The sequence below is a fragment of the Tripterygium wilfordii genome, chromosome 23, assembly GCF_013401445.1.
Source record: "Tripterygium wilfordii isolate XIE 37 chromosome 23, ASM1340144v1, whole genome shotgun sequence".
NCBI classification, from domain to species: domain Eukaryota; kingdom Viridiplantae; phylum Streptophyta; class Magnoliopsida; order Celastrales; family Celastraceae; genus Tripterygium; species Tripterygium wilfordii.
In genome coordinates, this window is record NC_052254.1 from 9,999,407 (window position 1) to 10,070,231 (window position 70,825).

At 37.5% G+C, this 70,825-nt stretch overlaps 6 protein-coding genes across 9 annotated transcripts; 3 read left to right on the forward strand and 3 right to left on the reverse strand.

Moving 5' to 3' along the window:
- Positions 1–11,830: 11,830 nt before the first annotated feature.
- LOC119993589 (protein unc-13 homolog) lies at positions 11,831–17,878 on the forward strand. Its single transcript, XM_038840777.1, has 6 exons — positions 11,831–12,243; positions 12,855–13,414; positions 13,905–14,765; positions 15,183–15,638; positions 16,113–16,302; positions 16,383–17,878. Exons 2-6 carry the CDS (start codon positions 12,914–12,916, stop codon positions 17,312–17,314), a joined length of 2,940 nt encoding a protein of 979 aa, XP_038696705.1. The 5' UTR covers positions 11,831–12,243; positions 12,855–12,913; the 3' UTR covers positions 17,315–17,878.
- Positions 17,879–19,095: 1,217 nt separating this feature from the next.
- Positions 19,096–25,233, reverse strand: LOC119993283 (protein phosphatase 1 regulatory inhibitor subunit PPP1R7 homolog). Its single transcript, XM_038840336.1, has 7 exons — positions 24,871–25,233; positions 24,458–24,688; positions 20,903–21,049; positions 20,683–20,825; positions 20,488–20,602; positions 19,467–19,589; positions 19,096–19,352 (listed from the first exon to the last, which is right to left on the reverse strand). Exons 1-6 carry the CDS (start codon positions 25,153–25,155, stop codon positions 19,509–19,511), a joined length of 1,002 nt encoding a protein of 333 aa, XP_038696264.1. The 5' UTR covers positions 25,156–25,233; the 3' UTR covers positions 19,096–19,352; positions 19,467–19,508.
- Positions 25,234–33,605: 8,372 nt separating this feature from the next.
- Positions 33,606–43,568, forward strand: LOC119992442 (cell division cycle protein 27 homolog B). Its single transcript, XM_038839125.1, has 16 exons — positions 33,606–33,780; positions 35,763–35,835; positions 36,132–36,241; positions 36,659–36,705; positions 37,208–37,305; positions 37,994–38,307; positions 39,474–39,629; positions 40,104–40,317; positions 40,604–40,830; positions 40,947–41,012; positions 41,182–41,301; positions 41,456–41,532; positions 41,922–42,041; positions 42,136–42,355; positions 42,448–42,729; positions 43,156–43,568. Exons 1-16 carry the CDS (start codon positions 33,676–33,678, stop codon positions 43,204–43,206), a joined length of 2,280 nt encoding a protein of 759 aa, XP_038695053.1. The 5' UTR covers positions 33,606–33,675; the 3' UTR covers positions 43,207–43,568.
- Positions 43,569–44,187: 619 nt separating this feature from the next.
- On the forward strand, positions 44,188–47,842 carry LOC119993011 (glutathione S-transferase T3-like). Of its 3 annotated transcripts, XM_038839889.1 has the most exons (4): positions 44,188–44,441; positions 44,623–44,760; positions 45,255–45,649; positions 45,781–46,387. In XM_038839889.1, exons 3-4 carry the CDS (start codon positions 45,257–45,259, stop codon positions 46,267–46,269), a joined length of 882 nt encoding a protein of 293 aa, XP_038695817.1. In that variant the 5' UTR covers positions 44,188–44,441; positions 44,623–44,760; positions 45,255–45,256; the 3' UTR covers positions 46,270–46,387. The 3 variants fall into 3 exon arrangements, 2 of the variants coding, with proteins under 2 accessions (XP_038695817.1, XP_038695816.1); XM_038839888.1 differs by lacking the exon at positions 44,188–44,441 and having other exon boundaries at positions 44,490–44,760; XR_005466478.1 differs by lacking the exons at positions 44,188–44,441; positions 45,781–46,387 and adding an exon at positions 47,705–47,842 and having other exon boundaries at positions 44,498–44,760.
- Positions 46,701–48,251, reverse strand: LOC119993010. The gene is made up of 2 exons (XM_038839887.1): positions 47,488–48,251; positions 46,701–47,274 (listed from the first exon to the last, which is right to left on the reverse strand). Exons 1-2 carry the CDS (start codon positions 48,071–48,073, stop codon positions 46,781–46,783), a joined length of 1,080 nt encoding a protein of 359 aa, XP_038695815.1. The 5' UTR covers positions 48,074–48,251; the 3' UTR covers positions 46,701–46,780.
- Positions 48,252–49,692: 1,441 nt separating this feature from the next.
- LOC119992638 (2-oxoglutarate-Fe(II) type oxidoreductase hxnY-like) lies at positions 49,693–60,560 on the reverse strand. 2 transcript variants are annotated; one of them, XM_038839435.1, is made up of 11 exons: positions 60,401–60,560; positions 60,112–60,307; positions 59,925–60,023; positions 59,756–59,807; positions 59,492–59,613; positions 59,303–59,403; positions 59,154–59,212; positions 58,929–58,985; positions 58,438–58,483; positions 50,720–50,799; positions 49,693–50,088 (listed from the first exon to the last, which is right to left on the reverse strand). In XM_038839435.1, the coding sequence occupies exons 1-11, from the start codon at positions 60,494–60,496 to the stop codon at positions 49,998–50,000; spliced, it is 999 nt and encodes a 332-aa protein (XP_038695363.1). In that variant the 5' UTR covers positions 60,497–60,560; the 3' UTR covers positions 49,693–49,997. The 2 variants fall into 2 exon arrangements, with proteins under 2 accessions (XP_038695363.1, XP_038695362.1); XM_038839434.1 differs by having other exon boundaries at positions 59,925–60,026.
- Between the last annotated feature and the right edge of the window lie 10,265 nt (positions 60,561–70,825).

The window sequence follows — 70,825 nt, forward strand, 5'->3', positions numbered from 1 at the left end:
CTTGAGACTTGAAGAAATTCTAAGAATTCCGGATTTAGAGAACTTGAACTTTTCACTTTCGGGACTTGACTTGGACTTGAAATTTGAAGGAATTCTAAGAATTTCGGATTTAGAGAACTTGAACTTGAAGGAAATTTGAAAGTCTTGAGATAGTTTATCTCTTCTTCTTTTTTCCTCTTCTTTTCTTTTTTTCCTTCCTCCTCCTTTCTCTTTTTCCAAATGAGCTTGGTATTTATAGGCAAAGGGAGAGGTGGAATTTACATGATGTACCCTTAGCCTTAGCCCTTAATATTAAGGGTATTGTAGAGAAATCACTTAATCAAAGATTATCTCTTTGATTTTATTTTTATTTTATTTGAATTTGATTTGATTTGAATTTATCTTAGATTTTATCCATTTAACTAATTTAATTTGGTTTGGGTTTCATAAATTATTTTAATTTAGAGCCCACTTAAAGCCCATTATTTTATTTAATTGGGATACAATTTTTTATGTCTACAACTTCGAAGAACAATTGCAGGCACATTGTGAAAATCCCAAATCTAGCATGAAACCTCCATTCACATTTGTGATCCGATAGTGTGACCTGAAACAACCATAGAAATGCTACATATGAGTATACCTAATCACCCAAATATTAAAAAGATAAATAATTTTGCAAAATTATTGAGGATCATTGTTTGACAGTTTAAATCGCACCAGACAGAGAAAAGGTGAGACTTGAGAGTGAAGAGGAAGGGTGTTGGTTGCGAAAGCTAGAGGACAAAACTTTTATTTGGAGAGGAAGAAAGTACAGGAAAAGTGTAGGTACGTGTGTAAGCAGAGTCCAAAAATGACGCATCTTTAATCTAAATTTAATCTTGAAGAGCATAGTTATACTTTTTTCCATGGTTAACACCATAGTTACCAGGAACTCGATACGCTCTTAGTCATGGTACGGGTACGGGTACGGGTACGGGAACGGGGTACGCCACTTGATTAATTTGTGGTACATTTGGGGGTAGACTTAATTGGTACGCTAGTTGGGAACGTGGTACAGCTTGAAGAGTTATTGGGGTCATTTCTAAATATTGAATGAAATATAAAATTAAATATAACATATTTTACAATTTAAAGTAAAAGAAAAAAACAATTTCAATGCTTCTCTATTATTTTTGGAGACTGGGTAATAAATTTTAATGGGCTTTGTTATTTTTAGGTCAATTTTCTAGGCTTTAGTTGTGGGCTTTAATAACCACAAATTTAGGGTTTAGATACTCTTCTTTCCCAATCCCAACGCCGTGAAGACTCCTCTTTGGTTTGGATACTCTTCTCTGTCGCGCCTTCTCTGATTCTATTGTGGAGTAACTGTTTCTCTCTCATGCATTCTCAGTAACTGTCTCTCTCATGCATTCTCTCTAGTTTGAGTACTCCTCTCCCACGCCTTCCGCTTCTCTCCAATGTCGTGAAGCATCGACCAAGTATGATTTTTGGGTCTTTTTTGGTTTGGGAACTGTCAGTCTGTACGTTGTCTTCTTCTCTTCTTTGTTCTCACATCTCAATTGATTTTTGGATCTTTTCATGGCAGAATTTTGGGACGCTACTTTAGGCGTCCCAGGTCGCGTTCCCGAGAGTCCCAAGTCGCTAGTGTACCCCGAATTGGGACGTTCGTCTCAATTCGGGGTACGAGGGGGTAATGACCGTTCTCGGTAACTATGGTTAACACCCCACCAAGACATATCACATAGTGCCATCTACTCATACTCACCACGGGATTTGTAGATCTTGTTGTTCTCCTTCTATATGTCATCACATCATTATTTTCGACATTTTCTTGATGATTTTTGTGATTTTTTGGTCCTGATGTGAGATCTGCAGACTGCAGGTGATATGTTATCTGTTTCGCCTAATTTGATATCTATCATAATGTTATATGTCTTGCTAAATGTTATCTTTCTTGTTAAAATGTTATCTATTTAAAGTTTCAAAATGACCAAAACCGATAACATATTAGAATATATCCAAAACATATATAATATCTGTAGATATGGATTTGATTTCAAAAGAATATTGACAGATACAAAACATATATAATATTGACATATACAAAACAGATATAATATCATATACGAAACAAATATAATATCTGCAGATTCAGATCCTATTTCAAATGAAAAAAATAGTTCAAAAAAGCAATAAAACCTTAAGAGTGATGCGTCTTGGTATGTGGAGTTGATTGATGGTGTTGATAGTCACCGGAGTTGATCGTATTGGTTGGATTAGCTCTTTTCCAAACGGTTGTCGTGATTTCAAAAAGCTTTTTTGGCAAATCAAGTGATAATCGATGGCCTATAATGACTGGATTTTGATCAGGTTGACCAAAAGCTTCATTTTGATAGTTCATTCGTCGAAAACGATGGCTGGACGGCCAATTTTCGATGGTCGGTATGAACGAAGAAGAATAGAGAGAAAAAAAAGAAGGAAGAAGAATCAGCACATAAGATGGATCTTATGGATATTTTTGATGTCATGTCCCGATCCGCGGAGCGTGAAGAAAAAGACAAATAAACAACAACCAACACACCAAACACAATCACGTGTATCTCACATGTTACTTCCCAAACCAACATAGGCTTTACCAAAAATTTCGACAGCATCTCACCATAAATTGAGGAAACCCACCTGTAATCAATACAAAATAAATAAACACTTCTATTATATCCAAATCTACTGACCCTCAGGGTCCACCATTAATTACAAATTCCTTCATCAGCATCAACTATCCAAAAATCACAAAATACCACTCTCGATCATCCATATATCATTCATATATCATCAATATCCAACCATACACATAATTCTTCGTACTACAACTAGCACACACAAACGTGACAATGCAAAACAACACGTCATGCATATATAATCATATCCATGTATATTCACCACCAAAACATAACCGCACACGCACACACACGCACACATATGTATAAATCACACACAAGTATCACGTAGATACACAAAACAAACTAATGTCCAGGCCACCTTCCTCACGCGTCCTCCTGCTAATCCGCAACCTGTGCGCTAGATCCTGTCTCACCTGTGTGGAGGAAAAGTAGATAGGGTGAGCAGAAGGCTCAGTAGGGATAAATAATAGAACACGAGAACAATAGTATGGCTAAAAATTTATAACGAATCATCAATACAACAATATGCAGTGCAAAGCTAATGCACCCAATCAACCCAACCGAACCTCCATATCATCCACCAATGACACCCAAGCCGACGAATCAGATTTCGCCCTGTGACGATAAGCTGACGAGAATCCACCACACTACCTCTCTCTCTAGCATTCAATCAATACCACAATCGCATATCCATCAATCTCAAACCACTAGAGAGAAGGTTGGCACACATGTGGTCGCAACCACTCACTGCTGGCCCCATAGTGATATCTCAGCCTGCCACTCCTGGCCTAACATCACATACTAGCCAACGTGCAGTGACAAATTCCACTACAGGAATCCTCTGGCCTAGGACCATCACAAGCCTCCTAGCCATCATCCACGGACGTGCCCAAATCATCCAACACCTAACGTGAGCCCCGGGTCCATCCTCGGGACACACCATGCATCTAATGTAATTCCTACAATTCATGTCATTCACGCAACAATTATAAATACAACATCCATTCATCATGATGCATGAAGATTACATAATGCCTGATTTATGACCGAGCATTTCATGGGTTATAATGCATAACAAAAATAAACTTTTAAGTAAAAAAAAAATGATATAAATACGAATTGGGCTACGACCTTTCTTTGGAACAAGCAAAGAATGGCCCAAAGGAGCTTATCGAGCCAATCGAAATAATATTCAAGACTTGTCTTTTTTGAAAATTGAAAATAACGAAGAGAAGGGGAAAAATCCCTACCTCGATAGCAATGCATAAAATAATTCACTGTCTACAGCGTCAAGTCCAACTCCTTGATCACCTATACCAATACACAAGTGTGATACTGGTTATTAATCAACCACAATTCCTAACTAGTCCAACTTACCATATTACCCTTGAAATTACCATTTTACCTCTTTATTAATATTACCAAATTACCCTTGATTAAAATTATCACAATACCACCAACTTATTTCATTGAGTTGCATGCATGCAACCCGGTCACCAACTCTATCACAATTCATACTATTCATACGTCAACAATTAATGGCATCACCGTGGTACAATTGTGATCATATCATAGCCGTGATTATTATGGTGGTGATTTAGTGGTCCAACATCGACCGTACAAACTGGTACGATGAGTCAAAAGTTTCCATGCACTCTCGGTCAACCATTCTAAATTTACTAAACTTATTTAAATAACAATACATTTTTATAAACCAACTATGATCTCTGTGTATTACCATAATCTATATAAAATATTCATTCATTCAATTAATATAATATTCTCCAATTAACGAAAACTATATTTTGGTTTCGTATTAATATCGTACGTAAACGCGTATTTGTGATGTATCTCTCGGAATGCTCCAAAGATGTCCGTATGGATCCGAAATTGTCATCAACGCGTTCAGAGCAGCGAAACAACTTGGATTAGGGCTTTGGGGTCGCCGGAAAATTCAGTTTGAGCAGGGTCAAAGTCGGATCTTCGGCATCCGTGGGTTGTTTTGGTCGGAACTGGGTTGGGGATTGTAGCCCATGGTCTTGTGAGTTGTTTGCTACCAACAGCACTCCGTATCGTCTTCGGAGTTCACCAGATCGGTGGTGGAAACTGGCGGCTCTTCTGTGACTTCAAGAGGATTTTTCTATCATTTTACGGCTTTTTGTCGGGCAAGAAGGGTTGGGCTTTGTTGCTCGGGACCTGGGGGTTCCTTTGGGACCATCGGTGGCGAGTTTGGTTGCCGGACCACAAGCTTTGGTGGTTAGCCAGTGGTTTGCGCGTGAAAGGAGAACAGATGAGTTTGGGTTCTTTTTGTAATTTTCCATTCTTCATGTCTTTTTATTAATTTTTCAAGTACAGTAAACTACCATCTTTGCTCCCACCTTTTAAGAAGTTTTCAAAATAACCAAGCTTTAATTACAAAAATGCCACCCAATTATGAAGTTTCGCAAATACCCCTATCAATAGTCATATTTACAAAATTACCAATCATCAACTTATTTACGATTATGCCATTCGAGTTTCTATTAGGTCTTTATCTAATTCTGGATTTGTTTTAAGTCCGATTCACACCATTCTTGAAATGAAATTTTCACAATTTAACTCCTCAGTTTCTTTTTCTGGACAAGATATTACATTTGTCAACTTAACACAAATGTACTTTTTTGTAATGATTTTTCCATTTTGTCTTTTTTTAGAATATATAAGTTCCATAATGTCCTTTTTGCCTAATTTATCCTTAATTAAAAATCATCACTTTTAATGTTTATGGTTTCAAAAATAACTGATGTTTAAATGCTCAAATAATTGATATTTCATGCATCTTAGCAAAAAAAATTATAACTATTTTTTAATAAATAAAAAAAACGTGTACAATATATATAAAATTGTAACCATACAAATAAAAAAAATTATTCGTCACATAACAAAGGTTGTATAAAATTTGGTAGAAAAATGTGCTTATAAAAGATGTGATAAAGGGTATCATCGGTAAAAATATTAAATGATTATAATATTATAATTCTTTTAATAGTCAAATATAAAAATTACAAGTTTCACTGTTTTTGTACAAATATATATTGATCAAATCAAATAATTATACAAATATGTAGAGATAAAAGAGGGGCAATGAAAAATTGAATAAAAAACGTGTATGATATCTTTGAAAAACATGCTGAATAAAATATCAAAAGATGTGCTAAATTGTTTTTATTAAATTATTTGATATGATTGATTGAAGAGATAACAACTAGTACATCGTTTAGAGCTATGAAATTATCAACGTGGATCTCTACATAATAAAATTAAGACCGTATTTAGCCTCTCCCTTTCTAAAGACAATTTTCCTCACCGTCGTTCTCTCTTTTCGTCAATGGAAAATTGAGTAACTGCTTTGATATGATAACGAAGACTGAAATTCAGACACATTGAAACGTCAATTGCACCAATGCATATACGATAAGCATTGAAATTTAGATACGTTGGATTCTATAAACAAATACTATAAACAAATACTATAAAGCTTTTAATCGGAAGCAACTTCAAAACTTCACCTATGGAGTTACAAATAAATAATGCTCGTGTAACGTGCGGGTTCACTACTAATTTAATTAAAAGTGAAAAAAATGGGCATCTACTTTTCTCTCATATCTTTTTGCTTTAATTTTTCTTAACCAAAACTTGAAAACGTTTTATCTCTCAAAATACATGTTAGATTTTCAAAAAAAATTACATATTCGAAATCAACATGTAAAACTCTTTCTAACAAGATTCTGTTACGATCACCCATGTCGAATGAAGTCGACTTCGAACTGTTACGAGTTTTGCGAACCGTGATGGCTATTTGGGGAAAAAAAACAGAATAATTAATGGAAATAAGAACAAGAGTTAGCTTCATTCGAGAGAAGCTGGATCTCCTATTGCGATCGAAAAAAACAGTCTTTTCTGGATATATTCAACATAACACAGCTTACAACGGAAAGACTCTTAAATAAAGAGGTTGGTTATGCACACGATCATAAGGATGTGGCCAAACCCCCCATACAGCACAACTCTCCAATTCCTAATACTTAGGAAGGAGTTACACATGATCTAAACACATAAACAAATAACACGTAATAGATATAAATGGGACACTAAGTGGGACATCTTCTCCACGATACCTATAAAGCTGGAAACGTGCAAGCATGCACGTATCATTCCCCCATGCCGAGATTGTCCTTGGCCTCAAGGACAAAGTTTGGATACTGGGCGTTGATAGAGGTGATACTTTCCCAAGTAGCTTCAGCGGGCGAGCAGCCTTTCCAATGGACAAGGACAAGTTTCCCTGTGGATGTATCGCGACTCTCCAGAATAGCTTGGGGAACAAGTGAATGGGCTTCCTGAGCATCATAGTTGGGGGGAGTAGACTGGACAACTTCATGAGGACCAACCCGTGGCTTAAGAAGTGAGACATGAAACACCGGATGAATCTTACAATCTGAGGGAAGAGCTAGTTTGTAGGCCACTGGACTGACCTTGTGTATGATCTGATATGGCCCAAAAAACCTTGGAGACAATTTCTGGTTGCTGAACTTGGAGATACTAACTTGCCGATAAGGTTGCTTCTTCAAATAAACCCAGTCTCCAATAGAAAACTCAACCTCACGATGCTTCCTATCATAAATTTGTTTCATTCGATTCTGACTTGTGTGCAACCTGCGGCGAATGACCAGAAGCATTTGATCCCGAGTCTGAAGTGCCTGATCGACAGCCTCATTTGGAGAAGTGCCAGGAACATATGAGAGCAGTGTTGGAGGTGCTCGACCATAGACAACCTCAAAAGGTGTGGTGAGGATAGCACTGTGGTAGGAGGTGTTGTAGATGTACTCTACCCAAGGCAGCCAAGTAGTCCATGCCTTCGGATGATCCGAAGTGATGCAACGAAGATACATTTCAAGGGTGCGATTGACCACTTCCGTTTGACCATCTGTTTGAGGGTGGTATGCAGAACTGAAGTTGAAATTGGTACCCTGCATTCTGAAAAGATTAGTCCAAAAGGTACCAGTAAATGTTGGGTCACGATCACAAACAATGCTTTCAGGCATGCCATGCAATTTGAAGATGTTGTCAAAGAATACTTGTGCCACGCGAATAGCCGTGTAGGGATGCGACATTGCCATGAAATGAGCATATTTGGAAAATCGATCGACCACCACAAAGATGACTGTCTTTCCTTGAGATTGCGGCAAGCCATCCACAAAATCCATTGAAATATGAGCCCAAGTCTGAGAAGGAATGGGAAGTGGTTGGAGGAGCCCCGCAGGAGATAGGGTTTGAGACTTGTAACGTTGGCATACATCACAATTTCGAATAAAATCTCGAACAGTGTTGCGCATACCCTTCCAATAAAAGACTGAGCGGATGCGTTGAAGATTTTTATGAAAACCTTCATGGGTACTTGAGTGGAATTCTTTCACAATATGGGGAATAAGTTCTGAAGTAGGAAGCAGATAAATTCTGTCTTTAAAAAAAAGAACTCCATCCGCATATCTCCATGGGCCAATAGCTTCCCCAGTATTAATGAGTGTGACAAGATGTTGTAGAGCAGGATCTGAAGCCACCGCCTCTCGGATGGGTTTTAACCAATGAGGAACAGGTTGAGAAATAGCATGGAGATTACCATGTTCTTGTCGAGAGAGTGCATCTGCAACTTTGTTATCAGTACCCTTTTTATATTCAATAATGAAATCATACCCGATTAATTTGGAGAGCCAACGGTGCTGTGCATCCGTAGAGATTCATTGGTCCCAGAGATATTTTAAGCTCTTTTGATCGGTCCTGATAATGAAGGGACGACCGAGGAGATATGGTCTCCATTTTTTTATAGCAAGGATGATGGTGAGCATCTCCTTGTCGTATGTAGAAAGATCCAAGTTACGCCCATGTAAAGCCTGGCTAAAGTAAGCAATCGGCCGTTGGTGTTGCTGTAAAACTGCCCCAATTCCCACTTCACAAGCATCACACTCGATAATGAATGGCTGAGAGAAATCAGGAAGACTGAGCACCGGAGCGGTTGTCATGGCAGTTTTGAGATCCATGAAAGCTTGATCTGCTGAAGAAGACCAAAAGAAGTTATCTTTTTTGAGCATATCTGTTAGAGGGCAAGCAAGGTTACCGTAGTTGTGTACGAATTTACGGTAGTATCCTGTAAGTCCCAGAAACCCGCAGAGAGAAGTGAGTGTCGTGGGCTTTTGCCATTCCAACATGGCCTGGATTTTTTCTTGGTCCATACTGACCCCATCTTTGCTGATAACATGACCCAGATAGAGCACTTGAGTTTGGCCGAATGTGCACTTCTCTCGTTTGACAAATAACTTGTGAGACCGTAAGGTCGTAAGCACCAGTCTCAAGTGATGGATATGGTCTTGCATCGTCCGACTGTAGATCAAAATATCGTCAAAAAAAACCAGTACAAATTGTCTCAAATAAGATTGAAATACCTCATTCATCAAAGCTTGGAAGGTAGAAGGCGCATTAGTAAGGCCAAATGGCATTACTAGGAACTCGTAATGCCCATGGTGAGTGCGGAATGCCGTTTTGTGGACATCTTCAGGCCGAACTCTGATTTGATAATATCCCGATCGAAGGTCGAGTTTGGTAAAAAATTGAGAACCATGTAACTCGTCCAGCAGCTCATCTATCACCGGAATGGGGAACTTATCCTTCACCGTAATTTTGTTTAAGGCCCGATAATCAACACACATTCTCCAGGATCCATCATGCTTCTTTACTAACAAGACTGGTGAAGAATAGGGACTAGTGCTGGGACGAATGACACCGGATGCCAACAACTCCTTGATCATCTTCTCAATCTCCGTTTTTTGGAAATGAGGGTAGCGATAGGGCCGAACACTCACTGGTGGACTGTTTGGTGTCAATGGTATACTGTGGTCATGAACCCGTGGCGGCGGAAGAGTTGTGGGTATCTCAAAAATATTGGTAAACACCTCCAATAAAGTGAGAATTTCCAAAGAAATATTTGTGGTTGGATCTGACGGCAACACTGGTGTCAAAGCCTGGAGTTGTATGACCAAGCCTTCCTTGCGCCTGCGAGTCTCTCGGTAGAACTCTATTGCATTCACAGTTTTATGAGTAGGAGTTGATAATCCATTTAAGCATACCTTGGTATTCCCAACTGCAAACTGCATCTGGAGTTTAGAAAAATCCCATAGAATTGGACCTAGGGTCTAAAGCCATTGTGCACCCAATACCACCTCATATCCCTCTAATGGTAAGAGAAAAAAATCCACAGTTAATGGTACTCCTTGGAGAGAAATGGAAACTCCTTTGCATTGACCTGCGCATGATACCCGTTCACCATTGGCAACCTGAACTTCCAAGCCGTCACTTAAAATTGGTTGTAACCCCATCGGTGCAGCTAGCTCTACCTTCAAAAAATTGTGCGTGCTTCCAGAGTCTACAAGGACGATGACAGAATGGTTTAGAATCTTACCCATCACTCGCATAGTTTGAGAGGCATGCATGCCCGACATAGCATGTAACGAGATGGCAGGTGAGTCCTCTAGGCATTCAATAGTTTGGCCCTTTGGTTCCACTTCTTCTTCAGGCCAACAAGCTTCCATAGAAAATAACTTTTTGCATATTTGACCGTGACGGGGACCAAATTTGTCGTCACAGTGAAAACACAATCCCTTTTGTCGGCGCTCCTCAATCTCAGATGGTGTGAACTTTCGGACATGTGCTGGAGCGATAGGACTGCGGGCCAAGCTTTCCTTCCCAAAGGGTTGAATTTGGGTAGTGTTTGGTGACCTCCTGGTGGCAGCTATAACCCGTGCCTCATAGAGCCTTGCAAGACCCACTGTAGCAGATAGAGAGGCGGGTTGGGATGCCTGAACTTCCACCCGAATTGACTCCTTAAGCCCACTAGTAAAACATCCAATTTGTTGTGCCACAGAAAGAGTTCCTGCACGGGTAAGAAGCCTTTCGAACTGAGTTTGATAGTCACGTACACTCCCTCGCTGTTGCAACTTCGTGAGATCGCCAAAGAAATCTTCAAATTGAGTTGGACCAAACCGTACATGAAGACCCGATGTGAGTGCTTCCCATGTACAAAGTTGTCGGTCCTCCTTGGCAATCTGGTACCATAACTGAGCGTCACCATCCAAATGATAAGCGGCGAGGGCCACTTGTTCGCTGGCTACAAGTGGAATGCCCAGTAGAATGTTGGCTATTGGAATGCCCAGCAGATGATTCACCACGATCAGGTGGCTTAAACCCATCAAGGCGGGAACTCAAAGCAGCGAACATCTCCTGGAGTTCATGGCGACTTCGCTCCTGGGCAGAGGAGAGATTGGCAATTTCCACCTCCAGACGTTTGATCCGATCTGCGTCCGTTGCTGCCTCTGATACCACTTTGTTACGATCACCCATGTCGAATGAAGTCGACTTCGAACTGTTACGAGTTTTGCGAACCGTGATGGCTATTTGGGGAAAAAAACAGAATAATTAATGGAAATAAGAACAAGAGTTAGCTTCATTCGAGAGAAGCTGGATCTCCTATTACGACCCAAAAAAACAGTCTTTTCTGGATATATTCAACATAACACAGCTTACAACGGAAAGACTCTTAAATAAAGAGGTTGGTTATGCACACGATCATAAGGATGTGGCCAAACCCCCCATACAGCACAACTCTCCAATTCCTAATACTTTGGAAGGAGTTACACATGATCTAAACACATAAACAAATAACAAGTAATAGATATAAATGGGACACTAAGTGGGACATCTTCTCCACGATACCTATAAAGCTGGAAACGTGCAAGCATGCACGTATCAGATTCATTGTCGATATATTTCGCTTAGTGATTCTTAATTAAATTGGTCTCGTGAACAGTGTAATAAGATCTGAAACAATTAAAACACGAACATTTATTACATTGTTCAGCTTCTCATTATATTGTTTAAACATTTTATTACATTATTTCAGTCTCTTATTACACTATTCATTCTTAAATACATAGTTTTCATAAACTGTGTAATAAGATCTAGAACAATTAAAACACGAATTCAGGCTCTTATCACATTGTTTAAAACACGAATTCAGGCTCATATTACATTATTTTAGGCTCTTATGACATTGATTTAGGCTCTTATTACATTGTTTCAAGCTTGACTATGTTGTTCATCTTCTTGTCTCAGTGATTCTTCAACTGAATTTGTCGACAAGATAAAGAAGCAAATTAACTCATAATTGGTTTGTAACTACACTTCTTCCTTGACCTTGACACATCTCCACCTCCAATTTACCTTCAGTTTTCAGAGGTGTAGAGTTGTCAGATCTCTACGATTTTGGTTTTCTGAGGTCCTCGACATTTTGATGTGTAACTCTTGGTTAATAGATCTCAATGATTTGGGTTTGGGTTTTGCGGGTTGTTTGTCTTATGATTTCAAAGACTTGCTTTGGTTTGTCATTCTTGATTGTCTGTTTTGGTTTACTGTGTGGAATCAAATTATACAAAACGAGAGATATTGATAGAAAGAGTATGTGGGAGAGAATAGAGACCTGAGTCTTTGATTTTAGTCCCAAATTAAAAAATCGAAAATTTAGTAATTAAAGTTACAGTCGTTAGATCTATTTCATATGATCCAATGATTGTAATTGTGAACAGATCTATAGACCAATGCGTTAGTGCATCGACACTCCTCCGGATCCCTAGTGAAAATAATCTTAAACCTCAAATGTCAAATTGATTGACCAAACCAAAAATAAGACACGCAATAAACATCGTGTAGCTTGTAAGTTGTAACCTTGATTAGTTGACATATGAGAAAAATAAAAAAATGGTTTTAATTATTAATAAAAAAAATTGAATCAAAGCTAAACGTTTGTATCTGGTGAAGAAAATACAGGCTTTATCCAAAAATATAAAAAAATAATTTTTGAAACAAAAACAGTAATTTATTTATTACATCATCATTGCTTGTTTGTTTTAAGGATGATCGCTCGATACATGAATTTCTGTTTTGAGAAAAAAAAATCATGATCATCGTGATTGTCTATAAACTGCAGTCTGCAAACCTTACTCTTCTTCTTCTTTTTCAATTCTCTCTATTTCACAACCCACATAAAGAAAAAGTCGAATAACACATAAATTCTGTCACTTTTTGTTCGTGACATCGTTCGAGAGATAGCACCATAGTTTCCTTCAAAGTCAAGCAAGAATAAAGTCACAAACTTTACTCTCATTGATATGTCTAGTAGTATCTTCAGAGATAGAGGGAGGTCCATGGGAGACTCCAAGCGACACGATAACATAACCATGCCAATTTACCCGATCGAGTCTCTTCCCTCGCCGTTCGCTGACCCGGCTCCGAATTTGTCCGACTCGGAGCTCCGAGAAACAGCATACGAGATCCTCATTGGGTCTTGCCGGACTTCTGGAAGTAGGCCGTTGACTTACATCTCGCAGTCCGAGCGTGCTGAGAACGCGGCGGCTGCAGTTCCGGTGGGTGGGACTTCGCTGCAGCGGTCGCTTTCGTCGGCGACGGCGAGCAAGGTGAAAAAGGCCTTGGGGATGAAGTCGGCTTCGACTAAGAAGAGAAGCGGCGGTGAGTCAGTGAGTCAGGGGCAGGATCAAGGGGGAGCGAGGAAGATGGGGACTGTTGGAGAATTGGTGAGGGTGCAGATGAGAGTGTCGGAGCAGATGGATTCTAGGATTAGGAGAGCGTTTTTGAGGATTGCTTCTGCTCAGGTTAGTGGTTATTTTCTGTTTGGTTTCTGAGAAACATAAGAAAAGGAAATTTGGTTGTAAGTCAATTTCGGCATTGTGTGTTTCTACTTCTGCTTGGTATTTTCATGTTCGCTAATCTTTTTCCTTAATAATGGCAAATGTATGGTTTCTTTTTCAATTTTCTTTAACATTGTATTAGATTTTGGCGTGCTTAGGTCCATAAATTTTGGTCATTTGTGCAGAAGCTTCTTGTTTTTCTTTTTCGAATGGTCCAGAGAATTTCTTTGTTGTTGGTTAGGCATTCCAATGTGAAACATTTACTCTTTTCATTTAACTGCTTTACCAATGAATCTTGATTTTATGATTGCCATGTGTGTTTTAAATTTCTTATTTCCGGCTATTCAAATGGTATGAAACTTGAAATACAAACCGTATTAAATCTCTGGCCATGATGATCCTTTGCCTCTTTTTTTTCTTATGTGTTTTAATGATTGAGCTTCTTTCCGTACAGCTTGGGAGACGCTTTGAGTCAATTGTTCTACCGCTTGAGCTATTGCAGCAACTTAAATCTTCCGACTTCCCTAGCCTACAAGAATATGAAGCTTGGCAAAGGAGAAATTTGAAGCTTCTTGAAGCTGGACTCCTTTTGCACCCTCACTTGCCCTTAGATAAGAGGGACAGTGCATCACAGAAGCTCAAACAAATTATTCGTGGGGCTTTAGAGAGACCCATGGAAACTGGAAAGCCCAATGCTTCAATGCAAGCCCTTCGAGATGCTGTACTGGCTCTTGCTTGCCGATCGTCCGGGGGGGCTGCTTCTGAGATGTGTCATTGGGCAGATGGGTTCCCTTTTAACCTAAGCGTCTACCAAATGCTCCTGGAGGCTTGTTTTGATGTTAATGAAGAAACAACTGTGATTGAAGAGGTTGATGAGGTTTTAGAACTCACAAAGAAGACTTGGGTAATCCTTGGATTGAACCAGATGATGCATAACCTCTGCTTTTTGTGGGTTTTGTTTCACCGTTATGTGTCAACTGGCCTTGTAGAAAGTGACCTATTGTTTGCTGCCAATAATCTGATGGAGGAAGTTGAGAAAGATGCAAAGGAAACAAAGGATCCAGTTTATTCGAAGATCTTAAGGTCTACATTGAGTTCAATCTTGGATTGGGCGGAGCAAAGACTTCTTGCTTACCGTGATAGTTTCCATAGTGATAATATTGAATTGATGCAAAACGTCATTTCTCTCGCGGTTCTAGCAGCAAAAACATTGGGAGATACCGATGAGTATCATAGGAATAGGAAGGACGTTAATGTGGCTCGCTCCAGGATTGATTCTTATATAAGATCATCATTAAGCACAGCTTTTTCTCAGGCAAGTGTTCCCTAACAACTAATATGCAAAATAACAAATACCATTTGTAATTCTAATTTGTGTTGGTACTTTTAAGTTAGCCATAGAAGCAGCTGCTTATCATTATTTGATCTTTATTTATGTATATGACCCATTAGATGATTTTAACTTTCTCATTTGAAACTCAAGCAGTCTTGTTGCATTATTCGCATTTTCTTGAAGAATTTTGATAACAACACTAAGGCAGGCAACACATGTTTTGTATTATATATGATTCTGGAAATTTTCCTTGCTTTATGAATCCGTAAGCTTGTGACTTCTAATAACTTATATCATTTTACATTCCATATAAATCTTGTATTTTTAGCTAAGTTTATGCATGCTATTGGTGTTGGTAAATAAAATCCTGAAGCTTCTATTTAATCTATCATATGACAGAAAATGGAGAAGCTGAGTTCAAGCAGAAAATCATCTAAAAAACAGCAGGATCCTCTTCCTCTCCTTTCTATTCTTGCAGAACAAGTTAGCGAAATGGCCTTCAGTGAGAAGGCAATGTTTAGTCCAATAATGAAGAGATGGCATACTCTTGCCTCTGGTGTGGCCGTGGCAACTCTTCATTCTTGCTACAGGAATGAGCTGAAGCAATTTGTTAGTGCTGTTAGTGAGTTGACACCTGATGCAATACAAGTGCTGAGAGCTGCTGACGAACTGGAGAAAAATCTTGTGCAGATTGCAGTTGAAGATGCAGTGGACAGTGAGGATGGTGGCAAGTCAATAATACAAGAGATGCCACCTTATGAAGCTGAAGCTGTAATTGCGAACCTTGTGAAGTCATGGATTGAGACAAGAGTTGACAGATTGAAGGAATGGGTTGACAGGAACCTGCAGCAAGAGGTAAGTGATCTACTAGTTCACTTGAGTCCTCATTTAACCATTTGCGAGTTTACTTTTGCTTCTTGTCGTCTAAGATTTGAAGGTTTTGACCAGTTATCGATTGGATCCATAACAACAACGCTACAAATTTGCATGGCCCTTTAACCTCACATCTTTTAACCTATTATACTTCTGCTTGGCACCTGGCCTGTTCAGTTGTTGCCTTTCATGTTTTAATGAAACTGCACTAGCATATATTGTGTAAACCTTGACTACAGGAACGATCTCAGATATAAAAAAATCACTTTGAGAATGCAAGGCAGCATACCAATATCATCACGTTTCATTTTCTTAAGTGGGGAAATATGCGACATCTTCTTTTAAAATATGTAGTTACCAGTACATTAAATACAGAGCAATTGTTTGAACCCATGGATATAGTAGTCTCTAGGAATAATTGTCTGCAAAAGTCAGTTTTTTTTGGTTCTCTTATAGGTATGGAATCCACTGGCCAATAAAGAGCGATTTGCTCCTTCAGTAGTTGAAGTTCTACGAACTGTAGATGAAACTTTGGAGGCATTCTTCCTTTTGCCAATACCTATGCATCCAGTCTTGCTGCCTGAATTGCTGATCGGTCTTGACAGATGTCTTCAAAACTACATATCAAAGACAAAATCTGGCTGTGGTAGGTGTGGCATAGCCTGCAAAAGATATTAACTTTTCTAGATGTATAGTAAATAGAAAATTGTCTTTCTTGATCCGCAGGGTCCCGTAGTACGTTCATTCCCACTTTGCCTGCTTTGACAAGATGTTCCACTGGGTCAAAATTTCATGGTGTTTTTAGAAAGAAAGATAAATCACATATAACCGAGAGGAGGAAATCTCAGGCTGGGACTACAAACGGGGACTCTTTTGGGATACCCCAATTATGTGTTCGTATTAATACTTTGCAGCATATGCGAATGCAGCTGGATATCTTGGAGAAGAGGACAATCGCCCAGCTTAGGAACTCAGAATCCACTCATGTGGATGCGATTGCAAGTGGGATGGGGAAAAGGTTTGAGCTTTCGGCTGCTGCTTGTGTGGAAGGGATTCAACAACTTTCTGAGGCTACAGCTTACAAGGTTGTCTTCCAGAATCTAAGTCACGTACTCTGGGATGGTTTATATGTTGGGGACGTTCCTTCTTCTAGGATTGAACCTTTTCTACAAGAGCTTGAACAGTATTTGGAAGTTATATCTTCTACAGTGCATCACAGGATCAGAACCCGTGTTATTACTGATATAATGAAAGCGTCATTTGAGGGATTCTTGTTGGTTTTACTTGCTGGAGGCCCTTCCCGCACTTTTGTTTTGCAAGATTCAGAAATACTTGTGGAGGATTTCAAGTTTCTCACTGATCTCTTCTGGTCTAATGGAGATGGACTGCCAGCTGATCTAATAGATAAGTTGTCAAGCACTGTTAAAAGTATCCTTCCCTTATATCAAACTGATTCTGAGAGCATTATTGAGCGATTTAAATCTATTATCCTTGAGAATTCTGGCTCTGTTGCTAAATCTAGGCTTCCAGTGCCACCAACTTCAGGTCACTGGAATCCTACAGAGACAAACACGCTCTTGCGAGTTCTGTGTCACCGGCATGATGAGACAGCTGCGAAGTTCCTTAAGAAAACTTACGATTTTCCAAAGAAACTGTAACTTGTAGGGCATTGAAATGATCGTGGGATGTGCAATTCCATTGAGAAAAACACTGCAGGAGCTCTCCATTTGACTTTACAGACATTTAATATTTATCGTCGAGACATTAGAAGCTCTGTCATGGGTTCAATTCTTGCAAACAGTCTCTCTACATGTTATTATGTGGGAGAAGGTCTCCATACATCCTGCATGTCCCCAACCCGTCCAGCTTCGTGCCCGAGAATTGTTGACATATATCAGAAGCTCCTGCAACTTAGTTATGGTTTGTCCCTATAGTTGACTATACCGGCTCTGATTCTTTCTGTGGGAAAGCATCTTGCCATAGGAGACTAATATGATGAGTATCTTCAGCATTCTTTATACTATCTTTTTAGATACTATTTATGTATATATATACTTGTCGAGATGGAAACAGGCAGTGTAGGATTGAGTTGTCAACATGTAGCAATTGTATCTGTGTTTTGGATTTGTAGTCGGGAACTGATAATATGTAGTATTTAAATGAGTGAAATGAGTTAGGTGTGTCTGTACAAGTACATTCTTTCAAGGGAATACAAAAGCTAAGTATCATTTTTTAACAAAGAAAAAAGGAACTTGTTGAACAGTCTTTTAACATATGCAAATTTAGTTCAGGTGATTATTTTGTCCCTTTGTGTAGATCAATTTGTAGCATGAGCAGGAATGAGGAGGGAAGAATGGGTCGTTGGCTGAGAATCTGAGATGTTGAAGCAGTAACTCTTAACACAAGTGAGGGGTTCGTGAGTTCAAGTCTCTTTTTATTATCATAATTTGTGAGATAAGTCCTTACTTAGCCTAGCATATGCGAATGCGATCTCAGCCCAAGTTTCAATTGGTATGTGAAAGTTGCAGTGTCAACTTAAGTATTTGTTTTAATATTTAATTTCAATAATTGTTGTCTTTTAATTAGGTTTCCTTTGAAGTAGTTTCTTATTAAGTTTGGAACTTCTAGTTTCAGTAGAGTTTGGTGTGTAATCATTGGCTATATAAGCCAATGGAAGTGCTTAGTATTTAATCAATCAAAGAAATTAAACAAAAATTGAGACTTGTTCTCAAAACCGAGAGTTTTGTTTCAACCCAACATTGTTCTTAGTTCTATTAATATCAAGGTTTTCATCACAATGTCAAGACATCTTTTACTGTTATTTCTTGTTATTGTAGTCTAGTCTTTGAAATAAATAATATGATATTCATTTTTACGCATAAGGTTCTTGATAAAATTTTTATTTTTTATAAAAAGAAGAAATTTGTATCCATGCATACGTGTATTGCTTTTGCTTTGGGTGAGTAACATAGTCATATACACATCTCTATGATTTGTAATCAATGAGATCACCGGCCTTCCCTGGCCTGGTGGTTGTGTTGCTATCACTTCTTCCACCAGGTCATCGGTTCAAGGGCTGGTAGAGAAGAGAAGAAAGAGAGAAGAAAAAAAATTATATAAAAAGAGGTATTTCAAAATACCTTTTTTTGTTGCTTGCAAATACTCTCACGTATATTTCTTTTTACGGTAACAATGCTGGAAGGTGCGGCTCAATCACCTTTTTTTTTTAGTAACCACAATAGTGTAAATTTGTTGAAAAACTTATTTCACAGTTAAAACACATATATTTCTTTTTTACGGTAGCCGTGCTAGAAGGTGTGGCTCAATCACCTTTTTTTTTAGTAACCACAGTAGTGTAAATTTGCTGAAAAACTTATTTCACAGTTGAAGCAAAATTATGATCAACATGAAAGTGCCTATATTCAAGGCAAGAAGAAAGTAAAACAAAATATATTTCTCCATTCATAAACTGCTTGCATTTCCATTCATCAAAAATGTTGATAGCAAAAGTACTGAGAAATGTTTCCCTAATACGTTTACATTCAAAAACAAAGGTTAATTTTCTTAATGAGCTCTAAGTATTTGATATCACAAAATACTCGAGAAACTTTGGAATATGAATGGCTATTTTTGAATTCCATATGGCTGAGCAAGTTTTACTGATGGATCCTTCTTCCTGATTGACTAACCATTGATCTGCAAACCAGATGTACCGAAAACATAAAAGGCAAAACTCAATAGCACCATCACTAATAAGGGCAAACAGCATGGTCAAGAAATATTACTCCAACAGGGTTTTACAGTACTTACAGAGGCAACTGTCAAATGAAAACAAATGATCCACGAAAATTTCTAGGAATATATATTGGAATCAATTTGCTGAATATTTGGGAAGATTTGTCTCAGGGTAGCAATATAGGTTGGAGACTTCACCTGCAATAAAAAAAAAAGGTAATGTCACCAATAGAAAACTAAAAAATGATACTTGAGAGCAACCAATGTCTAATAGTAGTAGATAATGCATCTGAGTAAAAGGAAAGTAACAAATCATATCCTTCAGTTCTTTATTATTTGACAGGAATTTAAGCTATAAACCATGGACCGTATGCCTCCTTCCAAAATCCAAACTACCCATGAACAGATGATAAACATGCAACTGTAACCAACTAGGTGTTGGAATCATCCTTTTCATCACAACTTTTTTTTATCAACATAGACGTTTACTAAGTACATATAGCATTACTGGACCTCATCACATTTGCAGAACCTTGTACACTGTACACTCTGTTAGAACTTGATATTTGATAAAGAGACCAAAGCCATTCCTTATTAGGTTACAAAGCTGCTGAAAGAGAAGTGAGCACATATCTCAGTCTTTAGATTTTCAATGAGACTATAACCGTATGATTCCTATATAGGATAAGACCTTAGAGTGAAGCGAAAAGCTAATGAATAGAAGACTATCTAGTCTCTAATGAAACAACTATATTCAGCATTGAATATGAAGGTGTAAGCTTTATGTCGTCCAAATATATGAGCATGTAAGAGAGTTTGAGGAAAGGATGCCTCACAAGAACAAAATTGCAAGGCCCGCCAGTAAAACTAGAACAAAAACAGATGGAAAACAGAAGAGAACAAATAAGAGATGTGCAAATCCCTGTCAACTTAGCATGTGCTAATGCACAATAAAGATACAGTGAAACCAGACGAAAGCAGATGAAAATCAGAAAATAACAAATAAGAGTTGTTCAATCCCTATCTACTAGCATGTACTTATAGTACAATAATAGTAAACTAAGAGTTTAGATTCTTAAGTAGAGGATGAGCATACACATGGATTGTTTTCCAGGTAGATAGTGGCAAGTTTTCCCCTTGAACCAGCAACAGCTTCAGCAATGCCTTCAAGTGATTCTATTTGGTTGTCATTAAGCCACAAATCTTCTAACCTGCAGGTAACTCAGGAGTAAATCTAGAAAACTAAGAAAGAGACAACATAATTTCTGAACCCAGGAAGAAATATACGTACTCTGTCAGATTTTGAATTTCATTGACTGATGTTAGCTTGTTAGATGATACGTCTAATAGGCGGAGATTTACTAAGGTTGATAGGCCTTCCATTTTGGAAATGCCATTGTGGCTCAAGTATAGCTCTTCAAGAGCAATACATTCCTGAGAATTCACATAGCTTTTAACAACTACATTTGCAAGTTCCCAAAGAAATAGAAAATTCGTCAACTACTGAAAACCTCAAATCCTTTCATAGAAGTCAAACGATTGCTTTGCAAACTAATCTTCTTGACGCATTTCAACCCACATAGGTTTACTACTTTGATACGGTTGCGGCCTAGCCACAGCTCCTGCAAGTTTGTCAAGTTCTGCAAATTCTCCATCACCTGAAATTCCAAAAGAAGTATTTTAGCATCAACACTATTCTTTAGAAACATTAATTAAGTTCCTTTCATTGACAACAACATTATCAATGGATCATTGGCGGTGACTTTAACTGTATTCTTTCTCCCCATGAGAGATCTGGTTGCTTGCGTCATTGTGGTAACATGCGTCTTTTTAGAGACTTTGTTTCTAAGTTTTTGCTCAAAGATCTTCCTCTTCTAAATGGAGAATTCACTTGGTCAAATATGAGGGAGATTCCTACTTTTTCTAAGCTGGACAGATTCTTAATTTCAGCTGACTCGAACATTCATTTCTCGAATGCCCGACAATCCCTTTTGCCCAGACCTACTTCTGATCATCATCCAGTTCTCCTGGAAACTAGTCCGAGAGATTGGGGCCCTTCTCCTTTCAGGTTTCAGAACTCTTGGCTTAGGAGTGCTAGCCTCAATGATTTGGTTAGGGGTTGGTGGAATGAGTCTAACCTGCATGGTCATGCCAGCTTTGTTCTTATGGCAAAGCTTAAATTTCTGAAAAAGAAGTTGATTTCTTGGGCCAAGGAGGAGTTCGGTAACTTACAACTCAAAATTGACTCTTATAATCAGCAGATTGCAGAGTTTGATAGGCTTGAGATGGCTTATGGAAAGTTGAACAGAGAGGATTGGACCTCTAGAAATACTATCAAAGCGGACCTCTCTAATCTTCTATTAGTGGAGGAGCTAAATTGGAGACAAAAGTCGAGAATTCAGTGGCTTAAGGAAGGGGATCGTAATACTAAGTATTTTCATTCTATGGCTTCTTCTCGCAGAGATAGGAATTATATTAGTAACATCTCTATTCATGGGGTTCTTCTAACTACAGCCCCAGAAGTGAAGAGAGGAATCTCAGTTTACTACAAAAATTTATTCACTGAAAGCGAACCATGGAGACCCTCATTTGACAGCCTTCCAATGAGTACTATCAGTGTGGAGGAGGCGACTGAACTCGAAAGGCCTTTTTCGGAAGAGGAGGTGAAAAGTGCCCTTGATGAGCTTGATGGTGGTAAAGCTCCTGGTCCCGATGGTTTTTCTATAGCTTTCTTCAAGCATTTTTGGGAGATCATCAAGAAGGATGTTTTGAGTATGTTCGTGGATTTCCACCACTCGGGACAATTTGTCAAATCTATGAATTCTACTCTTATCTGTCTGGTGCCTAAAAAATTTGGAGCTTCGGACATCAAGGACTTCAGACCAATTAGCCTCTTGAGTAGTCTTTACAAATTGGTGGCCAAGGTTTTGGCCGGAAGATTGAAATCTGTTATGGGCAAAATTATACACCCAGCTCAGCATGCTTATGTGAAAGGGAGACAAATTCTGGATGCTTCCTTGGTCGCCAATGAAATCGTTGATCATTACTCCAAGTTAAAGAAGAAGATGCTTCTTTTCAAGCTTGATATGGAAAAGGCTTTTGATAATCTTAGTTGGAGTTTCTTACTCCAAATTCTAAAGAAAAAGGGTTTTGGCTCAAAGTGGATCTCTTGGATTAACCATTGCATCTCTTCCGCCTCTTTTGCCGTCCTCATAAACGGGTGCGCTTCGGATTATTTCACTTCCTCAAAAGGTGTAAGATAGGGAGATCCTTTGTCTCCCTTTCTCTTTATCCTTGGTATGGACATTCTAAGCATTTTCTTGGATAGGGCTGTCATTGATGGTTTCCTGGAAGGAGCATGTGTAGGTAGTGGGGATAGTCAGATCACCATATCTAATCTCCTTTTCGCGGATGATACTTTGGTTTTTTGTGGAGCTGATACAGACCAGATTCTAAGCTTGCGAGCAGTCTTACTTGGCTTAGAGGCAGTTTCTGGCCTAAAAGTAAACCTAGAAAAAAGCCAGATTGCGGTCATGGGCTCTCCTACGAATTTACAAAGAGTGGCGGACATTCTAGGCTGCAGCATAGGCAAGCTGCCTATGCAGTACCTAGGCCTTCCCCTTGGCGCTAAATACAAGCAAACTGGAATCTGGAATGCTGTGGTGAATAAATTTGAGAATAAGCTCTCGGGATGGAAAAGGAATTATCTCTCTAAGGCTGGCAGGCTTACCTTGATCAAGAGTGCTCTCTCAAACCTTCCAGTGTACTTTATGTCCTTATTTCCTATCCCTTCTTCTATAGCCATGAAGCTTGAAGCGATTCAGCGTAATTTCCTATGGGGGGATAATGTTTCTGCGAAGAAGTTTCATCTTGTGAGTTGGGAGTCTGTGAAGCTTCCCAAGGATAAAGGCGGTTTAGGCATTATCTCTCTCAGCTTATTCAACAAAGCTCTTCTAGGGAAATGGCACTGGAGGTTTGTTTCAGACAAAGGCCAGCTCTGGAGCAAGTTGTGGTTGCAAAATTTGGCATGGATAGGAATGGCTGGACCACTAATCCAACCTCAAAAGCCCACGGTTGCAGCCTTTGGATTCATATTCGGAAAGGTTGGCCTTCATGGCAAGACCTTGTTTCGTTTAAGGCTAGAAGTGGCAACATCATTCGTTTTTGGCATGATAGGTGGATAAACAATACTCCCCTGAAGGTTCAATTCCCCTCGATATTTAGTTTGTCTTGCAACAAAGAGGCTTTGATTAAAGACCTCTCGGATGGTATCTCCTGGTCCCTTATCTTCACTACGGAAGCTCAAAATTGGGAGTTGGACTTATTTGTGTCCTTTTGGAAGATTATCTATGATAACCTGCCCAGTAGTAGTCAAGAGGATGATATAATGTGCTGGTCACTCTCTTCTGACTCCATCTTTTCAGTCAAATCTCTCTATTTACATCTTCTACTGGCTAATAGAAGGGTAGAGTCTCCTAGGTTGAAGTGGGATCGAATATGGCGCACTCCCTGCCCTCCCAAAACCTCCTTCTTCTTTTGGGAGGCGTTATGGGGGAAGATTCTCACCATTGACAATCTCCGGAAAAGAGGTTTTTCGTTACCTAATCGTTGTGTGCTCTGTAAGTCAAACGAGGAATCTGTTTCTCATCTACTGTTACACTGCTCCTGGTCAGCGCAAGTCTGGGGCACTCTTTGGCATTTGATGGGGGTGTATTGGGTTCCTTGCGGCAACCTGGTCTTAGAGGTTGAGGCTTGGCACTTTCTCGCATCCAACAAGGCTAAGCACAATTTTTTGCTCTCAATTATTCAAATTACTTGCTGGTTAATCTGGAAAGAGCGCAATTCTAGGATATTTCAGGACAGAGAGTGCTCGATTGGGGTTTTTTTGGATGGCTGGCTTTCTGAACTCAAGCTTTGTCTGAGTGGCTCTTGTTCTAATATTTTTGCGAATCTTAATCATTGATCTGTTTGTTTTGTGGGTTGCACCCCCTTGGTGCTGTTAATAAAATTTTGTTCTTTCAAAAAAAAAACAACATTATCAATATTAAAAAGTATACAAAGCTCACCCTTAATCTGTTGGAACCAAGTTCAAGCATTAGCAACTGATGGAAGTGTTCGATCTCCTCCATCTTCGTAACTTCATTCTTGGAAACATACAGTTCCTTGAGCGTGTTGGAGACCTTGGCTAATCCATTCAATGAAGTAATTTCGTTGAAAGAAACATCAAAAACCAAAAGCTTCTTGAATATGCTCGCATCAGGTATTTTCGTTAATTTATTATCTCGCAACACTAATTCCTGCAATTAACAGAAGATACATAAAACTACAATAATAGGAGGATGTACAGAACAATGAAATAAGAGTGTAGTAGCCGGCCCTTAAATAAGAGACCAATTTCCAATACATTACAAACTTTTCATTTTCCTACGTTTTCCCGGCAACCAAACAGAAAACGAATGCAACACAACGAGATTAATACCTCCAGACTGGATAAAGCTTCCCACGAAGAAATCGGTTCGATGGCGGCATCGTCAATGAGGTTCTGCCGCAGCGAGAACTTCTTCAGATTAGAGAGCTGCGCGATTCTAGGGTCCAAGCTCGACAAACGATTCGCGGTGAGGTCCAACTCCGTTAGACTCGGTTGTATCTCGATCGATTCTAGATCATGAAGTTGGAAGCTGGTGAGATCAAGGACCGTGCTTGAGGGATCAATTTCTACCGTCTCATCTCCTCCATCTGCGTCCCGCTGGGTCCCGTCGGCCATTGATGAAAGGTTTGCAAAATGCAAACAGAGCAGAATCAGTTCCCCTGTGACAATGGCTTCGACTCCTCAGAGAGAGCGAATCAATGAAGAATGTTTCCGGTACTGGGCCTTCAAGTGTCGTCCTTGGGCCTGGGCTCGTAACTCGTTAGAGCCCAATATGATTCCTTAGTCCTCCTGCTGATCTACCTTATGAGTTATGACAGACGGCTCATAAGTCAAACTAGAGTTGTTATGGTAACGGTAAAATATCGAAAATCGTTTCGTTATTGAGCCTTTGGTTACCGAAAATGACATTACAGTGATATACTATTACCAATTCTTATGGTACGATATTTTTACTGCTAACTTCGATAGTGGTAACAGTAATCAAAATTCAACATCGAGAATTTTATCAATTACCAATATATATTAATATTATTTTTATTTTTATTTTTAATCTTGTTTAATTATAACCGTTAGATCACTTGAAAAAAATCTAGGTCATTGATTTTTAGGGTTTATTTATGTTCTTCCTCACTAGTCCGTTAATCAACAGTTCATCACTCTCGTGATCTCGTCTCTCATGCTCTCATTCTCTCTCGTGACTCCACAAAGCTTTGTTTGCTGTGTGACCAGAGAGTTCACTCAACAAATGTTTTGTCTCTCAAACAACATCGATCACCTATATACGAACATTGTAGATATGAACCAGTCTTTATTCTGTGTCTAATAGAGAATCTTTTGCCTTGTAGAGATTGTGAGGGGAACTCACATAAGAGGTATTCGTCTCCCTCTACTCTGCATGAGCACACTCATCAGTAATTGAGCTTGCTCTAGTTCTTGGGTTCGACTTGCGCTGTACAAGTTTGACGGATTTGGAATATGGTAGTCGAATACCATGTGATTTAGAAGAATGTGTGGTTCCAAATGCGAAATCCACTGCTTTGTTGAGGTATGGAAGGTACAAGCACTATGCACCAGGTGTTCAAGCAATTGCTTTTACAAGACGAGAAATAATTTTTTTTCAATTTATAAGAATTGGTAAATTTATCAATTATCGGTTCATCATTACTGATCAATCGGTATAATGATGGTTAGTATACCAATTCTATCGATAACGGTATTGGTTTCATTATTTGAGTTACCAAAGTGATCGATATAGTGGTGGTTTTCCGTGTTCAATAACGATAATTGTTACCATAACAACCCTAAGCCAAACACGTACCCAAGTATTTGACTTTCTATGTTCATTTCAATCATAGTCTTGCTTCAATAGACCCATTTGTTGACGTCATTCTCAGTAGGCAATCAAACCAAATATTGGTATATTCAACTCTAGATCCAACCATAGTTATTGCAACCAGATTATCATACTGTAGTAACTTAAAGCTTCTCCAATGGGGACCCAAAATGGGTGAAAACCAATTTTGAGTACTTTTTCAATCTGAGCATCTCCAACTGATATCGCAAAAGCTACTCCATTTTGGGTGGGTGTATGTAAGATTGTAAGTACATTCCCAAATCATAAAAAAAAATTTATTTCCTTTTTTATTTTCTCTCTCTTATTTTTTATTTTCTATCACATATATTTATATTTTATGTTTAAAATATTAAAATATTAGATGTGATGAAATGTAGGATGTTATTGGAGTAATGTTTTTTTTTTTTTTGAGAGAAAAGCGAACTTCTATTAAAACAACGCATCACAATACATAGAGGAGTAGGCTCCTCGATTACAAAATGAAAATAAAAACACTCCTACATCAAGGGTAAAGGATTGACTCAGAACAACAACAAATACCACAAACAGGCTAAAATAGAGTTGAAACTCGTTTGAAGAGGCAGCCAGGGGCCTGAAAGCAGCAAAAGCACGGTTAAGGATTTCCTTGAAACCTCGCCAGAGAATGGAGCATGTACTGCAGTCTTGAGACATATTCTTTACAACCTGATTCAGAGTAGTCAAAAGACGGACGTCATTGCCGCCGTCGGATAAAGCCTCATCGTCGTCCAAGAAAACCAGATCTGAACGAGAGAGGAGCCAAACCACCATATCGGTGGACGAAACTCGTAGATCTGAAGGGAAAACCATCAGATCTAGAGGGAAAAACACAGAACAAAGGAAAACAAACGAAAAAGTAAAAAGTAGAGGTGGAGGTGGAGAAAAGTGGTTGTGGAGAGGAAGTTGGGTGTGGAGGTGGTGAGAGAAAGGGAGTGGGAGTGGTTGGGGGTGGGGGTGGGGTGGAGGTGAGTGAGGGACTCCTCCACGGCTGCACTTTTTCTGGAGTAGTTGAGAGAGTTTAGAGAGAGAGGGCCCTTTTTCAATTATTCACTTTGGAGTAATGTTCGAAGTACTATTTAATTGAGAAATTATTATTCTTTCATATTTTGATGTTTATGTACTTGTTTGTGATTGTTCCATATCTAACTTGGCTAACCCTCCTACATGTTACATGTAGATAATTGAAAGTGTTGTGGGGAGTATTTCAGGCTCAATTTAAGGTTCAAGGACTAGTAATAGATCTAAAACCATTTAATTTTTTTGTAAGGACGAATGTATACGAACATTTAAGTATGTATTTGAATACTTGTAATAATGTATGGATTTTAAAGTAGTTTTGATGTATTTAATTATAATTAATGTATTCTGATAATGAGGCTTACGTACACTAATTGTACAGATGGTATTTGGGAATTCTTGAGTAGTTATCGTGTAATTATCTCCGGTTAAGGAATTGAGGTGTTATAATACCCTTGAAAATGAAAAAAAAAAACTTTTACGGACAATTTAGGAAATCATAAACAAACTTTGCTGTCACCTCACAAACCCCCCAAATCGGGGGTTATAAAATGTGAAGTTTGAGAATTAAGTGAGGAGGAACTTTCCCCTCCTTCAACCCAATTAAATTTCCTCATTCAACTCTATAAAAACATCAATCCAAGTAGAGCCTGAAAGACTAAACAAGACATTGTTTTTGCTGTCCATGTCTTAGTATCACTAAATGACTTGGTTCTTCATAGTTTCATAATCTCTTGTTTGTGTGCCTTTTAGAGAACTTGTGTTTACTAATGATTTTTGATATGTTATATTATGTTCATGTTGAATTGTTATTGCAGTTCCTTATACAAGTGTCATATCCCATTTCAATCAACGCATTGGATGAAATAAAGTTTGAGAATAAATGTTTGTATTGAAAATTATTCCCCTGATGCTTGGTTTGTTGGTGTGGATTTTATTGCAGGAATGTGTTCACATATTGTTATTAGTAAAATGACTTGGCATTGTGGTATTTTATAATGATTTTGAGTATCATTATGGTAACTCCTCACTAGACTAATCTCGTCCACTAGGGACACCTAGGGGTTTAAAGGTTTGTTGCATACGCTAAATGCAATTGCGATTCCTATGAAAGTGAGTTAGTTTTAGTTGTGTGTTTTTATTCTCTTTTGCTCGAGTACTAACAAAAACTTAAGTTTGGGGGTGTTTGATAGCATAAAATATTTATATAATTTATACACTTCTAAGTTAGGATTTTGTTTGGTTTTTGACGGAACTTGGTACATTTCATGCCTGTATGTTGTGTTTTGCAATGCATCAAGCTTTAAAGCTGACTTTGAAATCATAGGTAGTAAATGCATCCCTATAAAGAGACAAATGATTGGAGCAACCCAAATTTGAAATCCATTCCTCTTTAGAGCGAATATGTGGAACTGTAACTCAAAGGACAAAAGTTGAATCTTTATCTGAGCGAATGTTCGCATCGCAAACATTCATCTCTACATCCTGCTTTCCACGATCTTTGAGCTTTGGACACTCTGATTTAAAATGTCCAAACTAATGACAATAATAATACTGAATACTTTTATTTGAATTCCGTCTATATAACACGAAATTACCAAAAGAATCCTACGAGATTGGTAGCAAACACAAAAGAATAAGAGCTTGGTCCTCCTCGTCAATCTTGAAGTCAATGTTCTTCAAATCCATGATTATTCGATTAAAATTATCACCATACCTGCGTACATCTTGGGGGTATATAACCATTGCTTCTTGAGGGTATCAAGAATTAACCATCAAATCCCTTTCTTTGAACTCTCACACCTCAAACCCCTCTCTCTAGGACTTAAGGACTCCTTAGAAAGTTGCACAAACCTGAACTCTTATAGGCTACCTGAAAATACAAGAAAATGAAACCCAAATCCGTTTAAGATTCTAACTCAAAACCTAATAGAATTATGCCACCTAATCCGACGCGCACTCCACTCCGCAATACATGTTTATGTGTATATATATAAAAGATTTCTTTTATAATATAGATAAATATTTATTTCTCTAAACATATATTAATTTGATATTATTATTAAAATCAAAGTAACCCAAAATAAACTTGTTTGGTAAGTCTTAAACCTAAGTACCTAAACCTTAAAACTCTAAACATAATATTACTATACTCCTGTACTCTTAATTAGATTGATTATTGAATAAATGTTGATAAAAACATAAGACCCTAAATCTTAAGAGACATACTCAGTGATATGATTCATGTGGATTCATGTGGATTAAGAGTTCCACATGTGGATATGATTCATGTGGATTAAGAGACATACTCAGAGACATACTCAGTGATATGATTCATGTGGATTCATGTGGATTAAATTATTTATAGTACTTAAGAGACATACTCAGTGATATGATTCATGTGGATTAAGAGTTCCAAGGTTGGGGTGAGTTCCAGGATTGACATGTGGAAAGAGTTACTATTGTATACTTATATCATAAGCAATTGAGGGCACAGATTAGGCTCCAACGATGTGACATTTCAACCGGATATGAAGTGACAATAGTGGGTTTTGACACTGGGCCAAGCCTCTAGGGCTTGTACCATTTTTTACACTAACAATGCTTAGGGAGAATAGACACATCTAAGTACTTAGAAAATAAAATGGAAGGCAAAACCATACAATTGTATTGTGAAAAAATTGATCTTTGAATCGATATTGTTATAAATCACTCAAAAATGAATAATCACATATGAATGTCCCACAACATAAATATGAGAGACCCATATGAAGAAAGAAGTGACAATAGTTATTACAATATGAGGAAATATTGAGAAAGTGGTTGGTCTTACTTCCATATATAGACACAAGGTGTATTTGTAATTGATACGGGAAAACACTACAATAATAAACAATCTATTTTTCTTGTCTCTTACTCTCTTGTTCTTTTGCTTTAAATTCTGAAACCGAAAGTTCTCTTATTTACAACACGTTATCAGCATGAGACTCTACCAATCTGTTGGCATCAGATCTTTGTTTGTTCAAACAAGCAAAGTAAGTATTATTTTTCTATTCCATTTATATTAATATTATCATCATGTTAAATCTTTCAAAATTGGAATTCACAGCCCTTGATTACGGACAAGAATTACCTGATATTTTCTTATTCTAGAATTATGACTCACAACAAAGCATTACATGGTTGTCACTTGAATGGTGAAGACATGTGTTTGATAGGTAGTGCAATAACACATACTATCCTACGACATGAGAAATATTTCTTACATTTGACATTGCTTGAAGCAAATGTCGATACTATCTCAGGCACATCAAAAATAATTGAAGGCTCCAGAAGATCTAATATCATATTGCCTAGAGAAACAAAAATATATATTGAGAAAGCATTGTATGCTCCTAAATCAAAAAGAAACTTACTAAGTTTCAAGGATATTCGTAAGAATATGGATATCATTTTGAGTCTAGAAGCGAAAGTAATACAAATTATCTATATATTACTTCCATTATTTCAAGCCAAAAGCTTGTAGTAGAAAAGCTTGTATCTTTCTCTTCGTGTTTATACTACACAAGTATAAAATGGATCGAAACACATGTTGTGATGCATCAGAAGTGCTCTAATCCAAAGGAATCTATACTTTGGCATGACCGTCTTGGTCACCCAGGTTCTACCATGATGTGTAGAATAATTGAAAATACAAATGGATATCCATTAAGAGACTAGAAGTTTCTTTTACCTAAAGATCACTTGTGTGTTGCTTGTTCACAAGGAAAGTTAATTGTGAGACCATTTATCCTGAAGGTAGGTGTTGAATCTCCTAACTTTCTACAACGTATTCATAGAGATATATGTAGACATATTCATCCATCATGTGGACCATTTCGTTACTTTATGGTTCTAATAGATGCATCATCTAAATGGTCTTACATGCATAGTTTCCTGATTATCATATTAAGTTTGTTCGTTTAGATAATGCTGGTGAATTTACTTATCAAGCATTCAATGATTATTGCATGGCATTAGGGATAGATGTTTCAACATCATGTTGCACATACATATACTCAAAATGGTTTAGCAAAATCACTTATAAAGTGTCTTCAATTGATTGCTAGACCTATGCTCTTAGAAAACAAATTATCTTCTAATACTTGGGGATATGTAATATTGCATGCTACATCATTAATTAGAGTTAGACCATTTGCTCATAATTCATATTCACCATTGCAATTAATATTAGGTCATCAACATAATATTTCACATTTTCGTGTTTTTGGTTGTGCTGTTTATGTTCCTATTTCACCTCCACAGCGCACCAAGAAGGGACTATAATGTCAAATTGGTATTTACGTTGGTTTAGATTCTCCTTCTATTATTCGATATCTTGAACCATTAACTGGTAATGTTTTCAAAGCCAGGTTTGCTGATTGTCATTTTGATGAGTCTAATTTTCCTTCAGTAGGAATAAAAGATTCTCAATCATATAAGCATGACGACATTTCTTGGAATATTGTGACACAGTCTCATTTTGATCCCCGAACAAATCAATGTGAACTTGAAGTTCAAAAAATTATTCATTTACAAGTCGACCTCAAGATGAGGAGGAGCCATTACTTGGTCCAAAAGTACCATATTTAAGTGCAATTGGATCGTTGATGTATCTAGCCAATTGTACACGACTAGATATTGCATTTGTTGTCAATTTATTGGCAAGATTTAGTTTTGCTCATACTCGACGACGCTGGAATGGAATTAAACATATTCTATGTTATCTGAGAGGTACAACCAATTTGTGTCTATTTTAATCAATTGATCCAAAGTCTCAGTTAGTTGGGTATGCAGATGTTGGTTATCAATCTGATCCTCACAATGCAAAGTCTCAGATTGGTTATGTATTTCTTTATGGAAATACTGCTATTTCTTGGAAATCAGTGAAGCAGACAATTTCAACAACTTCTTCTAATCATTATGAGATACTTGCAATTCATGAAGCTAGTCGGGAATGTGCGTGGCTGAGATCAATGATTTCACATACTCAAGAAAAGTGTGGACTGTAATCAATTAAGAGTATTCCAACAATTGTGTATGAAGACAATGCTGTATGTATAGCACAGCTCCGAGGAGGATACATAAAGGGAGATAAAACTAAACACATCTCTCCAAAATTTTTCTTTGCACATGACCTCCAGAAGAGTGGTGATATAGATGTTTGACGAATTTGATCTTGCGATAATCTAACATATTTATTCACCAAGGCACTGCCACCTGCAACATTCAAGAAGTTGGTCTATAGCATTGGAATGTGACAACTCAAATATCTTCTTGAATTTGGGGGAGTAAAGACGTGAATACAGTGGTATGAATTGTACTATTTTTCCTTCGACCAATGGTTTTTTTCCCACAGGATTTTTCCTTGGAAAGGTTTTAACGAGACATCTTCTCACTGGTATCACCAAGTTGCTATACAAGAATGGTGCTCTTTTTCCTTCACTAAGGTTTTTATCCGACTGGGTTTTTCCTTGAAAAGGTTTTGACGAGGCACATTCTTTGTATATGTGGTCATTCAAGGGGGAGTGTTATAAATCACTAAAAAATGAATGATCACATATGGATGTCCCACAACATAAATATGAGATACCCATATGAAGAAAAGAAGTGACACTAGTTATTACCATATGAGGAAATATTGAGAAAGTGGTTGGTCGTCTTTCTATATATAGACACACACAAGATGTATTTGTAATTGATACGGGAAAACACTGTAACAATAAACAATCTATCTTTCTTGTCTCTTACTCTCTTGTTCTCTTGCTTTAAATCCTAAAACTAAAGTTCTCTTATTTACAACAAATACATGTTATTTATAAATTCTCTTCATTTTTTGGTTCATTTAGTTTTTATTATTATTTCTCAAATGATTTATACCTAAAAAACTTATTTTTCCCCTGTTTCCTCTATATATCAAGAGCAATTATAAGTAGACAAATATTGATGATTGATCGCATGGAAATTTGAAATAAAGGGTAGTGGATTTCAATTTTGGCGGAAATTGAGAAAATATTATTCACTTTTGAACGTCACACCGCGCTAGCACATCCGCTTCAAATTTTAGAAAAATAAAATAATTCTCGTCACGTGAGGCCACATTTCACATCACGTGCCGCCCCAATTTGAACCTAGAACAAACCCCCAAAAAACCAGAACCTCCTCTCTTTCTCACTCTCCGTTCTCTTTTGTGGATCGGAGAAGCCATGGAAGCACTACTCACAGACTGTGTCCAGAATAGTCTTCGCCATTTCATGTACCGAAACGCCATTTTCATCTGCGAACGCTTATGTGCCGAGTTTCCTTCCGAGGTACTCGTTTCGTTCAAGCTCTTTCTTCCTTTTCTTGCTTTATTTCGAATTTTTCCTTCTCGTTTGGTTGCTGGGATTTTGTAGAAGTATAGAAATTGAAACACGTTAGAGTTAGTGATAGAACAATGCTCGAATTTTGTGTTTTTCGAAACCAATGGAGCACTTGCGGAGAGTTTATCAAGATCGATAGATGCGCAGTTTTAATCATTTTATTGCAACTAGGGAGTTGACACTATTTATTTGTTAGGTTTAATTTCTTTTATTAAAGCTGAATTAAATACTTTTTTATGTGAATCTGATATGCTTTTCTGAAGAAACACATACTCTCCGGTGGTTTCACTGGCAAATAGGTTTATTGATTATGGAAAATGTAAATTCATAATCACCGGAGAAGAACATTATGTGAAAAAGGTCGCGTCTGGAGACGTTCTCCTAGCTCCTTGCCCACTATTTGAAAAGGGAGGGGGGGATAAAGGAGAAAGTTACTAGAATTTAGAGCTCAAAGAGGGTGTGCATAATTTGTTCCTATGAATTTGTTCAATTTCTGTCTGTTGGTTTCTAATAACTAAAATACATTAAGAAAAAATTTTCTTTGGTTTTGTCAAGCTGGAGGTTTATATACCCATGCTCTAGTTGAATGATAGTAAGTCTGCATAAAGTGGGAGGGATTAACTCATTTTTTTCTGACAATTTTGTGGATTTTTTTTTGATTTATTACCCTAATTTGCTGGTACATTGTTGTTATAACAATACATGAAGTACAATGTTACATTGTTACGCCTGAATAAATCTATATGTATTTTCTAAAGAAAATGTCCTTTATTTTGTTGCAAGTCGTACTGGAAACAAAGATTTTTGAAGTGTTGCTTTTAGTTTTCTTTCCTTCTCAATGATGCTTTGAGGAACTCTTCTGCAATTTTCTTGCTTGTCCGATTCTATGTTGTCTGCTCGCTTTGTTCGTAAATGATAGAATTATTCTTTTTATCTCTATTCTTTGCTTGCAATCATCACATTCTTTAGACTCTATTCTTCCATGAAAAATAACTTCTGGAAAAATGAGGTTTTCATTGGGTTATAATTAAGAATGTTTTTTTTAATTATTGAATACAATGGTATGGGAGTCAATTCCAAATTTGGTATAATCTCTGTCACCTTAGGCATATGAGTCCATGAAGACGGGTTCCCGGTTGCTTATGAGCTATAGCAAGTCTCTGCCAACTTTGACACACAATAGAATGAGATGATGCTTAGAGAGTATTTATCGTCCAACTTTAGGGAACATACAAACTATTCAATATTGTAGTATCAAATTGTACAAAATCAGGAAGATCAACATGGGCATGTACACAAATCTGGCATCACATACCAATCACCTAATACACCGGCAGGCATGTAACTGAGTATCACCACCATAGATGATGTTAACATCAATGAGACATCATAAACAGCCTAATAGCTCAGCGAATGAGTGAACGACCCTATTTGTTCGTATACAACTATCAGGCTTAACCTTTTCTTTTCACCCAACGACTTCTTTTATGAATTTTTTTTAAATAATTACAAGCAAGTCCTACAGTTTCTATTTACATGTTTCAGTCCTCACTTGTATACCATTCTTACAATGTACCATAAGCTATAAATGATAAAATATGATACTTAAATTTGGAAAACCAATTAACATTTTGAGACTAGGAAGTGATCTTCTGGAGTGAACTCAAGAATTTTACCATATAGCTTGTTTGTTTCACAACTCGTACGACAACCAGCCAACCACCTATTCGTTATATTTGTCTTCTGTCATTGGTAGCTGTATTCTTTTATTACCTGCTAAACATCGGACAATGATGTAAAAACTGGTATTCTTCACTGGAAATCGTTCCCTGGATAAATCTTTATGAGTTATTTTTAGTGCAAATACATGGAGCCATTTAACTCTCTGCATTTTCTCTACACTCCTTCATTGAAGCTTTTCTTGTAAACAGGCAAACTTACAGTTGTTGGCTGGCTGCTACTTGCACAATAATCAATCTTACTCTGCATGTCACATTCTCAAAGGTATGAATTCTATGATCTTGTACCTTTCATCTTTTAACTACTTTTGAAGTCAGGATCATAAATTTCTTCAGTCGAGGAGCCCCACTAGTTCAAGTGGTCAAGTGCCTCACCACCCTATGCTTAGAACAGGGTTCATATCTTCGACTCTCCGTCCCTGTTGAGCAATCAGGGAAAAAACCTCCAGCCATAGAAAATTTATTTTGGGGTTTATATTTTATGTTTCGTTTATCCTTCTAAATAATTGTGTTATTCACATCTATGTCTCTTCTTTTTTCGTATTTTAATTTCATATGAAGGGACGCAAATGGCTCAATCTCGGTACTTGTATGCATTATCATGCTTTCAGATGGATCTTCTTAGTGAAGCTGAAGCAGCACTATGCCCTGTTAATGAGCCCAATTCTGAGGTAATAAATCCGATTTCATTTGACAAGAGCTTTTTACTGTCTTATGTAGTTTTCAAGGAGGATTTTAAACTTATATTTTCTTAATCATTCAACTGCCCTACCCACACACAGAGCACCAGAAATCTATATGTTTTGGTTGAAAAGGTATAGTGTTCTGAAGATTTAGTTAAGTGCGAATCCTTTGCCTAGTGGTAAGGTGCTTCATTGCAACCAAGAGGTCATGGGTTCAAACTTCAAATTATGTAAACAACCTCTCTACATTACGGGGGTAAGAATGTGTACATTTTTCCCTTCCTTAACCATGTTTCCACTACAGAACAGTTGTTTACCATTTGCCTATATAATGATATATTTTAATAATTACATGTGAAGATAATGTATTATTTCTTGTTCATATGGTTTTGCTTTTCGATTCAGGTTCCTAATGGTGCAGCAGGTCATTATCTTCTAGGGCTTATTTACAGGTTACTCACCCAATTCCCTGGATGTTGTGTCTTTTAACCTTCCCGAATCTTTTTGACCATGTTTGAAGTAGCTATAAAGTGCACGTTAGAGAGTCCCCTAATCCTTTTTTTTTTCTTTTCTAAAATTTAATTTATACTTCTGTTCCATGATTATGCTCAATAGAATTTTGGGTAGGAGAGTTTTATTTTGATCTATCAAGTCTCCTTCCCAACTTGATTGCATTTTTTTCCCTCCGAGACTGCATGATTATTAGGTTTGAGAGGTTAGTGAAATGGTATTATCATATTGTATCAAGCTTATTATTTGATGTGCTCGGAAAATGTTAGAGAACAAGAGTCCTGCAGAAACTTCTAAATTAACTTCTGTAGGCATTAAGGCATCTTTGGTGGTAGTTTTTGACAACTCCAAAAAGTGATGCAATGTATTATTTTTTTGGTGCCTCCTAGTGCACTCTTATTCAACGCATTAGCATGTTATTAATGTGTTTTGTCTATTTTTTAGGTACACAGACAGAAGAAAAAGCGCTGTTCATCACTTTAAGCAGGCTTTGTTTTTCGATCCCTTTTTATGGGCAGCATATGAGGAGCTTTGTGTTTTAGGTGTGTTCGAAGAACTTCCACTTGGTTTGGCTCTGTACATGCTATCTAACATTTAAGCTATTTCCGCCAGCACTGTTAATAAGTTTAGTTTGATTTTTACATACTATCTAGTGGAACTGAAATTTATGAGAGAGAGAGAAAAGGAGAGGATGGGTGTGGGTTGGAGAGGTGGGGTACGGGGTACCTGGTACCTGTTCCCAACAGTGAAGCCAATAACTGATTCCAGTGGCTTTATTGGTCATTTTATTGTTCTAATTTGGTCTAATTATTGACCAAATTAGAGAGAGAGAGAGAAATAATTGAAGAGGTTTGGTGTGGTTTTAATTGATTGTTATTAAAAGAACCTAAAGACAGCAAACCAAATACAATCAGTTATTCTCAGCGTTGATCTGAACTCAACAGAAGGGGGAAAGAAAACCAAAACAAACTAAATCAAGCCTGTAAGGTGGGCTTGTTTTCTTTACTGACTAGTTTGGTTCAACAGACACCCTAATACTTGTTAATTACTGAGAAAAAATTATTCCTTTCCGGTTTGAAGTTGACACTATATGTTCTCTATGTTATGCTTGCAACAGTAAGTATGCTGTTAGTCTTTGCTTACGATGACTTTAAGTTCTTCTCTGATAAATAATGTTCACCCAGGAGAATTATAGTTTTCTGAGCCTTTGTTCCTTTTCCAATGTTTTAGGTGCCGCTGAAGACGCAACAGGAGTTTTTAGCGAAGCAGCTGCTCTTTGCATTCAAAAGCAGTACGTTCACCACGGAGCAACTTCCCAGAACTTGCAAACATCCAATGAAGATCATAACTTAGTTCCTACAAGGAACTTTGGCTCCGAGGATGTCAGTCCAAGGCAGCTAAAACATGCACAAACCAATAATCTAAGGGATATCCCTGGAAATTTTCATGGAGCAGCTATTTTGGGAGGAGCTACCAGTCAACCTCCAAATGGTGGCTCTTCTAACCTATCGTTTTATAATACGCCTTCACCAATGGCGACACAGGTATTATAATATTAAGTAGTAATGTCTAACATTAACTGTCTAAATAATATTGTGCATTGACCAAATGTATTCTCCATTAAATTATCGCCATTGGTGAAACATTTAAACTCTAAAGCATTTATTGCAGCCTCTTTGATTTTGAAGGAATTGCTATTTTGCTCTGATTACTTACTGAAATATCTCATGTTTAATTGTTCTCAAACATTATATGACCTGTTTTAGTTGACTTCAATTTTGAGAGAGGTGTCTTATATACTTAGTATCTCGAGTTTAATGCTCTATGTGTTCTATCTTTCTCTATCTTTACATACATGCAAGTTATTACCAACATTGGCTTCAGATCTCGTTGAGTCCTTTTGAGTCAGGTTCCTAGTTCCAACAGGTCTTCTCTATATGATCTCTTGCCTGCTTTATCTGCTTTAATAAGGAACATGTTTTGGAGTCCTTTTCTTCTGTTAAACTATCAAACATCTTGTTTTGCATACCCTTTAGTGTCTATCCATGCTAGAACTTTGAAGATGCTCTGGTGGTGATCATGTTCCATGAAACTGGATTAGAACCCATTTCTTATTCGTTATTATATATTTTGACTTTTTTATTTTGTTGTTTGACATCGTTATTGCACTTGTTGAGAACTGCTCTTCATTTAATGATCTTTTTTTTTTTCTAGAATGTTTTCATGTATGCTTTATGGTTTAAATGCTTGCATTTTCTTGAAGGATAGTCCTACCTGCTTAATTTCTTTGTTTGAGCTCCATTTTACTTGTGCATTTGTACTCCATTTTACTTGTGCTGGCTCGTTTGTTTATTGACTTCCCACATATACTCATGATTCACATCTTATATTTTCGAAGCCACTTTTGCATTGAATAGCTCTCTCTCCCGGCATCTTCTTCTCATCTTAGCTGTACTGGCGGATTTGCCAGTCTTCTCTTACATGTTGGTTTTCAGCTATGTACCTAATCTTATGTATGTTAGTATATACATTAAGGCTTTATGAAGAATGCATGTTCTTCTTATTTTAATTGATGAAATTTTGCATTGACTAACTTTATCCCATTTCTTTATGCTGCTTCTTTTGTTATCTTTTCTACTGAAATTGCAAATCCACTGGTAGTTTCTTTTGGTTTATAAGGACATAGCTTGATATCCTCTAAATTTTGCAGTTGTCAGGTGTTGTGCCACCACCTCTATGTAGAAATGTGCAGCCAAATGGCCCGAACGCAAGTTCACTTGGTACCGATAACTCTCCTAGGTCAACCGTGAACTCTAACATTCAAGCCCCTCGAAGAAAGTTTGTGGATGAAGGAAAATTACGGAAGGTTAAAACTTGTGCTTTCATGTTTATTTGCAATACATCTTTTCATCATGCAGATCTATTACCTTTAGTACTCTATTATTTTTCTTGGGATGTTCCAATTGCTTTAAAGATGCTTTTAATTTTAAGTGTTGAGAATAATGTTTCCATTTTTGAGCATATTGGCTGTACAAGAGACGATATTTTCTAGTGAACCATTCTTAACTTGTGAGTTGAGGTGAGCCTTGGAAATAAACTTTGCTTTATTATGATATATATTCGAGCCACAGAAACAGACTCCAGTTGGGGGTATTTGTTTGAGGGGGGGGGGGGACTGTATTACGTTTTCATATTAGGATATGAGTTGGGTGTCGGTGAACCTTGGTGCAGTAAGTCCTTTAATCTTTCAATTTCACTTGTTACCTACCGCTGTGAAAAATTATTCATTAAAGTGAATTATAGTTTTCTTTTAAATTAGTGTTCTTCCTTTTCTTTACAGATTTCTGGGAGGTTATTCTCTGATTCTGGCCCCCGACGAAGTACAAGACTTGCAGAAACAGGGGCCAACATGAATGCTGGAGCTACATTGGTCGCAGGAAATGGAACTAGCAACTCTTCTAAATATCTCGGAGGTTCCAAGTTGAGTTCTGTGGGATTTCGTCAAGTGACCGTTCGGAAAGGACAGTCTTGGGCAAATGAAAATTATGATGAAGGTGATGAAACTTTTTGCTCAAGTTCTGATTAGTTATCCAAATGTAAACCAAAAATGAAAACAATTTATGGTCCTTGTTTCTTATCATATTATTGTTTTTCATGTTTTCCCATAATTTTTGGGGAATGATAAAAAATTATTGGCTTCTCAAAAATTTGTGGCTAGTATTGATATAGTGGTTTATTTATTTTCTCAAACTACTAAATTTCTTTTATGCAACACTTTTACTTTCTCTCCTACTTGTTGCTTTCTACTGATTTCTGAGATTTTGATTTGGTCTTATATAGGGGTGCGCAATGATACTCTTGAAGATTCTCGTGCCAGTATTACATCAACAGCTTCTAGTTTATCTGCCTCTAGTAATTTTAGATCTCCTGAGCAAGAAGATGTAACTGTGCCAGTTGGCGGTGTTATCATGAGTGGTTCCAGAATCCTGAGTGGCGCTTCAGAAATACTGGGCCTCTTGAGAACTCTTGGGGAAGGCTTTAGATTTTCCTGTATTTACAGGTGCCAGGTATTATCTGGAGTTATGCTGCAAATAGAGAAGACACTAATGGGAGATTGCATTTAGTTTTCTTGATATTGCCTCTGTGCTTACATTCAAAACAATATTGCTTCTGCGTTCTACAGGATGCACTGGATGCCTACATGAAACTACCTTACAAGCACTATAATACTGGATGGGTGCTTTCCCAGGTAACTTGGTTGTTTAATGTCAGCACCTTTGTAGTTTTATCTACTTGGATTGACATGCTCTGCTTTTGTGATTCTCAAGCACTGCTTTCCGTATCGGTTCTGGTGCATTAACATATCAAAATATCATATCTTATCCTGCACACCTATGGGCTGTACTGTTCTTATGTAGGTTGGGAAGGTTCATTTTGAATTGGTTGATTACTTGGAAGCTGAACGAGCCTTTAGTCTTGCTCGCCGAGCATCGCCTTACAGCTTAGAAGGAATGGATATATATTCTACAGTTCTTTATGTGAGTTAGTCTTGCAGTTTTTGTGTTATAAATACTCTACTTTGTAACCTTAAAGAAAACTTGTGCTGGTTTGATCCATGAATGACCAGATAACCTAGAGTTATGCCCCCTGCAATGTTGATTCATTGAAAGTAACTTCTTATGTTTACTGCAGCATTTGAAGGAAGACATGAAGTTAAGTTACTTAGCCCAAGAATTAATATCAACAGATCGCTTAGCTCCTCAATCCTGGTAGAGCAATTAATTTACAATACATCCTTACCCTCAATTTCAATGCCTGTCATTCTGCTTTTTCAAGCAACTTTTACTTATTTATTTATTTGCATGCTGATCATCAAGGTGTAGTAATGGGTTGAATGGTGCTTCATTATTTATCTTTCACTTTTTCTGAGAGTTTTTTTCTCTGGAACTTGGAAAGCTGCTTTTAAGACGATTTTCTGTTTTTATGGGTATATGATGCATCAAATTGAGAATTTTGTAATTTCTTGGTCTTATTCACCTCCTTCAAAATTTATAGGGAAATGCTTCAGTAAATTAGTAGATCCTGTCCTGCTGCTGTAGGCTGAGTTTTCAGTCATTTATATTACTGAATCGTTCTTTAAATCTTCTCTACCTTACAGGTGTGCCATGGGAAATTGCTATAGCCTGCAGAAAGACCATGAGACTGCCCTTAAAAATTTCCAACGAGCAGTGCAGCTTAATTCAAGATTTGCATATGCACATACCCTTTGTGGTCATGAGTAGGGCACATGGTTCTTTTCTGCTGCATTTGGAGTTTTGGATGGTTAAATTGTACTTTATTTAATCTGTCTGTTGATGTTCTGTGTCATGCAGATATGTGGCACTGGAGGATTTTGAGAATGGAATAAAGAGTTACCAGAGTGCATTGCGGATTGATGCTAGGCATTATAATTCTTGGTATGGGCTTGGGATGATATACCTTCGCCAGGAAAAGTTTGAGTTTTCACAGCATCATTTCCGAATGGCTTTCCAAATAAATCCTCGTTCTTCTGTTATAATGTCCTATCTTGGGACAGCTTTGCATGCTTTAAAGGTTTGGGGCTTGCTTGTTTATGTATATTTTCCGAACTTAGCAAAAGATTTTTGTCTGGAGCTATCATGAAAATTTTGCATTCATGTGGACAGAGAAGTCAGGAAGCTTTGGAGATGATGGAGAGAGCAATCTCAGCGGATAAGAAGAATCCTCTTCCAATGTATCAGAGAGCTAACATACTTATGAGCTTGGAGAAATTTGATGAAGCTCTGGAAGTTCTAGAAGAGCTTAAAGAGTATGCCCCTCGTGAAAGCAGTGTTTATGCTTTAATGGGTAAGATCTTTAAGCGGCGCAATATGCACGATAAGGCCATGCTTCATTTTGGTCTTGCTTTGGATATGAAGCCATCTGCTACTGATGTCGCTGCCATTAAGGTAATTGGCTTATTTCCTGTCAACCATTTATCTTTTTATAATTGGATAAACCTTTTTGAATTTCCAATGTATGCGTAATTATTTTCAGGACTTTCCCAAAAAAGTAATTATTTTCAGAGTTCTTCGGTGATCATAGGCAAATTTAGGCTTATTTAATGAACTGCAAGCAGTAGTGCTTGAACTTTAACAACTGAAACATGCATATGGTAGAGTTTGTCATTGAACATAATCAAAGTGCTAAATGTAATAGATTTTTGTAGCTGTGGCAGTAATATATACTAGGTCGCTTAGTTTTTCCCCGACAGACCACCTGTCAAGCCCGAATTTTTTTTTTTCTTATTACTCAAATTTTGGAATAAGTATTTCATGACATTTACACTATTCCGAGCAAGTATAGCATTCTTCTCATTACTCGCTATTCCCCAGGCTGCAATTGAAAAGTTACATGTCCCCGATGAGATAGAAGACGACTTGTAAATTTGGAGGCAGGAAATGAGAACTCAAGGTGAGATTATCTGACTAGACCTCTAGGCCCCAGGGAGAGTTTCCTGCTTGAGCTTTCGACAAATAGCGAGTTAAAAATGGCGTCATGCTCCCGGCCTCTTCATACTTGTGGGTGACCTCAGTTTCATAGGTGACCGACATTCTGATAGAAATATAACAAAGGTAGAAGCTGTAACACTTGTATCTATATTTGTATCATTATGTCACAAGATGGAAAGGAATTGTATCATCCATTTGTACTTGACACTTGTTTATAGGTTCGTATCTTCCTTGATGTCAAGACATGAAATTCGAAAAATCATTAATTTCTATGCCGTTGAGGCTGCTAACCCCAATTTCCAAGTTGTATGCCAATTTTATATGGATCTAGATGCTCTAACGTCTGGAAAGATTCTAGGGAAATATGCTACAAAACAACCTGAAAGTCTTAACCCTATGTGTGTTAATTCTCTCTTGCAGAGTTTTCTTTCTTTTTATTTCTTGCAGTGTTGTCTATGCAACAAAATCGAACTTATGTTTATGGTAAGTTAGTAACTACGTACACCCGAGCTATTAGTTATTAGTTGGAGTGATGAGGATGGTGTGTATCGCTTTGGTATCAAGGTTCGAATTCCAACTCCCCCGTTGTTAAAAAAAAGAGAGTTAAAGTTAGTAATTACATGGTGTAAGAGAAGCTAGGAGAGCTGGGGGTTGGCATTGGGCTTCGGGCCGGGCTTTACCCTCAAAATGAGGCCCAAACACACGTAGATATATACGGACTTGGGTTGGGTCAAAATTGGCTTGAGGTGTCAGACTTTGGGTCGGGTCCGACCTTAAAAATGGAGTCCAAATCCGTCCAAAACGTTGGGCGAGGCTACCCCTAAGGAGAGCACCATAAATTGCGATAAGACAAAAAAGTTGTGTCAATTGGTTTAGCTACATCAGCATTCAGCATTGCATAAGATTATTAAGCAAATATTTGATTCTCGTTTGGTACAACCACCTTAGGGCATCTCCAACAAGAGTCGTAAAGCAGTTCGTAAATGGATAACGGACGATTTGCATACCCATTTCGTCATTTTCGTCAAGCCAACAGAGGTCGCAAACCGATTCGGAAATTTACGACCCCATTTCTGGTTCCCATATTTGCGACTCTGGCAAGGAGAGAGACGAAGGTCGCAAACCAGCGCGGGTGTTGAGCAACGGCTATGAATAGTGTCAAAAACCAGGTATAAATGTTCACATTTATGATCGCTATTCGCTCACCAACACTGTCATTTCTCTTGTTCCCACATCACTATTTCCAAATTGGCAGAGGAATAGTTTGAGATCTCTGCATTTGCATGTTTATAAGCTTCCGATCTACCGAAATTGTGTTGAGATTGGATCTGATCGTAGCTTCGAGTTCAGGTGCCATACGGTGGCCGAACCGGAAAGGAAGGGGACAGCGAACCAAGAGGCCAAAGGTTGCTTGCTAACTCTCAGCCACTTGTTAGAAGGAAGTGCAGCTTTATTATCGGGGGGAATCAACAGGAAGGAAAAAAGAAGGTAGATTTTTCTATTCTATTTCCTCCTTTGATAAGGATTGGCTTTAAGTGATAGAGGATGTGATTGGAATTAATTTTTTATTTGGGTAATTTTATTGTGTCAACATACTTGTGTGCGTTTACTTTTGATTATAGCCTATGCAGTTGATGACTTTATTTTTTTGTAGAACAACTTGTGTTGATGGATTGGTTAGTGGCTTTAAGAATTAAGGCTCATTCTAAACGTAGTTTGGGTTCTATAGATGAATATTAGTTCGTTTAATATTTTCTTATGGGTAATTGTTGTGCTGTTTGAACAGAGCTTGGGTTTGATGGTGAAGTTGAGCAATCTTTGGGTTTGAATTGATTGGTTTAATTTCGACATATATATAGATTACAAATAACTTCTCAGAGTAAAACCAACTTGATGAATTCATGCGTGATGTTTTGAAAGCTCTGAATTGGTTATATGGGCTTATTATCTATATTGTTGAATTGTTTCTTCAATTTGATCAGATATGAATTCCCTATACAATTCACATGCATCGTTGCTCATGAGTGATGAATTAGACGATGATCATCATATTGATCAATTGGATTCACAAATTCCATCCGAGGTTGTGCCTTCAACAAGAACTAGTCGAAGAAGTCAAAATTTCTCAATTGACGATGATAAACTCCTTGTGTCCGCTTGGCTAAATACCAGCAAAGATTCAATTCAAGGGAATGCTCAAAATTCTAACAGATATTGGCAAAGAATTAATGAATTTTTCAACACCCATGGAGGCCCCCGCACCCAAGCATCGCTAAAACAAAGGTGGAATGACATTAACAAGAAGTGTCAAAAATTTTCTGGATATTTAAGCCAAATTGAAGGAAGACACCCTAGCGGACAAACCGAACAAGGAATGGTAATTTTTCCTACTTATAAATATGTGACTAAATTTGTACTGGAATTTTTGTTCATATTGTTGTTTCTTATTGATGTTTCTTGCCATTTGATGATATTTGACAATTTGGGGTTCTGCTATTTCTAATACAGCTTGATAATGCAAAATCCATGTACGCTGAATTAGAGCGTAAACCATTTATGCTTGAACATTGTTGGATTTTATTGAAGGAAGAAGTCAAATGGCAAGAAACTCTCTCAAACAAGAGGCATAAGACTTCTAGTGTCTCCCTACATGACACTCACGAGTCATCGATTGGCGGAGATGATGATGAACGTTCAATTAATCAAGATAGACCATTAGGCACAAAGGCCGCAAAAAAACTTGCTGCAAGTGGATCAAAGTCCTCCATTTCGGATGAGATCTTGAAAGAGAAAATTGATGTCGAACGCGCAAAATTTGAACAACGTGACATAGCTCTACTTGAACAACAACGAAATAGAGAGCTAAAAGAAAGGGAGATGGAGAGGAATTGGGAAATTGAAGTTATGTCTAAAGACCTTAGAGGCATGGATCCCATGGTGGCTGAGTATTGGAAGAATGCTAGGATGGAGATAATGGAAAAAAAGGGTTATGTTTGAGCTTTTTAATTGTACTAATGTCTTTATGTTTTAGACTATGTATTATTGAGCTTTATGTATAATTGAGGTTCTGATCATGATTGAGGCATATGTATTATTGGACAATCTTTTATTTGCTTTTGTCATGTATGAACAATATTTGATTAAGATGTTGTGGACTTCTATTTTGGCTTGTATTCAAGATAGTATCAATGCAGAGATGTTATTCTTTTGTTGACTAAACAACAGGCTTTTATCATGTAGTGGTAGAGTTCAACCTTTTAGGTTGTTCTTTTCTATTTGGAGTCAGATTGAACTTAGGGAAACAAAGTATCATATATTATCATTCCTAAACCCATAATCCTAAAATAACACTGCTTTTACTACATAACCTAACTCACTGATGCAGGAATCGCGGTTACATTTAGCACATGCAACAAGCCTTTAAACCCCTAAGGAAACCTTAGTGGACGAGTTTTAGTCTCGTGAGGGCTTTTTCAGATCTACCCACAAACTATATATTATAGTGGCCTCAATCGGATGAGCCTAAGCGAGCCCATAAGTGCTCTACAAGGTCATCTTGCAATTGTGAATGGGTTGAAGCATCTCTAATTTGATGATGTGTTTGGATGAAACTTGTAAACTCAGTTGTTTGAGTACGTGACATGGTCGGTGGAGTTGTGAGACCCTCAAAGTCTATGTGGTCGGAACCTCCGTTTTCCTCAACGATCATATTATGTAATATTATGCAAGCTGTCATAATATCATCAAGTGTATCAATGTCCCAATATCTTGCAGATCCACGTGTTATGGCAAAACGAGCTTGTAGGACCCCAAAAGCTCGTTCTACGTCCTTCCGCGCAGCTTCTTGCATTTTAGCAAAATGTTTCCTTTTCGGGCATTGTGGGCATGGAATTGTTTTCACGAACGTTGACCAACAGGGATATATTCCATCGGCGAGATAATATCCCATATTGTAATGATGTCCATTAATCATGTAAATTGCTTCAGGTGCACTACCATTAGCTAGTGCGGCGAATACAGGAGATCTTTGAAGCACATTGATATCATTTAGAGACCCTGACATTCCAAAAAAAGCATGCCAAATCCACAGATCACGTGATGCCACTGCTTCCAAAATAATGGTGGGCGAACGACAATGTCCAGTATACATCCCTTGCCAGGCAGTTGGGCAATTCCTCCATTGCCAGTGCATACAATCAATACTTCCAAGCATACCAGGAAAACCACGTTCTTCATTTTGTGCTAATAAACGTTGAACATCGTTTTGGTCGGGTGCCCTCAGGTACCTTTCTCCGAATACTATAACGACTCCTTTAACAAATCTTCTTAAACTTGCAATTGCAGTACTCTCACCAATCTGTATATACTCGTCCAAAGAGTCTGCTGGACTCCCGTATGCAAGGATCCTAACCGCTGCGGTGATCTTTTGAAGAGCAGAGAGCCCTAAAACTCCAGCTGCATTCCGTCTCTGGACAAAATATGCATCATTCGCTACCACAGCATTTGCAATATGGAGAAAAAGATTTCGACTCATTCGAAATATTCTCCTGAATAGACCTTCGTGGTAAACAGGATCTGGCTTGAAATAGTCATTCCATAATCTGGAGTGACCGTCAACATGATTACGTTGAACAATTCTATGGCCTGGAATGGAACCACGGTGGCCAGTTCGTCTCCTCCCATTTGCTTCTTGATCATCTGTCTCTCGTGCATTAAAAAGCTGCTCCAACTCATCTTCAGAGTCGGACTCAAAGGCAAGGAATTCCCTCAAAATCTCAGAACTAACATTTGGGTGATCCATGGAGAAGTTTGAAGTTTGTGATAAGATTTTTATGTAAAATACACAATGATTTGACACAAAATGATGAATGAAGGCTACACATATTTATACATTAATTAAAAATAATAAAAAAAAAGTGGTAAATTAGATGGAAACCAATTTTACATATTCATTGTTGGAGTGAGATTCCATTAAAATATGTATATGGGTTTGTATATCACTATTCAAGTATGCATAGTATGCATATCCATTTTTATACCTCTTGTTGGAGATGCCCTTACAAAGTACCAACAAAATTTAGAACGGTCAAAAAGAAAATAGATTCGCAAAAGAGGTGTTAAGCTATGGCTAAATTAATTAATTCAACTAAAGATAATTAAACAAAAATGCTTTTAAAAACACATTATTCACTTGTATCTACTAATTAATTAGACGGGTCTCATTTTAATATTGAATCTTGATAGTGACTAAAAATAGAAAAAAAAAACATTATATGGATTATTGAATAATTTTTTAATAATATCACTAAATATCTCATTAGGAGAGGTTAATTACGAGTGATTAAGAAATGGAGAGTCTCCTTCACCTAAATTCAAAGAAGTATCAATGTCATAGTCCCATTAGAGAAAAAAAAAATAAAGCATACTAATTCTTATACCCAAAAGTGAACCCCCTACATATATAGATATAGATACATAATTTAATTTATGACAACAAAGTGAACTTTAAGGGCTAATTAATGGTGTTGATGACTTGATGGTGATGGGGATGCCTTTCTAATCTTATAGATTACTTTGATTACCAAAAGAAAATTATATATATTAGCCCAAAAAATATTAAAATTGATCAATTGCTTTTATTACTCAATGAAGACCCGGGACAAAAACAACACAGAGACAAGTGTTATTGTTTCTTAAGCTATATACTTACATAAATATATATAGAAAACTTCTCTGATACGGACCAATTTCTCAAGCTATATACTTGTATATGCATATATAACCAAAATCTCTTGTTTCTAACAATTGTCTATCCTAACAATTTAGGACCCAACCAACCTCTTTTGAGTTTTCATGCATGTCTTTTACCAATAAAAGAAAATGATGAATAATATTATGAAAACAACAAACACAAGAGTTGTAGTTTATAAAAAGACGGAAAAATGATATTTTTCATCCCTCAACTATCGGTCAGGTTTCATTTTCGTTCCTTAAACTTTTTTTTTCTCTCTTTTTCGTCATTCAACTATGGGAAAGTACCCCATTTGTTCCTCAACTAAATCCAACGACGGAAAAATCCAACGTGACATCCTATTGTTCCTCAGATCAGATTTCTCCGACATGCTATATAGGTGCCACGCAAGCATTTTCCGACCCCAATCTCACTTGAAGGATGAAAATGATACTTTTCAATAGTTGAGGGAAGAAAATGGGAGAAAAAAAGCTTAGGACGAAAATGAAACTCGCCCCATAGTTGAGGGACGAAAATTACCCTTTTGCATAAAAAGACGTATGATTATTTCCAATTATTATTTATCACAAGTGCATAATATTGTACTATGTCAACAGGGCCAGGAATTCCTTAGGCCTCCCACTCAGAGGAGCAACACCTTTCAGAAAAAGTACCTCGAGCATGCATCATCTATAGAAGCATTGTTCAATCTCTTATTCAGACCAAAACAAAAGCATTGTTACAGAAGAATTCTGGGAGTACATAAGACACAGGCAAATTGCCATGCTTGGTTCATACGTATTGCCGGTCAATATTATTCACTTGATTACTACACAACGTACACAACCTGGACTGTGTAGTGTGTGATACAACTTCTCAAGGATTGATGCTTTACCTAACACAAGCCAGCGCAATTTAGAATGAGTAGAGAGAAACCATGTAAGACTTTTTCCTAACAAATAACCTGAAAACACGAGTTGTTCGTGCAACAATCTCAGGTTTGGCTTTGGTTGTATACATTCAGATCAGCATGAGTGTCCGTATAACGCTGGCTCAAATAAGCTCCACACTTGATTGGAGGAAACCTAGTGAAAGAAATAAAGCAGGAGTTCAGATGAAAGAGTTTAATCCAACATCCAAAAAAAATGCAAAGTTTCATGTTGGTGCAATTTTTTAAACCGATGCTCTGCATTGCTATCTGATATTGTAATGATGATCATCTTCGCTGACTGTCATTAGAATCACAAACTCTTCTGACATACACAATGTTCCAGCGTCCAACACCAATTGAGAAGTACTTTACTATGAAATGTATGCAAATCAAATACTCAAGCCAAGCCAAGTACACATGACAATCCAGAAAACATGACATTCTCCATATCACTGACTAACCCTCATAAAAAGACTAGGCTATAGTAAGTTCATACTGAGGCTAATTGAACCATCCTAAATGTAATTCATACGAGTCAAATTAACTCCAGGAGGTACTAAATATTTGCGAAAAAGTCACAAATGCCTCATATTATGATGATCAATGGTCTATTTTAGTAAAATCAGTTTTTAGAATTGGTATGCATATCTTGCCTCCCCGGTATTGGAGTTCAAGACATTTGTCAGTAATTGCATATTCATAGTCCCCACAATTAAAAGAAAGTATACCATTGTAGCTTTTGAATTTCAAACAAGCTTATGGGAAAGGATTTCTTCACAACTTACTTGGCAGGATTTTCTTCTGATTTGCAGGTTGGTAAGCACTCGACAAGACAATCATGACTTGGTTCTACAAAGTACGCAATCTGCCCAAAAAATGAAGAAAATTAATTACAAGAAAAGCAAATGTGCCTAATATGATAAAAGACATTGTAAGTGAATCACATAACTAATGAACAGAAAAAAGGTAATTAGGCTAAATTTATGGTGGCTTCCAATCTGTTCTTTTCTTTTTGGTAGTAACATTGACATGGAAAGGTTTGGAAAATACTGTAAACTAGGTATAATTCCTCTGTACATAGCATATCATTATCTTTGTACATGCTCAATAATCTTCTCAGAAGTCTGTGGGAGCATGTAAAGGAAACATGACCGGACCTCTATTTTGAGGTCCTAATACTATCTAATTAGGAGGTTCTAGTGCTTATAGTAATTCATTTGTGTTTAAATAAAGTAATTTTACCCTTATACATGTTTCCCGTTGGTTCTGCAGGAAATCGGGTTTAAATGACTGAATTGGGCACTTTTTGCTGTGAGGTGTCGGGACTTAGATTATGAAGATATTCTTGAAGACTACAAGCTCCAACGGTACACTAATCTATGGCCGAGATTGAATTGTTTTGAATTATGAATGGATTAGATTACAACAAGACTTGAAGGGTTAAGATGATCATTTAAAGGTGAATCCAATGGTTGTGCATAAGACAACATTCTTGCTTGCAATTTTTGACTTAAAAGAAGATCTTACTTGATTTTTGGAGTCAAAGATGGCTGCAAGTTGCTACACATTTAAAAGGAAATTGTTGGAGATACTAATGCCAAGATTTGGTGCAAGTTTGATCAAATGGTCAAAGATGACAAAATTGTTGGAGATACCAAGGTCAAGATTTGGTGCAAGTTTAATCAAATGGTCAAAGATGGCTGCAAGTGCACATGACAACTCAAATCTTGCAAAGCTAGACTTGGAAAATAATGCAAGTGCAACGGCTACATATTGCAAGGTTGAGATTTAATGAATTATTCATTTGACTTCTCCAACATGAAGCCACCATAGGAGTAGTGTAGATCTAGTTTCTCTCTCTAAGTTTTCTTGGTTGTTTTTTTTGGTGCTTTCTCTTGATTTTGTATAAACTCTGATTTAGATGACAATAGATTGGATGTTTATTGCAACAATCATGAGTGGCTAAGTTCTCTTTCTAGTTTCTAGTCCCAAACGGTGGGTGCTCGATTTCGATTACTTAAGGTATGCTCAAAGAATCGTAGCTTCGATTTCTCTCTTTTAATTTCGTGATAGTTGTGTGATTGGATCTATGGGAATGACATATTTGCTTGTATTCTTGGATTGTCTAGTCTAGGGATTGCATCTAATGCGTTCGATTGAGAATAGTTAAACCCATTGCATGATTTCCTTAATTAATTTAGTTTTTCATTGCATAGCTATTAATTATGTGTATTGATGATGGGGTTTTGGGTTAAATTAGGAATGTGTATGGGAGAGTTATGATTAATTGATCTTTGAGTGTGAAACTAGGGTGTTAGCCAAGCCAAGCCCCAAGGGGGAATATTAATTCATAATATTAGGTGCTTATCCCTTTGCGTTCATCGTAGATTAAGAGACCCGATGGCCTACATGTATGAATTGAAGTCTTATAACCCAATTCTCTTTGCATATGCATGATTGATAGTATCACACAATGCATTGTGTATGGTTGTGTGTGTTTGCAATGATACCTTGAGTATGAGAACCGAGTAGTCACCGGGACGGATTTGAGACTAGGTTTTTAATTAATTGTTTTAAATCCAATTTGTGCTTACTTTGATTACAAAATCGCTCATGCTACCGAGTCATTCGGCCCATTTCTTTTACTTGCTTTAATTTGATATTCATTGTGTTTATTAGTGTTAGCTAGTCATTTGCATATCATTCACTTCAAATTTGCATTGCTTCCTCGTGGATCGATACCGGACTCACCGGTTTATTACTTGACGATACCCTACACTTGGGGTAAGTACACACACACACTTTGGTGTCGGTCAAGTTTTTGGCGCCGTTGCCGGGGAAGCGAGTGTCAAAGACGGAGTTGGGTGGCTTGTAGATGCTAGCTTTATGCTATTAAACACCATCAAATAAGGAAGGAGCACGGTCACGCTTCAAGGGTAACTTTGTTCCTCCCTTTTACTTGCTTTCTAGTGTAGTTGAATTAGTGTAGTTGCTGAAAAGAGGAAAAAAAAAATTGTGAGGAGAACTTGGCGGATGGGGCTAACTTAGATTCCTGTGGGCGATGGATGCCACCTTGTTTGCTGCTTGGTAGTGATACGTTGTTTGAGAGAGCTTTGCGCATTTTTCTTTCTATCACTACTTGCTACATCTTGGTGTGTAATTGTTCCTGAGGTTCATTGTCATTCTATTCCTATCTTTGCTCTTGTTCTTGCTTGATATTGCTCTTGGTTGCTTGTTGAAAAAAAAAAAAAAAAAAAAAATCTTGTGTTACTTGACGTGGTTGATTGCTACTTTTGTGTGTTACTTGCTATTGTTCCTTGCCATCATGTCTCAACCTAGAGATAATGTTAGTGGGCATGGGTCTAATAGAGTTGGGATAGGTGGTGATATAAATGTGAGTGATGCGGGGAGTGTACGTGGGGGTGATATGAATCTTGATGCATTGCGTCGTCTTTTGCAACATATGAATATTGATGAGTTGATGAATCCGGTGCAAGGGCAAGATGTCCAAATTGGCAATGCCCAAAATTTGCAAAATGTTCAAGTTGAGCATGCTTTGCAAAATGCACCTCAACCATTTCAACAAGACAATGCGGCACAATTTGCCCCACAAAATGTCTACCCACCTATGTATTATCAAATGCCACAAGTGCCACAATATGCTCCCTTCGGACAAAATTTACATGCACCTCCTCCTTTTGACTACATTCATGCACATGAGTACCAACCTTTTAGGCAAGCACAATCTTCACATCAATGTATAGCTCCACCATCTTACCAACCATGCACCCCACCCCAAGAGAGATCACTTGAGGATACGCTTCAAATATTCATGGAAGCTCAATTGGAGGTTAATCAAAGGAGATTTGAATTTCGTGAGCAAACCAATAGAGCCTTGGAAGATTTAAGAAGCCAATTGACAAAGATCACTCAAACATTAGAATTTCAATTCGAAACTTCAAGTGAGGGGTTGAATGTGCAAGAACAAGAACAACCCATCATTACCTCAAGGAGTGGGATAGTAATTGACAATACCATGACTCCTAAGGTAAGTGAGGATGAGAAATTAGTGGAAGAAGTGGGTGGTGAGGTGAAAAATGTTATAGTTGGAGATAGATCATGTCGAGACAAGGACAATTATCCAATTGAAAAGGTTGAGGAAAAGAGCGAAGAGAAGAGAAATGAAGAGAAAGAGGAGAACAAAGTGAGACCAAAAGGGAATGAGTTAGACCGTGGGAGGGCAATTGAGTACATCCCTAAGCTTTATATTCACTCTCATGTTGAGGATAAATTAGAGATGACACTTGCAAAGAATTCATTTGAGGGTGTGCTAGTTTTGATTAAGAAAGGTAGTCGACTTTTGATTGAGGGAGATATTATGAAAAAAGTTTTGAAGTTCTTGACTATTTATAGTGTAGAACATTTGCCCCTTCATTTAGGAGCATTAGAGGCTTTCCCAATCAAAGTCGGTGCATACCAAGTGCATCCTCAAGAATTGACAACGTTACCTTTTGCAAGTGGATTTAAAGAATCCTCTAAGCATCATGTCACACATAAAGTATTTACCAAAATTAGAAAAGTGTGGCATCCCAAACCACGATTACAATTCTTTTTAGGTGAGTTTGGGGAAAAGGGGACCGAATCATGTGTGGTTCGTCATGTTCCTCAAAGTGGGAGTAGTGATTTTGAGGATTTCTTGGGATCTCAAGGATCCCATCCCTCTTTTGTGTTATGGTCGATCCACTTTTGTACATATATGTTTAGGATTGGTTTAGAGATCACTTTTATTTTTGTGTGTCTCGTATACTCAAAATCCATTTCACAATTTTTGCTCCTTGTGCACTTATTCAAGTTGGGGGGTGAGAATTGTGACATGGTTGTGTGTTATGTTTTGATTTTCTTACCCTTTAATTTTGGTGTGTTTTTGTATGTTCACAATGCATTTCACAATTTGTTCTTGCCTTGTTTTTCTATTCTTGACATTGGGGACAATGTCTCATTTAAGTTGGGGGGTGAGTGAATTGTGAATTCATTGTGAAACTTGCTTTATTTTGGTGTGCTTTTGTGAATATCAAAAATTTGAAAAAAAAAAAAAAAAAAAAATTTTCTTGTTGTGTCGTGCTTGGATAGTGTGGTTGGTATTAACTTTTTCAGGTTATGCTTCGTTTCTCATGATTCCGATCACTTTTGAAGAGTATGGTATGATTTCCTACCCTCTATCCTATTGTCTTGTGCTTTGTTGTTCATACATGCTAGATGGACTTTAGGAAGGGAATGGTAGATGCTTTTGGGGATTCACTACCAATTTGAACGCTAATTTCTTATTCTTGTTCAAATATGCAAGTGTAGAGTAGGTTTCTTGATTTCTTTTGTGAAGTCGAAGCATGTGATTGAGTAGGATGACTATAATCAATTTCTCTTGGAATGACTGAGACCTAGTTTGATATCAAAATTGTGTAGTTGAGCAGACATCTTGGCATTAAAGCATTTGTATGACTGCGTTTTTGGATCCTTTTGTCTGAAAAATTACCTTTTTACCCTTCTCATTCTTTTGAACCATTCTTCATTGATATACATTGGGTTTTGGGTGATGCTCTTCATTAATATTCATTTGACATCCTATGAGCGTGTTCTTCAATAGCTTTGCAAATATTATATTTGATTACTGAGAAGTGTGATTTTTGTATTTGCCACTTGCTTGTGAACTTAGGATTGAAGGATTCACTAGGTTGAGAGATTTGAGCTTAGCCTATTCATTTGTGAGTGATTATAAGCCCTAAATTTCTTTAAGCCTCTTGATTTCACTTACAAGCCTTGTGTGAGCTATTTTCCCAAATATTTCCCACCTTTGGTTGCAAGGTTGAGTAGGAGCTTGAAAAATAAATCGGTAGTGATATTACCCCTCCTTATTATGAGAAAAAAAAAAATTATGAGGGTTGTTGTATAAATGATGTTATATTCAAAAAAAAAAAAAAAAAAACGATGTATGCAATAAAGTTAATCCTTTGTGTGTAAAGGATGAGAAGTGTTTGAATTTGTGGTACAATGGAAGGGGTGACAAAATGAGAATTTAGCTCACATGTTTGAACTTAACCTTGCAACTTGTTACCTAGATTCAAATTCTTCCTACCTTGTCCCATGACCACATTACAACCCAGTTAACCTTTTGATGAATTTGATCCAAGGTAAGCAAGTGAGTTGGTGAATGCATTAGTTGCTCTTGTAGGTGATTTCTTTCTCAAAGCTATGCCCATCCAAAATTATCTTTCATAAACACATACATTTAATTCAATTGTGTAAGTCATTCACTTAGCACAATGATTTCATGTTTTTGTGTACATTTGGGATTGGGAATTTATGAACACCAAAAGGGTCCATAACAAGGTTTTGCTTGTGTGAATGTGTTGAGTTGTCTAGTTTGATTGCACATATATTTTTCATAGTATAAAATGTTCTTGGTCATTTTTAAGGGGATTGAGATTGATTTTCCAAAGAGTCTGCATGTTTTTGACTAAGCAGGGGAATTGGGAGATTAGCTCTATTTCTTGCATGTGAGAACTTAAGAATCATTTATGGTACTTTCAAAGTAATGGTGGATCCCTTGGCAAGTGTTTGTGGGTATCGCTCTGATAAGCCCTCACGAGACTACAACTCGTCCACTAGGGTGACCTAGGGGTTTAAAGGCTTGTTGCATGCGCTAAATGCAACCGTGATGCCTACGTCAGTGAGTTAGGATTTTATTTAGCAAATTTTAGTTTTAGAAATGTTTGTATTGCTAGGGACTAGCAACATCTAAGTTGGGGGGTGTGACCGGACCTCTATTTTGAGGTCCTAATACTATCTAATTAGGAGGTTCTAGTGCTTATAGTAATTCATTTGTGTTTAAATAAAGTAATTTTACCCTTATACATGTTTCCCGTTGGTTCTGCAGGAAATCGGGCTTAAATGACTGAATTGGGTACTTTTTGCTGTGAGGTGTCGGGACTTAGATTATGAAGATATTCTTGAAGACTACAAGCTCCAACGGTACACTAATCTATGGCCGAGATTGAATTGTTTTGAATTATGAATGGATTAGATTACAACAAGACTTGAAGGGTTAAGATGATCATTTAAAGGTGAATCCAATGGTTGTGCATAAGACAACATTCTTGCTTGCAATTTTTGACTTAAAAGAAGATCTTACTTGATTTTTGGAGTCAAAGATGGCTGCAAGTTGCTACACATTTAAAAGGAAATTGTTGGAGATACTAATGCCAAGATTTGGTGCAAGTTTGATCAAATGGTCAAAGATGACAAAATTGTTGGAGATACCAAGGTCAAGATTTGGTGCAAGTTTAATCAAATGGTCAAAGATGGCTGCAAGTGCACATGACAACTCAAATCTTGCAAAGCTAGACTTGGAAAATAACGCAAGTGCAACGGCTACATATTGCAAGGTTGAGATTTAATGAATTATTCATTTGACTTCTCCAACATGAAGCCACCATAGGAGTAGTGTAGATCTAGTTTCTCTCTCTAAGTTTTCTTGGTTGTTTTTTTGGTGCTTTCTCTTGATTTTGTATAAACTCTGATTTAGATGACAATAGATTGGATGTTTATTGCAACAATCATGAGTGGCTAAGTTCTCTTTCTAGTTTCTAGTCCCAAACGGTGGGTGCTCGATTTCGATTACTTAAGGTATGCTCAAAGAATCGTAGCTTCGATTTCTCTCTTTTAATTTCGTGATAGTTGTGTGATTGGATCTATGGGAATGACATATTTGCTTGTATTCTTGGATTGTCTAGTCTAGGGATTGCATCTAATGCGTTCGATTGAGAATAGTTAAACCCATTGCATGATTTCCTTAATTAATTGAGTTTTTCATTGCATAGCTATTAATTATGTGTATTGATGATGGGGTTTTGGGTTAAATTAGGAATGTGTATGGAAGAGTTATGGTTAATTGATCTTTGAGTGTGAAACTAGGGTGTTAGCCAAGCCAAGCCCCAAGGGGGAATATTAATTCATAATATTAGGTGCTTATCCCTTTGCGTTCATCGTAGATTAAGAGACCCGATGGCCTACATGTATGAATTGAAGTCTTATAACCCAATTCTCTTTGCATATGCATGATTGATAGTATCACACAATGCATTGTGTATGGTTGTGTGTGTTTGCAATGATACCTTGAGTATGAGAACCGAGTAGTCACCGGGACGGATTTGAGACTAGGTTTTTAATTAATTGTTTTAAATCCAATTTGTGCTTACTTTGATTACAAAATCGCTCATGCTACCGAGTCATTCGGCCCATTTCTTTTACTTGCTTTAATTTGATATTCATTGTGTTTATTAGTGTTAGCTAGTCATTTGCATATCATTCACTTCAAATTTGCATTGCTTCCTCGTGGATCGATACCGGACTCACCGGTTTATTACTTGACGATACCCTACACTTGGGGTAAGTACACACACACACTTTGGTGTCGGTCAAAACAATAATAAAAAAAATGGGGGCTTACAGAATATCTCTCTTGACCATTTCCTAGAACTCTGTGCAATGTGGACCTGCATAGCAGAAAAATTCAGTCAGGCAAGGACCAAAAGAAGACGACAATTGAATATAGCTTTGAGAAATTGCATGTGAAAATACTGAAAGAACCAGCAATTATGGTTGCCATCTAGGACCAAACTGGTTACATTAAAACAATTGAAAATGAAAAATGTGTCCAGAAATAATTTTACACCACCTGAGCTTTGCGGCAAGTACACAGGGCCAACAATATAAACTTCTTTAATTGCTCATTAATAAATTAGGAATCCAGCTATATATTTCATCAAGCAATTACGATTCTTTAATCAATTAGAAGACAGCCATTATACTTTCATCATGCAATTGCAAAACAGGAGAAAAGCATTTAGTGAGCTTCAAGGAATGCTCATCATTTTCTTGCAATCAGATGGAAGCAAAATTCAAACTGGAAAGGTAGTACCACAAAAAGGATGTTCTTACTTAAAAATTCCATTGCTCCAACGCTCCAGCATGTCACCAAGATTCACTATAAACGATCTGTTCGCAATATTTAAAGAGAGATGATATTATTTTCGCTAAGCTGACAATTTTATCTAATTAAATCCATCTTCTACAACAACTATGTAATCCCAATTGCTTCACAAGATAGTAAATTTATACTTAAAGCGAACGCAGTTTCTACAACATTAACGTACAATGACTTACCCTTTTAAAGGTGCCACATACTCCCATACCTGAGGCTTAGCATCCTTATTCTTGCATATCTGATGACAATAAAATATACATCTATACATAAGAGAATCAAAAGATCAGTTTTGACTGTTATATAGTCCGAATCATAGTATTCATCATACTTGAAGGCCATATATGTCATCCGTAACCAATAGGGTAATCAAACCATAGTCAGAATGAGCTCCAGCTCCATACAATCCCTTTGCAGGATCCGAAACTTTACCTGACAAATGACAAATATAGAGTTATTGATCATGAATGGTGCCAAGACCATTGAAACGGAATTCCATGACTTTCAATTCAAATCCAACCTTCATAGTGCAATAAGCGCATGATCGAAATAGGGTTACCAAGCATTTCTGCCTTATCAAAAAAATCGACATCCAAATCAAGTGCAAGAGCTATGATCCTCGCAACTTTTCTAGCAACTTCCCTGCTTGCACATCACTCAATCAGAGATGCAATCTTATACCACGTCAGCCCCCCCCCCCCCCCCCCCCCCAAAAGAACAGCCACTCTAAATAAATTCATTCAAATCACAAAATAATAACAATTTAAAATGCCTCACAACTTACAAAGCTTCTCCATGATATCTCTCCATAGTTTGCCTCCATCCAGACAAAAGATCTCCATAAACAACAATTTTTTCAAATCAAGAACAATCTTTGAGTGTTGAAAAAATTGATAATCAGGTTCACGAAACAGAATTAACAAATCGAATAAGTTTATCCAAGTAAAGCTTACCAGCTGCAGGCCATACATTAGGCCCATAAAATGGCTTGTCTGCTTCAGGATCACCTTCAGGCTTTTCAATACCAATGTAATACCCTTCCTTGTAATCTCCTACTGCCACAGAAGACAAAAACAAAAAAAAAAATCAAGACTAATTTAATCATTTTTAAAAAAAGTTTCAAACATGAAAGCAACCCACCATGGACTTGATTGTCAGGATCCAAAATCTCGTCAAGGGTCGGAGTATACCCACGATGCTTGTGGTTCCTCAAAACCTTCATTTTCTCTTCCAAGCCCAATTCGAAAAACTTCCTGCTCTGGACGAAAACCTCGTCCATAAATTCTTGACTAATCCCGTGATTTACAACATAGAAAAATCCACAATCCAAACATGCCTGAACACAACAACTTCGAAAACAAATCCAATTAATAAAAACAGAAATCCAACACAAACCACAATTCCATAAATAAGAGATTCTTCATTGAACCTGTTTGAGCGAAGAAACAGAGTGTTGAATATCGGAGCTTGTGAGATCGATACAGTTCAGCACCGACGATTTCTCAGGCGCGCCATCGTTCTCCATGATTGCAGATGTTCTAGAGCGCAAAAACGAGGAATTCGAGTTTCGTATTTATAGAAGGAAGGAGATCAAGCGTTACTAATAAGGGCAAATGAGTCTTTTCGGACATGAAAAAGAAAAAGACAAAAACAAACACTGAATGTACTAGAAAAGAAAGACGTCAAGGAACCAACTTATGGATAGGGATTTTTTTTTTTTTTTTTGGCTTTAGAGCACGAGGTGTCCTGGGAGAGTGGGAGGGCAGACCTTTTTGCTGGACAACTCACAAGTCACAACTCATAGATTGATATTTTTTATGAAAAATTAAAAAATTTACGAGAAATTTTATTTGCACATCATCAAACTAGTATCGAGATATTTGAATGGTGTTTTGAGGGGAATGAGGGTGAGATGAGAGTATAATTAATATATTTTTTTGCTTGGTTGAGTTTTGGAGGCTAGAATCACAAACTCATTCCACCCTTTATTCTCGCTTGTATGAAGAATAGCCTAGCCAAGCTCATCAAAATGGTGAGAATGGTGATTCTTCATAAAGTCTAATGAGTTTTGGAAATTGTGCTATTAATATTCTCACACTCATGTTCACTTTTTTACTTTATACCAAACATGATCATACTCATCCCATACTAATTTCACACTCACCTCGCACTCATCTCCTCCTCATCTCATGCTCAACTCACACAATTATGAACCAAATGTCCTGTAAGTTTACACCAGCTACTCCAACCTTATAAGTTTATACTAAAATTTTTTAAATTTACATCAAAAATTTAATGAGTAACCCTGTTAGAGAAGTAAAAGGATATGTTAGAGAAGTAAAAGATCTGTATTTCACTATATGTTGATTGTGTACAACATGCCTTTATATAGGCGTTGAAAAGAAAAGTAAGAAAAATAATGTCAATAAAGTAAATCAAAGATGTTGTTGATATATTTGACAAATTCAAAGATTTTGTTGATTTGTCAAAGATATCATTGATATTTTGTTGATATCTTTGACATCCCCCCTCAAACTCAAGTTGGTGCAGTAGAAGTAAGCTTGAGTTTGGAAACTAAGTCTCTGAAACGACCTGGCAGGAGTGGCTTGGTGAAGAGATCAGCAGGTTGGTCAAGAGTAGATATTGAGCAGAGTTGAATAGTTCCCTGTGTGACATGCTGACGAGTAAAATGGCAATCAATCTCAATGTGTTTGGTACGCTCATGGTAAACATCATTGTGAGCAATGTGGATTGCACTTCTATTATCACAAAATAGAGGTGTAGGACTGGGAGATTGAACTCCCATATCTCCAAGAAGCCAACGAAGCCAAACAATTTCTTGAGTGGTAGTAGCAAGTGCACGATATTCAGCCTCCGTGCTCGTACGAGCAACTGAAGTCTGCTTCTTGCTTCGCCAAGAAATGAGAGAATCCCCCAACAAGATGCAAAAGCCAGTGGTTGATCGTCTATCAGTGGGATCACCAGCCCAATCGGAGTCAGAGTAGGCGCGCAACTCAAGTGAGGAAGCAGCAGAAAAATGAAGGCCATAATAAAGAGTTGCTTTGATATAACGCAATATATGAATGACTGCTTCATAGTGGGAAGAGCGAGGAGCTGACATGAATTGACTAACAATATATCAGGGCGGGTGACAGTAAGATATACGAGACTACCAACCAATTGTCGATAGAGGGTGATATCACTGAGAGGAGTACCATCAGAAGGTTTAAGCTTGATATTAGGTTCCAGTGGAGTAGAAGTAATCTTACTATCTGTGAGACCTGCCCGAGCAAGTAAATCAGAAGCATACTTAGCCTGAGATAAATAGTACTCGGTAGTGTCCGAGAGTACTTCAAGGCCAAGAAAGTAACTTAGAGAACCAAGATCCTTCATCTCAAATTGTTGTTGAAGATATTCCTTAAGATCAGTGATACCAGAATAATCATCTCCTGTAATAATCATGTCATCGACATGAATTAGTAGAAAAACACAGCCTAAGGCTGTCCGACGAACAAAGAATGCTGAGTCATAAGAACTGGATTGAAAACCACGTTGTTGAATAGTAGAGCTAAACTTGGCAAACCATGCGCGTGGAGCTTGTTTGAGGCCATATAAGGCACGACGAAGGCGACAGACTGTATTAGGGGGATGTGAATAGCCAGGAGGAGGTTTCATATAGACTTCTTCAGCAAGATCACCATTGAGGAAGGCATTCTTCACATCCATCTGTGACAATGTCCAGCCTCTAGCAGCAGCAATAGCTAACAGACTGCGTACTGAAGTAAGACGAGCAACTGGAGCAAATGTCTCTTCATAATCAATGCCATACTCCTGAGTAAAGCCTTTAGCAACAAGACGGGCTTTGTATCGCTCAATAGAACCATCAGATTTGGTTTTTATTTTGTAAACCCATTTGCAACCAATAGCAGACTTATCTGGTGGGAGAGAAACAAGATCCCAAGTATGAGATTGCTCAAGTGCCTGCAATTCTTCAGACATAGCTTGTTGCCAAACAAGATTAGATTTGGCCTCCGAATAGAACTGAGGCTCATATAAGGTAAGAGTAGTGGCAAAACACTGAAAATCACGAAGTTTAATAGGAAGTTCTCTTACCCGGGTAGAGCGTCGAAGAGTAGGGGAACTGGTAGTGTCTGCAGTAGATCCATCAGACAAGGAAGACAGTTCAGGAGCAGGCAAAGTAATTTGAGTGTCACCTGTATGAGACTCAGAGGGAGATGGTTCATCAGGAAATAGATCAACCATGTTAGCGGGAGAAGGAAGAGATAAGAAATGTGATACTGAGGAGAACAAAGTGTTTTCCAGAAATACGACATGACGAGAAATGCGAAGTCGTTTGGAGATAGGATCCCAACATCTATAACCTTTATGTTCTATCCCATACCCAAGAAAACAGCAAAGACGAGTACGAGGTTCTAATTTAGTGTGTTCATGTGGTTGAAGGAGAACAAAACAAACACATCCAAATACTTTGAGTAAATTGTAGTTAGGAACAGACCCATAAAGACGTTCATAAGGCGATTGATTACCAATGACTGATGAAGGAATCCGATTGATGGTAAACACAGCAGTGAGAGCTGCTTCACCCCAAAAACGTGCAGGACAAGAGGCAGAGATAAGAAGAGCCCGAACAGTATCTAATATGTGTCGATGTTTACGTTCGGCTCTTCCATTTTGTTGGGAAGTACCTGGACAAGAACGCTGACAAATAGTGCCATGGTCATGTAAAATGGTTAAGAATTTAGAATCCTTATATTCCATGGCATTATCAGTGCGAAAAGTTTTAATAGGACATGAAAACTGAGTTTTAATCATCTGAGAAAATTCATGATAGATTGTAGTAAATTCAGAACGAGTTTTCATGAGATAGATCCATGTAAAACGAGAGTAATCATCGACAAAAATTACAAAATATTTGGATCCCCCCATAGAAGCAGTAGGAGAAGGTCCCCAAATGTCAGAGTGCACAAGGTCAAAAGGTGCATGAGAAACAGAATCACTATTATTGAACGATAAAGCAGATTGTTTAGCTAGAGGACAAGTTAAATAATCAAAATGATTATTAGAAACAATTCCCAAATGACCATGAGAAACAAGAGACTGAATACGACTAACAGAAGCATGACCCAATCGAGAATGCCAGAGACTCAAAGAGGAAGCTGGAACTGTTGATGCAGCGAACTGATGACACGGGAGAGTAGGACGCAAAGGGTGCAAAGAGATGAGCTCATACAGTCGCCCAACTTTACGGCCTGTCCCAAGCGTCTGTCCCGTCTTCGGATCCTGTACAGAACAGCCATAAGGAGTAAATAGAATATTAAGACCAAGTTCACATAACTGACCAACGGATAACAGGTTCAAAGTGAGTTGTGGAATAAGAAATGTATTGGACACTGATAGGTTTGGAGTAGATATGTGACCAATATGACTAGCTTTTATCCTTGAACCATTGGCAGTTTGTATAGATGGCAAATGGGAAGAAGAGTGTGTGGAAGTGAAAAGAGTAGAGTCAGCAGTCATATGATTGCAACATGCTGAGTCAAAGAACCATGATGATGATTTACCTGACACAGTGGTGGATGCTGAAATAGAATGGTTACCAGAGTTAGAAAGGAATTGACGAAGTAGTGACTCAAGATCACTGGTCAATTGAGTGGTTGTGGGTACATGTTCAGGACTCTCCTGTGCAGTATGATCAGTTGTGGCAGCGGAAAGATGTGTTCTGGAATGAGTGCCCTGAGTTGATCCACCTTTGCTGGGACAATCTTGTTCATAGTGTCTTGGTCCAATTTTGCGACATATGCGACATTTGCGAGTTGGACATGTAAGTATCAGATGACCAGATAGATGACAATATCGACACTTTGAAGAAGTGTCAGCTTTCTTTGTTTGGTGTACCTGAGGAGTGGCAAGTACTGTGTCGAGATGTCGTGGTTGACGGATTGAGAGCCGTGTTTCTTCAGAAACAAGATCATCAAGGGCTTGATCAAGAGTGGGTAATGGCTTCAGATGAAGTAAGGCTGCACGAGTAGGCTCAAAAATATCTTGTAAGGCCATAAGAAATTGAATCAGCCGGCGATGGTCTTTATATGTGGTAAAAGCTTTGGCATCTTCAGTATTCTTCCAGACTGGTTCAGTAGGAGTGAGTTGATCCCAGAGAAACTGCATTTGAGAGTGAAAGTCAGTGACAGTTTGTCCCGATTGTTGACGTAGCTGATTGAGATTCTGAATTATCTGATATTGATGAGAGAGATCAGTGGCAGTGTAACGATGAGCAAGATGATCCCAGAGAGTTTTGGCAGTATCAAATCGACCAAAGTGAAGATTGATGGAGGATACTGAAGTATTACGAAACCAAGTGATGATTTGATGATTTTTGCTATCCCAAGTTTCTAAACGTTCAGCAAACCTATCATCAACTTCATCTTTGGATTGTGTAGGTAGAATGAAATCACCAGTGACATATCGCCAAAGTCTCCTACCCTTGAGAAAACTGCACATGGCTTGTGCCCATAAAACGTAGTTACGCCCATCTAACACAATGTTGATGGGTTGAGAGATATCTGATTTGTCCATAAGTGCAATAAACAGGTGCAAAAATAACAACCAGATCAAGGAATGACGAAAGAAAGGACTGCAGTAGGCAAGAAAGATGAAATAGAATTTGAAGGTGAGAAACTGATATGAAATAGGACAGTGATTACCAAGCCTCTGATACCATGTTAGAGAAGTAAAATGATATGTTAGAGAAGTAAAAGATCTGTATTTCACTATATGTTGATTGTGTACAACATGCCTTTATATAGGCGTTGAAAAGAAAAGTAAGAAAAATAATGTCAATAAAGTAAATCAAAGATGTTGTTGATATCTTTGACAAATTCAAAGATTTTGTTGATTTGTCAAAGATATCATTGATATTTTGTTGATATCTTTGACAAACCCAAAATATTTTTTACTTGTAAGATATGAAATAAAAATTTCTTCCTCACATCCAAATTCAAAACATGTTTCGACATCTCACGGGAACACTAGCAAGACAAAAGACCAGCCATATAAGGGAAAGAGTGATAAAGAACGGATACCTTCAGTAGTGAGGAATGCAAAAGTGACAATGGCATTTGAACCGAAATTAATTCGTGAGAAACCGCAAGACTAATGGGGGGAATTTCTAACACCATTAGCCAAACTAATTGGCCCAAAGAGATCTGAAATACCATGTGGAGAAGAGAATTGTCAAAATGAAGCTTCCACATCGTCGCATGACTTCCACAAAACATGCCAAAAAATTTACAAAAAGAAAAATTTTTGACCTGTAAATTGTTTTTTGAGAGAATTGGAGGACTGGTGAGTCAGATTCAAGCCTCTCAAGATAAATGAATTGACTAAATTGGATCTTATCATCTACTATTGATTTTGCTGAGTTTCATTTGTATTTTTCTTTTGCGTTAAATTGAGTAATTAACGTAATCAGCGAACTAGGTTTCTTTTTTGTTTTAAAAAAATGGTACAACCTTGTGTTTTTTTTGTTACAAAAATCGGGATGGTGTTATTGATTATTTAATATAAAATCGGGATGATTGTGTTGATTTATTTTCATTTAACGACATATTAGACATTTCATATAGGGATTTAGATGTAAATAAAGAAATTTTAAAAGTGGTGTCAACTTAACATTTTTGCAATGTATTAAATAAAATTTCTCAAATTTTATATCATTCAAAGTTTTTAAATGTTACAATTGTGAAAGATAATAATACACTTCCTATAATGCCCTCACATAGTGGAACGAAATTTTTTTAAAAAAAATTAGCAGTCATAGAAAATGCTTTTTAGTAATAATTGGGTCAAAAGGTTTTTGTTAGTGATGATTATTAAAATAATATTTTTTGAGTGTGTCTTTACTTTTTCTTTGTCTTATTATTGCAAAAATTTGAGATTAATAAAAGACCCTTAAAAGTGAAAAATAGTTTTTTTGGGTGCGTCTTTACTTTTCTTTTTTTTTCTGCAAAGTTCTGAGATTAATAAAAGTCTTTGCCTTTCTTGTTTAGAAATGGGTGGTCTTTGTAATTCCATTCCCACGTGATAACAAGTTTACAATTGTGGTGTAGTATTTTTTATAAGCAATATTTATATCAATTAAAATTAAAAAAAAAGTGCAAAAGATTAACAGTAATGCTAGGTGACCTATATAGTGGTTGCCCATAAGAATCTAAATCTCTTAAAGGAAAATTTAAGAAGTTTTAACTCTCAAAATACATGTTAATTTTAAAAAAAAATTATATTTTCAGAATCAGCGCATAAAACTCTTTTTTAATTTCATTATTTTTTTCAATGAAATTTCAAAAACAAATGAATGAAGAACTAAAACAATGAATTCTAAAATGTGCTTTAAAAAACAATAGAATCTATACTAAAACAATAAATTTTGGACAATGAATTATGGGATAAAATAGTGGAAATAAAACTATTCATTGATTAAATCAATGGAATAAACCTGTTGGATTCTCATGGACTACAAAACAGATGGGTTACATGTCATTTTCGAAAGACTAATACGTATATTCCACAGAAATACATCTCAAATACAAAGTTGAAAAACGAAATCTAAACTCAACAAACACCAACTCGGAGAATGCAACTCAATAATATCATGCGTGAAATCATATTTAAGAACTGTCGTCACGCTTAGTTTGAGGATTATTGTGCTAATTCATCAATGTAACTACTACATACTCAAATAGTATTTTTTTTTAAAATTATTAGGCGTTTGATAAATGAGTAATTTGAAATGATTTATAAGGTTCAATGTAACAAAAAAAATATATAAATATTATCAGCTTATTATTTTTAAAAGGATTAGCAGAGGTGACAATTGGGTTGGAGCCATATTTACTATCCAAAAATCGAGTTCGTCAGAACAACCTTAACAAAGTACCATCCGATAATGAGTCATTCTCCACAAGTGTTTGTTCGGCGCAATGTTCCACAATTCATGTAGATAAAATATGAGTAAATCTTGTACTTCATTAGTCTTGAATCCACCACCAAACCTCTTGAGGAGAAGCAACTCTCGTCAATTGGCTACAATCTTGTTGGTATAAATGTTATCAGCTTATAAATTGAGATAAACTTACAAGAGACTTACATTTTTTTTACCAACTTATAAGAAATTGCCTAACACACGTTGTGTGACTATTGTATAAGCACATATGTTTACATTTTTTTTGTTCTACTTTTTTTGTCACATGGGTGGGGCCCAACCTGTGGGCACCACACTTGAGTCAGATCTCCTGTCTTAGTACAAAAATGGACGCTCATAATTGTTGGGAAATTCAACTCACTCTTCTTCTTGACAGATTAATCAGGATGACAATAGAGAAATTGAAACTGAGAGAAACAACAATCACAACACAAGATTTACGTGGAAAACCTCCGATCCCGGAGGAAAAACCACGGCCGTTGTCAAAAGATAACAAAGAGAAAACTTTATTATGTAGAAAATATGTACAACCACACACTGATAATTTTCTCTCACCAAGAAACCTAAGAATACCCAAGAGTCCAAGAGATTATATAAGTCCCAACCTAACCTATATCTCTAGCACCCTACATCTTCAATCTCTAACCGACAGAAGCTTAGGCTAAACTCGAGAGATACATCACAAAATTATCACCTAATAGAATCACAAAATATAAAGACAGAAACAAGAGATTCTAGGATGTATTTAAGGTCTTTTGATTATAATGTTGAACTGTTGATAGTCTATTACAACTAGAAATGAGAAAAAAAAGCAAGGAAAGAAGATAAAACCATAGTCTTTGAGGGACTATGACCTCCCACTCTCTCAACAGAGAAAACCAGCCAAATATTCAGATGCTTTTCCACCACAATCGTATGCACCTATAAAGAAAACGCGAAAACATATTTAAGAGAAAATAACCAATAAAGGGACAACACAAGGACCACTCAAAGACTACCACATATCTTCCTCTTTTCATATCTTTTAGTAATAACGGGTCTATCATCACTCTCCCCAATTCAGCAACCTTGTCCGCAAAGTTGAATGCAAGAAATTGAGATTGAATAATATCAAACAATTCCCAAGAGTTGTCACATTCTGGGGCGCCCACCCACTTAATGAGAACTTCCTGTTTACCATTTAGCAGCGTGCAAACCAGTCGAACAAACTTAGGAGCTTGAACCAATTCGAGTGTATTAGAGAGAGTGTGAGGTAAGGGTTGTGGTGTAACTCCTTCAGATAGAACCCTCTTTAACTGGGAAACATGAAAAACTGGGTGAATGGGAGGTATTGTAAGGTAAAGCTAGGCGATAAGCTACGACACAAATTTTTTCCAGAACCAAAAAGGGGTCGTAAAATCGAGCGCAGAGCTTATGAGAAGGATGGCGAGCCAAGGAGTGAAATTTGTAGGGTTGCAATTTAAGGAAAACATGATCCCCAGATTGAAAGAAACATCCATCCTTTTACCATCCACATATTGTTTCATCCGCTTCTGGGCCTTTGCTAAATTCAATTGCAACTGACCTAACATAGCATCACGGTCCTAAAGAAGAGCATGAACATCTTCCACATTGGTAGGACCCCCAGAATATTTCAGAAGGGAAGAAGAGGGATGACCATACAAAGCCTGAAATGGGGTCATACCAGCCGAACGGTGGAAGGTTGTATTATACCGATACTCTGCCCACAGAACCCAACGAGTCCACTGTTTAGGATGGCCACTAGCAAAACAATGCTAGTACTCCTCCATACAACGATTCACAATCTCTGATTGCCTGTCCGTCTTTGGGTGATAGGCCGTGCTCATTTTCAAAGTAGTATTAGCCAATTTGAACAATGTGGTTACTCACAAAAATGCAATCTTTGTCAGATACAATTGAAGAAGGAAAACCGTGGAGGTGAACCACCCCTTTTAAAATTAGCGCTGCAACATCCTTTGCCGAATAAGGATGGCCCAAGAGCAAAAAATGAGCGTATTTAGTTAGACGGTCTACCATTACTAGCACCGTGTTATACCCCTGAACCCACGGTAATCCCCCGACAAAATTCATTGTGATAGCTTCCCAGGAAGTCTTCGGAACGGGCAAAGGTTGTAAAAGCCCTTGAGGACTGAGAGTGGAATATTTGTGGCATTGACACACCTCACACTGAGTGACAAATTTTTTGATGTCCTCTCGAATTCCAGCCCAATACAACACATGAGATACCCGCTTCAATGTTCTTAGGTAACCTGAATGACCTCCTTAAGGAGTAGAGTGAAATTCAAGTAGTAGTGTCTGGATCTGTGAGGAATCGCATGGCAACACTAACGCCCATGATGCAATAAACAACCACCACACCACGAATAAGGATACCTGCTAGCCGGAGAAACAATAAGAGCTTGGATGATCTCTTTCAAAGTAGTATCATGCATCACCTCTTCTTGTAATTCACCAAGAGCTAAACAAGAAGCCACGGATAGAGCTTGTAGATGAAGTGTGTTGGTTGATAAGGATAATTGTTCAGAACTTCCGTGAGAAGTAAGAAGGAGATGAGACTTTTCACGACGTGATGAGGCATCAGCTGCCATGTTTCCCTTACCTAGTTGAAATTGAACCTCGAAATCAAAGCCCATAAGCTTCATAATCCAGTGCTGCTGTCCCTCATGAACCAATCGTTGATCTAAGAGAAACTTGAGATTGCTTTGATCCGTGTGCACCAAGAATCGCCGATCATAAGTTCTCATTTATAGATAGACTTCGCTTGAGCTCGAGGTGACAGAGTTTTGCTGAAATAAGCCACTAGGTGTCCTTCCTGCATGAGCCCCAACTCCAATT

Excerpts from the sequence above, each read along its gene's own strand:
- LOC119993589 (XM_038840777.1), top strand. The coding sequence starts at position 12,914 with ATGTCTAGTAGTATCTTCAGAGATAGAGGGAGGTCCATGGGAGACTCC. Across the intron at positions 15,639-16,112 it reads ACAGGAACCTGCAGCAAGAG|GTATGGAATCCACTGGCCAA; the intron begins GTAAGTGATCTA and ends GTTCTCTTATAG. Across the intron at positions 16,303-16,382 it reads AAAGACAAAATCTGGCTGTG|GGTCCCGTAGTACGTTCATT; the intron begins GTAGGTGTGGCA and ends CTTGATCCGCAG.
- LOC119993283 (XM_038840336.1), bottom strand. The coding sequence starts at position 25,155 with ATGGCCGACGGGACCCAGCGGGACGCAGATGGAGGAGATGAGACGGTA. Across the intron at positions 20,826-20,902 it reads CTTCTATGAAAGGATTTGAG|GAATGTATTGCTCTTGAAGA; the intron begins GTTTTCAGTAGT and ends GTGAATTCTCAG. Across the intron at positions 19,590-20,487 it reads ACCTGGAAAACAATCCATGT|GTGAAGTCTCCAACCTATAT; the intron begins GTATGCTCATCC and ends TTTTTATTGCAG.
- LOC119992442 (XM_038839125.1), top strand. The coding sequence starts at position 33,676 with ATGGAAGCACTACTCACAGACTGTGTCCAGAATAGTCTTCGCCATTTC. Across the intron at positions 37,306-37,993 it reads TGAGGAGCTTTGTGTTTTAG|GTGCCGCTGAAGACGCAACA; the intron begins GTGTGTTCGAAG and ends CCAATGTTTTAG. Across the intron at positions 42,356-42,447 it reads CAGCTTTGCATGCTTTAAAG|AGAAGTCAGGAAGCTTTGGA; the intron begins GTTTGGGGCTTG and ends TCATGTGGACAG.
- LOC119993011 (XM_038839889.1), top strand. The coding sequence starts at position 45,257 with ATGAATTCCCTATACAATTCACATGCATCGTTGCTCATGAGTGATGAA. Across the intron at positions 45,650-45,780 it reads GACAAACCGAACAAGGAATG|CTTGATAATGCAAAATCCAT; the intron begins GTAATTTTTCCT and ends TTTCTAATACAG.
- LOC119993010 (XM_038839887.1), bottom strand. The coding sequence starts at position 48,073 with ATGGATCACCCAAATGTTAGTTCTGAGATTTTGAGGGAATTCCTTGCC. Across the intron at positions 47,275-47,487 it reads TGAAGAACGTGGTTTTCCTG|CTAATGGTAGTGCACCTGAA; the intron begins GTATGCTTGGAA and ends TCGCCGCACTAG.
- LOC119992638 (XM_038839434.1), bottom strand. The coding sequence starts at position 60,496 with ATGGAGAACGATGGCGCGCCTGAGAAATCGTCGGTGCTGAACTGTATC. Across the intron at positions 59,808-59,924 it reads TAATGTATGGCCTGCAGCTG|ATCTTTTGTCTGGATGGAGG; the intron begins GTAAGCTTTACT and ends TTGTTTATGGAG. Across the intron at positions 59,614-59,755 it reads AGATATCATGGAGAAGCTTT|GGAAGTTGCTAGAAAAGTTG; the intron begins GTAAGTTGTGAG and ends ATGTGCAAGCAG.